At 31.5% G+C, this 72,089-nt stretch overlaps 2 protein-coding genes and 1 non-coding gene across 7 annotated transcripts in view; 2 read left to right on the top strand and 1 right to left on the bottom strand.

The window, feature by feature from the left end:
* Window positions 1–6,859, top strand: part of LOC145241423 (cell division control protein 6 homolog) — a 25,607-nt gene extending 18,748 nt beyond the window's left edge. For all 4 annotated transcript variants that reach the window (XM_080104367.1, XM_080104366.1, XM_080104368.1 and 1 more), the window contains 5 exons: window positions 341–480; window positions 629–794; window positions 2,008–2,222; window positions 3,602–3,742; window positions 5,932–6,859. In XM_080104367.1, coding sequence (XP_079960493.1) covers window positions 341–480; window positions 629–794; window positions 2,008–2,222; window positions 3,602–3,742; window positions 5,932–6,021 — 752 coding nt within the window. In that variant the 3' untranslated portion in view covers window positions 6,022–6,859. The remainder of the gene's footprint in view (window positions 1–340; window positions 481–628; window positions 795–2,007; window positions 2,223–3,601; window positions 3,743–5,931) is intronic.
* Window positions 101–254, top strand: LOC145241887 (small nucleolar RNA SNORA79). The gene has a single exon (XR_013862613.1). It is a non-coding gene; the product is annotated as a small nucleolar RNA SNORA79 (small nucleolar RNA).
* A 15,026-nt stretch (window positions 6,860–21,885) lies between the features above and the next one.
* LOC145241421 (uncharacterized) lies at window positions 21,886–71,675 on the bottom strand. 2 transcript variants are annotated; one of them, XM_080104364.1, is made up of 7 exons: window positions 71,546–71,675; window positions 43,338–43,523; window positions 40,497–40,565; window positions 38,870–39,021; window positions 35,171–35,231; window positions 25,041–25,330; window positions 21,886–23,404 (listed from the first exon to the last, which is right to left on the bottom strand). In XM_080104364.1, the coding sequence occupies exons 2-7, from the start codon at window positions 43,491–43,493 to the stop codon at window positions 22,597–22,599; spliced, it is 1,536 nt and encodes a 511-aa protein (XP_079960490.1). In that variant the 5' UTR covers window positions 43,494–43,523; window positions 71,546–71,675; the 3' UTR covers window positions 21,886–22,596. The 2 variants fall into 2 exon arrangements, with proteins under 2 accessions (XP_079960490.1, XP_079960491.1); XM_080104365.1 differs by having other exon boundaries at window positions 43,324–43,523; window positions 71,546–71,606.
* Between the last annotated feature and the right edge of the window lie 414 nt (window positions 71,676–72,089).

Here is a 72,089-nt window from a genome sequence, read left to right as displayed (position 1 = left end):
TATCTCGAAGTGGCGTACTTAGCAGAGTAGTAGCAAGCAGCAAATCCGGCTGGTTTTAAAATATTCTGAAAGAAATGAAATGTAAAATTGAATTATATATTGATGGCGTTCCCTGCACCTTTGAAGAATTAAAGGCTGCAGTTTTAGTCCATCATAAATAAAACTTGGACTTCTTCACCCTTGGACATTTTAACCCTGACCAATGGTGGTCGTTGGGTCTCTCGGTGTCAAAGGTTTTGCAAGTTCAAACATATCACAAGTCTGTTTCAGAATAAATACATTAAAAAAAACAACTTGGTCAATAATTTAAGCAAATCTTCAATAAATTTTTTCATTTCAGGTGTGGCAAATGCTCTGGATTTGACTGATCGAATTCTACCTCGTCTCCAAGCTCAACTCGAATTTAAACCCGCTTTACTTAATTTTGTGCCTTATACAAAAGATCAAATTGTTGAGATTATTGAAAACCGGCTTGAGCAGGTGAGGGTTTTTTTTTTTTTGTTTTTTTTTTTACATCTATAAATATTTACTTGATATATTAAAAAATTACTTTTATGATCAGATTTTCTATTTGTTTTTATGTTATTCTGTTATTAATTTACTTTATTTAAATTTATTTTTTTACAAGGTAAAAGAGAGCGGTTATTGTATGTTAGAACCAAGTGCCATTCAATTTTGTGCTCGTAAAGTTGCTGCTGTGGCTGGAGACATGAGAAGAGCTTTGGATATTTGTCGAAGGGCGATAGAAACTGTGGAAACTAGTATCAGGGTTAAAAATATCCTCAAACCAACAGGTAAAAATAAACTTCATATTTTTCCAATTCAATGTCCATATAGATATCTACATTTGTAGAGAAAGGCCATATAATAAATGAAAATGTTTCCTAATTAACTAGAAAGCTTACCATGTCTGGTAGCAGTTCCTTTTAACTTGAAAAGTTGGGCATAATTTCTTTTCTTATTTTCTCTAATTATGTGGGTTTTCTTTTCTTTTTTCTTTTTTTTTTTTTGTCCCCCCCCCCCCCCACTAGTTTCGGTTCCTCCTCCCAAGCATTACTGCCCTTTACAATGAGAGGGTTGGGTGGTTTCTTTCCTGGTTTTCTAAGATGCTCTTCACCATAAGAGGACTGGTGGGACTGAATATTTTTGTTTAGAATACTCCTTTTTGAGAGCTGGATATTTCTCCTCACATTAAACTCTGTAACTCTATTCTCATGATTAGGCAACTAAATATTTAAAAAAATTTTAATTATTTTTTTTTTTTTTTTTTTTTTTTTTTTTTTTTTTTCATTCAAATATTAAATATTATACTAGGGTTTGATTTACTATACACAAAGATATGAAAAAGTTGTCAAAGAACGAATATATAAATGTTATCAAAGGCAAGATAAGTTACTTTTCTACCTAACTGGATAAGTTTTTTTAGTGTTTTTATTTAATATAAAATGTTTATTCGGTTCGAAAAAGTGTTTATTCGGTATCTCAAAAAGACAAATGGCAGCGTGCTCACGGCTGAATATATTAAGTTTGAGAAAATGAGTTCAAACTAAAAAAATTATACAAAATACTGTAAGAAACATACTATGTTACCGTGACATAGGCCGACATATATTGAGTGGACTTCTAACAGTATTTTGTATAGTCTTTTAGTTTTAACTCATTTTCCCATTTGACATATACCGATAAACACTGCTTTGTTTTTTTTTTTCTTCAAACTGAATAAACATTTTACATTAAATAAAAACACTAAAAATTTATCCAGTTGAGTAGAAAAAACATCTTGCCTTTGATAACCTTTACTTCAAACATATTTGTTTGACAACTTTTTCGTATCTGTATAGTAAAGCAAACCCTTATATTTTATTATTTAAATATTTTTATTCCGTTTCTTTTTACATTATAAAATTTTCAACTCGTTGGCTACTGTAATTGTATCTGGTCATTACAAATTAATTTTCTTCTGTTATGACTTAATTTGAAAAAAAAAAAATTTGATCTGCATTCCAGAAAGCAACAGTCCTACAAAAAAGAGTGACATACCGTTGAAAAAGATTGGCATTCCTCACATTGCCCGTGTGATCAGTGAAGTGTACGGTTGTCGGGTCATCGCATCCACACAAGATTCGGAAAGCATTCCTCTCCAACAAAAGATTGCAGTTTGTACTTTGCTGCTTCTGCTGAAGAAAGGGAAAAAACCTGCAAAAGAAGTAACTCTTGGCAACGTAAGTTTGGCGTCTTCATTCCCTTTGTTTTCTCTCGCCAGAATTGTCTGAAATCTTTGGAGTCCTTAATTGATTCTTTCGAGATGGGTGTCTGTGTCTCCTCCTCACACTGACAGTCTTCTAGATTTCTCTGCTTTTTTAGACATGAATCGATTTTAATTCTCTACCTTTTTAACATGTTTGGATTATTGGCACAGGATTTTAAATGTTGACTTTAATCTGAGGATTTCAAATCGTGCAACTGGTAGAACGATCATCTTCCACAGTGATTCCCGGTCCTGGATATGACCTTAAACTATATCCGATGATGCCCCAGCTTGTGGGCTTTTGGGAGTGTGGAGCCACCCTTTAAGTGCCATTACTCTCGGGTCCACTCTGACGCAGAGTGATAGTATCTGTTAGGGTCCCAACTATAGGTTAAATAGAAACCGACTTTAGAAAAACAAAACAATTCTTCAAAATCACTGGATTTGGCATTAAATAATCTGAAACGGGTTGATATGCCGTAAAACAAAGACAACCAAACCAATCTAGTGATTTCCAGAAATATATTTATATATACACACACACACACACACACACACAAGAACCCAAGTTTGCCCAGCTGGGCAAATTGGAGTTCTTTTTGCATTTCCATACACCAGACATGGCTATAAATATCACTAAAACATCTGCTGGATCATAAGCTTCATTTCGGTACCTAACTTGCCTAGGTGGATTGCCTGTAGGCTGAGACAAACCGCGTCACATACAAACAGTACAAAAATTTATAATAGGATATTCCTGGAAGTTTTTTAACCTTTAAAATTATATTAAAAAAAAAAAAAAAATTGTTGAATTTTTGTTTTATCATTTGTTGGGAAACTATTTAGTCAGTAAGTCTGCAGTCACTGCATCAACTTGCTTTTGTGAATTCACGATAATCCTAATGTTATTTCTGGGATCATCAGTTGTCTAACATGAAACTTTTTTGGAATTTAAAAACAAAACCGTATATTTAATCATGACTCCCCAGCAGTGTTATACACACACAATATTATGAATAAATAAGCAGTAAACTAAAGTCTAATCATTTTAATAATTCAAACACTAACTTTAATTTGTGTACGATTGTTTCATCAGCTTAGAGGGGGGGGTGATTTTTAAATAAAAAGATCATAACCAATTGAGTTAAACATCGAATTTATTTTTAATTATTTTCATCACGTATAAAGCAATTCCGATTTAATCATTGTGGCCCTGATAATCATCTCAGCGGCCATGCTGTAATTAAAATAACAAAACCGTACCATACAACTTTTTATGTTTAGTTGTGATACTCACCAAGTTTTGAATTTAAAAATTTTTTTTTTTTTTTTTTTTTTTTTTTTTTTTTTTAGTTACATAATGTTTTCCAGAAAGTATGCAAACGTTATAATGTGGTCGCAGTGGATCAGTCGGATTTTATCAACATGTGTTCGCTATTGGACACGCGTGGAATTATTTGCAGCAAGAAGGCCAAAGAACCGCGATTAACTAAGGTTTGTTGTTTTTTGTTTGTCTCCCCCCCCCCTCACATTTGTTCGACTAAAACTCAAACTATCATAGATACCAATGACAAACTTTACATATGCTGAATTGGTGCAATATTAAGAAAGTTATAGCAACTTATTTATTTATTTTTTAATTATTTATTCATTTTGGGGTCCCCAGAAACCAAATTAGTTGGGAGGAAAAAGTTATTGTCATATTTTCTCATTAAAAAAAAAAAAACCTAATCTTCAATATCACATGTAGAACTTTCCTAATTTATTCATATAATGTACTACAAATGTTTCTCTGGTGTTTTTAGTGCAAACTATTTTTACCTGCTAATTTTAGTGTTCCAGTGTTGCTCTTTTGGGTGAGTTTTGAGGAGGAGAGGTGATAATATGGTCTAGATTCTTGTACATGTGACAACATTCACTGTAGGTGGACTAAGCTGACTCCAAGTGAATTTGCCACATCAAGGCCTGTTTGTTGTTGCTTCCTCTGCATACTTCAGTCATTCACTATTCCATCGTCGCACACCGAAGATTCTCTTAATGGATTGCTATGCCTGAAGTGTGGGAAATGAGCTCCCACTTACCTACAAAGTGGTACATAAATGCTGTATAACTCTATCACCTCTACCAGTCGTATTACCGACATGTATTACCGACGCAGTATTGATTCACTACTCCCCTCTCATTATAAATTTCCTTATTTATGAGTTGCTTTTCCTTATTGTTTAAACCATTAAGTCCCAGGGTATCTAGATTTTTTTTTTTTTTTTTTAACTATTGAGAAATGGGGTAACATATACAAATTGAAAGGGAAAAGTTTTATTTAAATTGTGAAATATTGACTCTCCTATAAATAAAACACTTGGTACATACATATTTTTAGAAATCAAGATTTTTGGCAAAAAGTTAGTGGGATTTTTTTTTTGTTTTTTGCAAGACTCGTTAAAGTTCATATATCATCATATAAATAACATTTCAAGAAATTTCACAAGAATGTTAAGGTTCCAACAACTCTCGGAGAGAAGTTAATAAATAAAGATGAATTTTATGGTTTCTTCAGAGTAATTATGCAATAAACAGTAATATAAAGCTACTTGTGTCTGAAAGTATCCTGTACCTATATAAGGCCACCATTCGCCCATGTATGGAGTACTGTTTTCATATTTGGGCTGGTGTATCTGCTACTTGTCTCACCCTGGACAGGATTCAAAAGAGAGTTGCTAACCTGATAGGTCCTGAACTGTCATCTAAGCTTCAGCCTCTGTCCCACCAATGAAATGTTGCATCTCTCTGCCTGTTCTACAAGTATTTTAATAGTGAATGCTTTAACAAACTACAAGCACTTGTACCCCCCCCCCTCGACGTGACTACCCCCGACAAGCAGCTGTCCCACCCCTTCACAATAGAGATCCCTGGGTGTAAGAAAGCCTTCTACTCCAATAGTTTCTTCCCCAGAACTGCTAGTCTTTGGAACTCCCTTCCGGGATTCTGCTTTCCCAACTGTACTGACATGTAGAAGTTCAAATGTAATGTGAACAAACATCTTGCTACTCATCTCCCTGCAACTTATGTCCCCAATAGTAGCCTCCTACTTCAAAGTGGCTGTGCCTTGTGTGGCGTGAAAATTGAATTTTTAAAAAAATAATAAAAATATTATGTATTATCTTATAGATTTTACAATTATTTTAAGCTTTAAAAAATCCCTTGAAAGGTATCGATTTTCTTGTGATTTTTTTTTTTTTTTTTTTTTCTCTCTCTCTAAAAAAAATTACATATTTATCAATAACACTTTTCCACTATTAAAAAGTATTGAACATGCAGTCAGTGGTTTTCACCATTTATAATTAGAAAATTTAAAATAAAAATAATTGAGATAAAAAATATATAATAAACGAGACGACAATAACAAAAATAAACTTTTTTGCTAAACTGAAAGCAAAACTTATTTCAAACAACAACAATTTTTATGATGGAATATTTGACAAAATTTGAAGGCCTTTTATAAATTTCAGACCGGGAGATTTTGTATAGTTGAATTTGACAGTTGCGATAACCGTTTTAGTTGCCAGTCTATTAGTGGGATTTTAACATTTTGTCTTTTGACTAAGTTTTTCTTTCATTGTAATATAACAACACTCAAAAATAAAACAAACTTGACTTATTGTTTCTCCTTTTTCGTTTTCTAGGTCAGCCTCCGTTTAAATGAAGCAGATTTGGAAGATGCATTGAAAGACAAGGTATTTGTAGCAGACATAATGGAAAAAGGATTGCCTTGAGAAAGAATTTTATATGAAATGTTTTGCCTTTTCAAGATTTTTAACTGTTCATTCAAACGTGTACATAGAAAAGGTGAAAACCTTCTTTTTGCCCTTGCAATTTGGCAGCAATTTTTCAGACAAACATGTAATCAAAACAAACAAATATGGTTTTATTGGGAGAACTTAAACTCTTCAAGATTATCTCCCTTTCCTTTTACTAAAATGCGATTTTTCAAAATGTCTCAAATTCCCATTAATGAATGAAACTTTTTTAATCCTTTTTAGTTTATGCTTTTACAATGAGTTTGACTTTTTAAAATCTAAATTATTTTTTTTACTTTTTAACAGTATAGGTTCGAGGGTATTTTTAAGCGTTTTGGTTTTGTGAGTTTATTTAATAAGTTAAGCTAAATTCTTCTGTGCAAACTTTTAAATTAAAGTATGAGTCTAATATCTAAACATAGTTTAACTACATCCACCGCCACACTTTTTTAATCTCCTTCCGAAAATGACTGATTCTAGCAAATCCAGAAATAATGTCTACTACGAAAGTATTTTGAAAAACTGAAATCACTAAAACCAGTTTGTTTTTATTTCATGTTAGTTTTTTTTTTTTTTTTTTTTTTTTTTTTTTTCCGGCACTTGTACAGTATGCAGCATATAAAACTCACATTCTAAATAAAAATTCTTTATATATCTATGTATTAGGAAAAAATAAGTATCTTTGCCAAAAACTATCAGGTTAGTTAAAGTTTAAATAAAAATCAGTTTTTGTATTTTGTTGATCCATCATTGATAAGAGCGAAAATAACCATAAAGCAGGGGAGATAAGTCAGTCTGTCATTTACCTAAATATTAGGTTGGTGCAAAAGTCAAAAAACATGATATTTACACCAACCTAATATAATGAAAGAAAAAAAAAATTTTTTTTTTTTGTGTGAGGATATTTATAAGAATTTTTAATGTGGATGCAATTTTCATATGTGCCCTATACTGTATAAGCAAGGTTTTAATTTATGTAAATTTTATTTTTATTAAAAAAAAAAAAAAAAAAAATCAAAACATTTTGTCTATAATGAAATTTAAAATATTGTACATGGTTTTTAATTTATTTGAACAATTTGTAAATGTTTTAACACAAACTTTTTAACTTGTTGAATATTTCTCTGATCAAAATGTTTCTTTAAAAAAAAAAAAAAAAAAAAAATGATGGCAAATGTAACTTGCAATTGCATTTTGAACAAAGAAATAAAATTTTAAAAACTTGTAAAAAAAAAAAATTGTTTATTTTTGGTTTTGTTATCCTCCTTCCCAAGTTGATCATCTGTTATATAACTGACTAATGTCATGACAATGGACGTGAAACAAGTAAATAGACGCAACTGAAGTAAATGCATGTAATTGTCTGTATTTGTTCTAGTGACATGGCCGAGTGGTCCTAGACGTTGTATCAAAGTTTACAGTTACCCAAAGCTGCTGAGTTCAATCCTGAACGAAGGCAATGAAAAGTAACATTCAAAACAGAATCAGCAACTATGTCCCAGAGCCTAGCTGGAGTCCGAACACAGTACCCCCGTAATAATAATAATAATAAAGGGTTGGGTTCGAGACTCCTAACAAACGGTTCCCCGGTTCGATACAAAACACCTGATGAAGGCCAGAGGGCAAAACGGCCGAAACGTTGTGACTATAACAACCACGATGAGGAAGTCAGTCCGACAATCTCAATGCATGCATGTGTTTCACCTGCTCCACTCCTCTGTTGTGTTGAAGGTATGTAAATTTTATAGGATTTGTTCAGTTAGGTTCAAAGTCAGAGGTAATCAAATTAAATTTCACTTTCCATGGACTAGTCGGTGAATTCTGCAGCTGAAGATTGTGATGACTATGGCTGTGACAACAGCATATTCTTTTCATTGTTTTGACTCTCAAGTATATATCCAGACACAGTAAATCAACCGAGAACAAACTCGCTATATAAAAGCATATAAGATATCAACTGATACATACTTGAGTCAAAACATTGAAAAGAATATGCTGTTGTCATAGCCCTAGTGATGACTTGATAACTTTTTTTTTTTTATGTATAAGTTTTCATTTGACAGCAGCTGCTTTGCTAATTATTTTGTGCGGAAGTGAAAAAAAAAAAACATTTTCACAGAAGAAAAGAATGAATTTGTCTATAAATAAAAAGGATTTATTCAATCTCAGGAAGAATGCAGTGTCTCTGTATCAATAAACAGGTCCTGCTCCTCCTCCTCCTCTGCATTCAACAAACAGATGTTAGCTTAATAGGCTGATATTTTAAAGCAAAGTAGATTCTCTTCAATCTTGGCCATAATAGAGGAAAAGAGGTGTCAATATCTCAGCTAACATATCTTTGTAATTTTGCTTTTTTATTTATTTATTTTTTTTTTTTAATCCTGTTTGGCCCAAGGCCACACGTGTTTACTTTGTACCACCAAACTATCCAAGAAGAAGAGTTTGCAACTCATGAGATTCACATCATTTGATGTGACACTACCTTCGGCATGTTTACTAAGAATAAATGCAGATAAGTGTCTGGTTTCTTCGAAAAAGTTTGTTACTGTTTCAGATGATGTTTTATAGGTTTAGTTGTGAATGCCAAACGTGAGAAGTGGAAGAAAGTGCTGTTTTCTGATGAGAAAAATTCAATCTAGACGGTCCTGACGGCTTCCAACAATATTGCTATAACAAAAGCATGACTCCTGAAATTTTCTACACTTGTCATAGTGGTGGAGCGTCCCCAATAGTATGGGGTGTCTTTTCTTACAGAGGGACGATGGAACTCCAGGTGGTGCATCAGACAGCTGCTGGTTATTCCAACAGGATAATGCTGCAATGCATGATGGACCTTGCGAGAAAATCGGGTCCATCTCTTGAGACATCCTGCATGCTTAACTGAAAATGTTATGGGATGTTTATCAAAATAGCAAACGATATTCAACAAAAAAATGAACTTCTGAAGCCATCTTCAGAAACTGGAGCAACATTCCCTGCACCTTAATGGAAATGCTTATTTCTAGCATGCCTAAAGAATTTCTGAAGTCATCAAAACAAGAACTCATCTCTATATAAATAAAATGAACTCATTTTTTCCCGTCTGATTTTGACATTAATAGGATTAAAAATCAAGATATTTCATGCAAATATAATATGCACAAACGGCAGAACAATATCTGAGGGGTGTTATAGGCTTATTATTTCTCAAATTCCTCGATAATCTTAGATTTCTATACTTTTCCGCTGAGAAGTCACGGCCAAAATCGGTTAAGATCAATGGAAGTGGTAAAATATTTTCTCTCTAATAAATTCCTCCTCCCCCTGCCACCACGTAACACCGTTTGGGGATCGTTCACAAGGAACAGTTGAGAAAAGAACACCGGTTTGGTTTCGTAGTTCTTTCATGTGAAGTTATTTAAAATCACTAAACTAAGCTGCAGTGCTCTGTGGCGTAGTGGTTAGCGTGCTGGACAATTCACATTATATTTTCACGTTCGCGCCGACCTACCGTAGTCGTTTTTTTTTTTTTTTCCTAAACAACTGGAATGGACTTTTCTTGGTGGCCGAACTGTTAACGTTGCAGATGTTTTTTTGTTTTTTTTCACACTTTATTTTCCTACTTTTACTCATGACTCCGGGTTTGATCCTTCCTACTTACCTACCATAACATTTTTTAAATCTCTCTCTCTCTCTCTCTCTCTCTCTCTCTCTCTCTCTCTCCCCCCCGTCCCGGAAACAAACACTCGGGCAACGCCGAGTACCCCCGCTAGTTATTAAATGTTTTTGTAGAATTTATACTCCTGGTCTTAAATTTTGATCATGTGTAAAATGCCTCATTTTATAAAAATGTAAATTTCTGAGTTAAATGTTTGAAATCTATCTACATAAATATGTAACCAGCAAATTTATATATAAGTAAAAAAAAAAAAAAAAAAAAAAAAAAAAAAAAAAATTTAAATCTTCAAAGAAGGAACGCACATAAGTTAATGAAGCCCAACGCACTCTCCCATGTTAAAAATTGTTTTCCAAATAGTAACATTATTATTATTTAGAAATTTGTTAACAATGAGGGAGGGGCGTTGTTAATATTTTGTTCTTACATCTTTTTCTCGTTTTATCTATCAATTGTTGACTATTTTCAACTGTTTATGAAAACTTTCAAGTAGCATGTAGTATACTAATGATAAACTGATACAACTTGGCTTTGTTCAAAATAAACCTTTTGTTGTCTTTCAATTTGCAGTACATTACAAGGAAAACGTTTAAGAAAAAATGTACCCGGGGATTTATGCAATAATTTGAAAATTTACAAAAAAAACGAGTCTAAAATTAAATATTTATAAATATTAAAAGTGGAATCAGGAAAAATTTTGGAATCGTCCCACCACTAAGATTTACCAGGAATTCAATGACCCATATCCATGACGGGTTACTTTCTTAGTTTCACACCGTCAATATCTGTAACAGTGAATAACTATAAGCTGACATATTCTACAATAGCATTGTGAGGGGTTGTACTTCAATCTTCATGGTTATCTAGACAGCATCTCCTGCTGTCGACTGCTTAAAACCCATTGATAGGTACAACAGCATTTCATTTAAAAAAAATCGGCCCAAATTCTGGGTTTGAACAATCTCTGGAATTTTATTTCAATTCTTTTTCTGAACTGCCCTCATCATACTAGTGACGTAACTGCCAGCGCATGTGGTTTTAACACTTTGGTGCTTTTGCTTAATTAGAAACATACAAACAAATCTTTATGAAATATGTACTCTTCAGATTCAAGAGGTCATATTGATTTATTTATTTTTTTTTTTTATTCATTCAATTTTAAGAATAAATTGTATTCAATACAAAGCTGATTTTGATAGGTTGAATTGGGTTGTCTCCCCCTTATTTATAAACAATGGCTGCCAAAAATTAATCACTAAAAATCGTAAAGTTTGTTACACAAGTATCAAAGCCATTAAAAAACGAAGATATTGAAAAAGAACCATTCTACGTAACCATTTTGTAATAAAGTTCTCATTAAAATAAAAATTACTTTGATCAAGTAGGTTTTTTATTTATATATATATATATATATATATATATATATATATACAAAGGAAAATAAAATTTTAATGAGACAGATCATGTCTCTGATGTGATGTTATATATATTTCAGCAGCAAGTCAGTTGGGTTTGTTATTCTTTTAGGTGGATGGACCCTTCGGACCTATACTGGGTAGTTCTAGAAGCTCCACCATCCCTTGCTTTAGGGAGGAATTAGTTTATTGATACCTGAGGATCCCCAACCAGGAAATGTAGACGGATCTTCTTTAGGGGCTGCTGGCTTGATTCTCCCTACTTTCCAGCCTTACATCTTCCAGTGATGGGGAGGCAATAAATACCCAGTTGGGTTTCTGTACTTCTGAGACAAATGTGTTCTAACCTAATGGATTGTTTCATAGGAAGACATGTTTATCTCGATTTGCAAACTTGTTGTTCAACAGAAGAAAACGAGTATCATAGTAATGTCTCAGAATAAAACACTGTTACTTGTTTTAAATTGGAGTTTATGGTTTTGTTTGGAAGGAGAATCCCTTTGTTACAAGTAACAATGTAAGCAGTGTTGGAACCGAGCACTAACCTCAGACGAAAACAAGTGAACCATCACAGCCTGTGCAGTGAACATACATAGTTTAACTGTAGACAAGATTTAAAAAAAAAAAAAAAAAAAAAATGAAATTAATTATATTTTGTATTGTCCTAATTTTAGAAAAAGTACTTACAAATTTTATTTTTTCTATACTAATAGGTTTTTTTTTTTTTTTTTTTTTTTTTAATGGAAAAAAAAAATGTTGAGACCTGAGGACAATATTAAGTAGTATTGTGGTATTGTAAATAGATCAAAAGGATGACACAGGACCCTCATCACTAGGGCTGTGACAACAGCATATTCTTTTCATTGTTTTGGCTCTTGAGTATATATCTGTTAATATCTTATGTTTTTATACAGACTGATGTGGTTCTCGGTTGATATATACTCGAGTCAAAAGGATGAAAAGAATATGCTGTTGTCACAGTCCTACTCCTCACACCCCACCCAAATTGGTCTTGTGACACATTCAATTGTGCAATTTTTTTCAGTGTTTTTTTTTGTGAAATTTATTGTCATTATTACACACGAATATAATCAAAACCCAGGATCCATTCAAGTATAAGGTTAAAAGGATTGTCAGACAATGATTGCCACTACAATAGGATTGGAAACAGTGGGTGGCATGAACAAAAGATGACTTGATTTTCTAAAAGGAAAATTCTTGTTATTACAAATAGAATAGAGAAAAAATTAAACTTTTTTCAGAAAAAGCCATTTTTAAGAAATCCTAAAATTATATTTTTTAGTCATCTTTTTTATTTATTTATTATACATTTTAAAGTTATAATCAACATTGAATTTTCCAAAGTTCAAAACCACCTTCGAAACCTAGTAGATGATGCCCTTTTCTCTTCCCTGCAACCTCTTTCCCACAGAAGAGACGTTGCAAACCTGTCTTTGCTCCATCACTATTTTCATACCAAGTGCTTGACACTTTCACAAAAAAAAAAAAAAAAAAAATACTCGACTAGCTACAACCACTATATATTTCCTCCACTCTATCTGCGCCTAAATCTAAACACAGATTCCATGAAAAAAAAAAAAAACTTCTTTTCTAGAACTGGCCACCTGTGAAACACTGTTCCACTGGCCTGCTTCCCAGTTCAATACAATATAGTAACCTTCAAATTAAACAAGTTCTTGTTAAGCCATCAAATTTTACCCAATTTACACTTAATGATTATTGCACTACCACCTTACATTCATTAACGCTTATCTAAGCCCGAAGGCCACTCGAGGATAAGTGGTGACTCCCAAGTATAAAAAATTTTTTAAAAACATTGTTTTTTATCAATGATAATTTTTTAGATAAAAAAAAAAAAAAAAAAAAAATCAGAATTTATATTTCAGTCTATTATTATTGCCGACCCAAATTTCCTTTTAGAGAAAGTTCAATTTCTTATCGTGATTTTTTTTTAAACTATTTTTCACTCCGTCAAGCAGAAACATTTGATAGGCTTTAAAAGTATGTTCTTGGATTATATTGCTTGTCACATTCTAGCAGATCAGAGAGATTGCAGTTAATTTCATTAGAAATCTGTTTCATATATGGACGTACCGACTTACATAGGTTCCCACAGAATAACTTTTTATCTTTAGTTCTTGAACAATGCCTTTATGAATCAGATTCTAAACTCTTTGATAATTGCCAGATGATCTAAGTGAGATTCGAAGTCACTTTCAGGCTTGAATGCCACATATTTAGTACGCTGCATATTTGTAACAGCACGCGTTGGAAAATATCAGCAGGAGCTATAGGATGGTTGGCTTGTCAAGATATTAGCAGCAAAGTGTATCCAGGTTTGCGTGACAAGAAAAAAGGGACAACACACAGTCGGAGAGAAGAAAGTGTGCATCAAAAAAAGATGGACGTCTAAAGTCGAAGATGAGAATTGGCTGGCTACAGTCAGCGTGTGTGATCGATCAGAGAAAGAAAAGCATGTGCTAGGTGAGATGGATATGTAGTCCCATAGTGGAGGGGGGGCAAGAGACTTTTAAGCTGGTGTCAAGATGGTGGGGTTTTGTTAATCTCACGGCAGACGAAATGAACAGTTAGAAAAGACAAGGAGTAGGCATTGTTTGGAAAGTAATAGTAATAAATGCCTTTTACTAAAACGGCAAAAAAAACAAAAAAGGGCGAGTCGAATATATTTATTTTTGTTCCTTTGCATAATTGCAATGCATGCAACGTGTGATGAGTGAGAAATACTTGACTAAAAGAGAAACCGGCCAAGAAATGAGAAGTGTTTTGTTTGAATTTGACCAGTAACAATTTGATTTCTCCCAGTCCCCACTTATTTAAACAGGAGTTGAGAGACGACACTCCTGAAAAAGTTGTTTTTACAAATACAAAGTTTCCTGCTGTGATTATGACCCACTTTAGTTTTTACAAAGATCTTAGTCAGCTACATATGGAACACCCTAGATTTTTATGTCCATAGATTAGCAGCAGATCAACCTTTTAAAATGGATATCTAGGGAGAAGACACAAGGTTTTTAACGAGAATAAAAGTCTGAAACATGCAAATTACACAATTGAAAGTGTGTATGGAAAATTCAAGATCCCTAGAAAAGGAAGGAAAAAAAGGAAGGTCCGATATAGAAGGATCCCTCCTTCACAGGAGGAGAACAAAAGACGGAGTAGCAGAACAGATACTATATTTTAAATTATTTGCTATAAAGTAAAATTATATTTTAACACTAGGCACAAGACCATGGAAAGTAAGGGTCAGTAGTCATCTTCTATCTAGCCTATTCTTAGCAAGAATCATTGCAGTGATATTTTCCTTTTTCCATGTGGAGAGGTACAAACGATGCACCACCTTAGCGAAAACTGCCGATTGGATCTTCATTGCTCAAATCAAGACCTTAAGGAGGCAAACAGCACCGACATACTGCGATGAGTTAATTTCTATTGCGATAAGATATGATGATGATTGCAGTGATCGCAATATCACATTTACTCTAGAGAACATCTTACTTAAATTATGTTCAATTTTTTAAAAATTAACTTTATAAATACACACACACACATTTTCATGGAAGTGGAACAACACTTTGATCAGAGCCAAGACCAAAGAAGTTGAAGAATTGATGCAAAGCGGCTATAGAATAAAACAGGTGAAGGTTACTTGGAAGAGGTTTCGAGTCTACATTTCCAAGACAATTTGCTAACAGCAACATGCATAATCAATGCATGGTTACATGACTCTTGCAGCTATAGATTTTGCTACCATCGTCTTATTTGGTTTAATATTTGTTTTACGTGTTAGACAAATGTACTAAATATGTAAATTCTATACAACCAAGATGTATGAGATGTTTCGTGCCCATTTTGATTTATATATACGAGCAGTTCAGCCCAGCTTTGCTTGGGCCCTATGTACTGTTCATAACTTTATGTGCATATATATATATATATATATATATATATATATTAAATACTTTGACTCATGTCCAAGTAACCTACATCTAAAATTTCAAGCGTTTAGACCCAAAATTTTGGTAGAGTCTGCAAAGGTCAACTCTTTCAACTGTGACCTCTTGGCAGCCAAATTTACAACCAAAAACTGATTAAAAAGCCTGCTGCATGTCTGAATACCCTTTATGTAAAATTTTAAATGTTTAGACCCAAAATTTGCTGATTAGTTTGCTAGAGACAAAAAAAAAAATAAGTATGAGGATCGAACCCGAACCCTTGAGGCAAAGTTGTAAATTAAAGTGTGAAAACAAAAAAAAAAAAAACGTGCAACGTTAACCATTGTCCCACCACGAGATGCTAACGGAAACACGTTGAAATTTATTTAATTACTTGGATTTGGCAGGTGCCCATTTTAATGAGTTAATGAGGTCAAGTTTGACTGCGGAATAGTATTTCATTTACTGCCGAACGCCCTCCCCACAAGATGTTATAGGAAAAAGACTAACCCACATGTGGCGAGCGACAAATGTTGAATATTTATCTTCCCGAAATCGAGCAAATTAAATAGACAGGCGAGCTTCGTTGTTAACTCTGAGATATTACGACTTATATGTGATATAAAAAGTTTTAAGAAGTTGTTAGGCGTCCGACCGCTTCGCTGAAAAAAGCCTTTCTTGGACATACACAAAAAGCGAACATATTCGCTTTTATATATTTAGATTGCATACAAGTCTGCATGTGTGAGTTGCCCGTGATTGTTCACGTGTCTTCTTTGTCCAAATTTGGCATTTGACCAATGTTGGTTACAGTGTCATATTGTCCTAGTCAATGCGGCAACAAAAGGTTCCCACTTGCAAATCAAATTACAACTTCAAGTTATAAAACAAGAATATTTTGAGACGTCATAATGGTAATTGTTTTCTTTTAACTGAACAAGAATTCTATAAATGAACATAAACATATCCGCAAACAAAACAGTTCACTAGCTTAAAGCCCAAAGGTCACTCTGTCTCACCCACAGAAACCAAACTGGTCTCTCCTTGCCCATTCTGCTGGAATATATATTAATACTGGGGTCATTTATAGCAGCCAATGCTTTCTAACTGACCCGGGATGATTGTAACTTTTAGAAAATCTCAAGGGAATCACAATCACAGCATAGAACTTTGCATCTAAGACATGATTTCAAAGAGCCAACCAATTTCTTGAGTGATCTTTCTTTAGCTAGATATTTTTTTTGCCATTTCAAGCCAACCATCTGCATGTATTGCACGTTTACAATATACATATATATACACATTTATGTCTAAATAAAACATGGGCAATTTTCTTAGTAATAAAGATCCACAAGGTGAAGATGCTACTTAACCATATTATCATTCAAAAAAAAAAAAAAAAAAACAATCAAAAAGAAATCTCCATAAGTTTATAAACGATAAAAATAAACAATAAAATTATCTAGCTAGTGTAATGGATAACGCGCCTAACTGATACATATGGTCTGGATTTCAATTCCTAGAGAGACAATCAAGCTATGCTGAGAGGAGGTAAGACCTCGAAACATGCATGTCCGTAGATTACTGTTTTTAAAAAATAAAAGTATTTGTTTACATCCAAATAAAATATGGGCGATTTTCTAAGTAAAAAAGATCTTCGGGGTGAAGACACTACTTAACCGTATTATTGTTTAAAAAAAAAAAAAAAAAAAAAAAAAAAAATCAACAAGAAATCTTTATATATTAGCGACCTGGCAAGGCCACAGGGGAGACAACCGAAGCAGCAAAACTAAAGCTAGCCTGCCGGACACTATATATACAAATGTAGGCAAATTCGGGCATATTTTATTGGTTTGAAAATATAGGTTCTTTTTTTTTTTACCAATTGTCATAAATTTTAATCATAATTATAATCTTCAAAAACCTGCAAATTTCCATGTAGTTTCATCGCATTGGACCAAAGATTTGAGCATTTCGATATTCAATTTGGCTATGAGTATGTAGATGTACTACCTTTTTTGGCAATTTTATAAGTTCTAAATTTCACCAACTATTGATCAAAATTTAACAAATGAAGGCTCGTTGAAAGGCTAATGACCTGAATTGTGTAGTGGGCTATGTGACATTTACCCTTAAGGTCACATATTAAGGGGATCATCTATGATCCAAAGCCTATTTTTGACATTTTTTTACAGCCATAAAATGTTTCAATCAGTCATTTGTTTTTTCCTAGTTTAGCATATAAATTACAAAATATCTGATTTTGATGGAGGGGAAACTATAACTTTCTGCTATGGTTTCAAATTATCTGAAATAACAGTAAAGGAAAACTTTATTTCGGATATTTCTTATGTCTTATACCCACCCCCTCTTTGGTTTTCATACATAAAGTAAATTTCACAATGTATAAGGATTATTTGATACTGGAGATTCATAATCGTATCCTATTTCCAAAAGACAGGAGATATAACATATGAGAAATATTTGGAATCAAGTCTCCCGCTGCTGTTATTTCAAAGCATTTGAAATCATAGCAGCAAGTTTTAGTCTCCCCTCCATCAAGGCCAGAGGTCTTGGGGGGAAATTATATATAAGAGAGAGAGAGGTTTGGTTTTTACTGTCAGAAGAAGAGTCTCAGAAAGCAAAGTATACCAAGCATTAAGGAAGAATTTCCTGGAAAAAAGATCTTGCAAAATAGGCCTCTAGAGCACTTGGATTGATCAGATCTGCAGCAATACAGAGCTGCCTTTGTAAACAGTGGAAATAGTAGCCAAACACAACACTGAAGATTGTGTATGCAAAAATCCTCTGAACATCATGCAAGAAAGTTTTGATTTAAGCTTATGTAGTCTTTCTTAGCGTTAACTTTTTCCTTTCCTTGTGGCCTAATGGATAAACGTTTTATTTTTTGTTTTACATGGGGGTCACCTCTTATCAAGGCCCAGGAGTCACTCGGGGATAAGGGTTATTGTGTGTACACTAATCAGTGGGATAGTATCGTAGTAATAGTTAGTATTGGGGATTTGATAAAGTGTCATTACTTAAGGGGGCGGTTCATCAGGAATTTGTTTGTCTTGGACTTGAAGACATCCAAGTTGAAGTCGGGGGGGGGGGGGAACAGGCAAGCGGCAGAGAGTTCCACAGCCGTGCAGTTCTAAGAAAGAAGTTTTGTTCATGGAATCTATGTTTTGATTTAGGCAGAGATTTAATAAAGAGTGGGGAAAATTACTGACAGTGGATTCAGCTAGACGGGTGTTTTTCGTGAAAGATTGGCGCGGATGGGGGGGGGGCAGAGAATGGAGCTAAGACAAGCACTTGCCATGGAAATAATGATAAAACAGAGACAGGTTCGCAACATCTCTTCTGTGAGAGAGAGGTTGCAGGGAAGAGAAAAATATAATTGGAATACCGTCAGGGCCAGTTGCTTTACTGGAATCAAGGTTCTGGATTAGCTTGGCGACCTCACGCACAGATATTTGTATGTTAGCTAGTGCGTTGTAGGAGGAAATACGGGGAGTTGATGGCCTTCATCGCATAGGGTAGAATTTGCTGCAAAGTTCTTGGAAAATAGTTTGGCCTTGTTGAATGCTGACGAGATGACCTCTGGACCATTGATAATGGTTGGGATAGAACACACACTTCTGTTCAGGATCCTATTTGCCAGAACTGGTGGGAACCAAGCCGCTGCTCAGCTACTTTGGATTTAACTGATTGAGCATATAGTTCTCTTGCATTTTTTATTACTCTTTTACAGTGGTTGCTGGCGGTCCTGAAAGCAGCTTTAGTCTCAGTGCATCTATTAGGTTGGTAGTTATGGAAAAAGTGATTTCTATGTGCGATGGCAGCAGCACATTCAGGGGAGAACCATGGCTGGTTGTTAGGTTTTTGTTGGAATTTTTTGGATGGTATGAATTGGTCTATGCCAACAAGTAACCATTCGGTCAGGTCTGATACTATAGAGGACACATTCTTTTTAAACATGGAATGCAGAGGTAGATCAGATATGAATGTACGGAAGCTATCCCAGTCAGCCATAGAGTATCGGTATACAGTACGGTGGAGAGGTACATCTGTAGACTTATATTTAATTTTTATCTTAACTGATACAACGGAGTGGTCAGAGGATCCCAGAGGAGATAGAACGGCACATGAGCATAGCTCCGGGGAAATGGAGAGAAAAAGGTCTACAAGGCTTGCGTATTGACCGGTAGTATCGGGCACACGGGTGGGCTCGCAAACAATCTGAGTGAAGTCATAGGCAATGGCAAAATCATGACAGAACCTCCCCTCATCGTCAGTCTTATTTGAGTGGGTCAGCCATTCAACATTGTGGACGTTGAAGTCACCGCAAATGTGAATGTTAGCCGCGGGATGAGCAGACAGGATGTGGTCAATTTTCTCCAATATACTCTTAAAGATAGTAACTCCGCTGTTGTGGGGGCGATAGAGGGCAAATATAAATGCGGTGGTGTAAGCTAGTGCAACCTGGAAGCACATATAAGGTAAGTTAGGGTCTCTCTGGATATATTCCTGCCACACGGGAAACCATCTTTAATGTAGGCACATATTCCATGCCCATAGCGATCTTGGGGGTCAGATTTAGATGTCAAGTTAGAGTATCCATTAACTAAGAACTCATCTAGGGAGGTGGTCGGTCCTATTCCAGTTTCGCTTAGAAAAAATATGTCTGGTTTTGTCTCCTGTAGTTGGGTTTCAACCTCTGGAAGGTTGGAACGTAGACCTCTGACATTGGAGAAGGAGACATGGTAGTAGGGGTCTACATTGGAGGATAGGGCTCTACGTTTATTTGTGTTATTTTTTGGAGATATTTCATGTTGAGGATTTTGGGATTTGTGGAATAGCTCAGCATACTTGGTTAGAGCAGTACAGAGAGGGAAAATAAGAGAAAAGACGGGAAGATTTTTTTTTTTTTGTAGCACATGATAAGGTAAAGCCGTTACAATTACCCACTAGTATGGCATCGAGAGGCCCCACCAGAGACTACTGCATGGTCCAGAATCCATTCACCAAATGCCAATACAGCAGCCCCAGTACTTTGCACCTGCTAATAGGACAGCCTCCTTAGTGGTTAATCCAAGGTTCGGGTCCCTGACTATCAGGCGGTTAACGTCAGCCCAGATGAAAATGTTTACCTCCAGCACCCTTACTAGTGACATGGCCACAAGGATAGACATAGAAACAGAAAATTTCCAGCATCTCAAATTACTGTTCAGGAAGTACTACCGACCTGGGAAGCAGCTTTTTCTTCACCCTTTGTCAGAAACATCACTCATTGGAAATGAGGACTGGGGGGGGACAAAAAAAAAGGAGAAACGAGAGTTACTGGAGCTGTCGATAACACATCCACTGTATTATCTACTCTCCATTAAAAAAAAAAAAAAAAAAGGTAAGAGGGACTTCTTAATATCTACTTAGTAGAAGTCCTTTTCCCCATTCCCAGTTTAGGATAGTACTTGAAGATAGTTTCCCCTCCAATATTAATCCGTGGAAGTTTTTTTTTTTTTTTTTTTTTGCTTTAGGATACCTCGAGGTAGAAACTTCTGGAATCACCTTATAATTAGGTTCCATTAATGGGAATTATGAAGTCGGCTTATGTTTTTTTAGATTGGAGAATCTTATTTAAGGACTGGTTTTGGGTAGTACCAAGCATAATTGACAAAAAAGATTTAAAAACAAGAAAATTAGCAGAACAGGATAACTAGAGTTGTTTCTAGTTTTAAGTCAAAAATTCAATAAGAAAAAATAAATTCAAATAAAATAAAATATAAAATAAAAATAAGCAAGCAAATTATATATATATATATAGTGCACAAGCGTAGGCATTATTAACAGTTATGGATAAGAATTGTTTAACTTAGCTCTGAAGATACCGACCCTGTTTTCTGAGGTCATCTCGAAAAGGAGGAAGCTAGCAGGTTTGTTGCTGGTACTTAAAGGGTAGGTGGGGGTGGCTATGGTGGCGAGTTAATGCTTTTTTTTTTTTTCTTTGCTTCAGATACTTAGAGGTAGAAACTTCTGGCATCACCTTATAATTAGGTTCCATTGTTGGTTAAAAAATATTCTAACGTGAATACTCCCTGTGAGTTCAATCACAAATGAAAAAAAAAAAAAATGAACTGATTTGACATATACAATAATGGAACATAAAAAAGGAGTTCAATTTAAAAGTTATAAAACATTGTGAATATGACAATCCTAGAATGAGAATAACAGTTTGAAGCCTGGAAATAAATAAGTAGTTGAGAGTATGCCATTGTCCTCGTTGGATTAAGAACACGTGTTGTATAAAGACAAATGGTATAAAAATGATCAAATTTGAAATGCGAGTCTTAAAAACAGGCTTATTTCTGATGAATAAGAATAAATAGGGAGATATGTGAACAGGAAACTTCAACGGTATGGCCACATTGAAAAAATGGATAAAATGGTTGGGATCAGTAGTTGTAGAAGAGAAAAAGATTCATTTTTTTTTCCATTTCTACTAAAGGGCTTACAAGGCCAAAAGCCATTCAAGGATAATGAGGTGGATTGTTAAGATAATTAAGGAGATGTGTGCAGAAGAGTAGACTTTGATGGCATGACCAAATTGAAAGAGTGGATGAGACATCTTGCATTAGTAAATGTCAAAGAGTTGATTAGCAAGTTCAGTTTAGAAAGTAAAGCTAAAGAAAACATCTTAAACTGTATCAGCTGCTTTTAGAACCAATTTTAAATTGGTTTTTAAAAAGATGGATGAATCTCTTGGCATGAATAAATGAAACAAGATAAGAGCATCTGTTAGTTAACAAGTTTTATTTAATTCCTGAAAGGAATAAAGATTTTCTCGATAGAGAAAAAGAAAAAAAAAAAAACCTTTTAAATGGGGATGCGGGGGAGAGGTTGTGATGTCAACAAGCTGTACAAAATGATGGATACATGAGATGTATGACTGGTTAGAGGCTAAAGATCGCTACTTTAAAATTAATTTTTTTTTTTTTAATTTAAAACTAAATCTTCAAATTAACCTTTCTTAGGAAAAAATAAAAAGAATAAGATCAAAATAATTTTTAATAAAAATAAATGTATCGCTAAAATATATGCCAAAATGAATTTGAACATTTAGAAAAATAAAAGTTAAATAGTAATACTACATCCATATAAAAAAAAAAAAAAATAGTTCATATACACCAAAATCTGATCTTTAACCTCATGACCCATATTGGCTAAATGAGAAATAAAATTAGGAACAGGGGGGGAAAAAAAAAAAAAAAAGGAAAAGGCCTATCACTTGCAAATAGTAAGTATTGGTTGTTCATATTTTACATGGTAAATAATAGCTTTGTGATTTTGCTTACCACATACAAAAAAAAAAAAAAAAAAAAAAAACACACACTAAAGAGATGAAATAAGTCTTTAGTTGGAGTCTTTATATGAAATAAATTCAATCAACAAATACTACATGCCATTCACCCACTCGATACAAAAAAAAAAAAAAAAAGCTTCATTTTCAATTGTGGTTGTCACCATTTTCTTTGCTTTTGTGCCGATCGTGCTTCTTCTTCTTGCTCTTTTTCTCACGACGCTCTCTACCCTGAGAATGGTCTTTCTTGTGATGTGATCGGCTCTTGTGACTCTTGCTAGCAACATAATCCCCACCACCAGATTTCTCCTCGACCGATCTTGACCGAGAGCGCTTCTTCGCTTTCGAAGAAGACACGCTCGGAGACTTTGAGCGCTTGTGCTCTTTGGAATGATTCTTCTTCTCATGAGATCTGGACCGGTTGGGCGAGCGACTACGGGACCGATATTTCTCCTTCACAGAGAAGGAAGACGACTTTTCTCCTCCTGCATCAGTCTCTTTATCTTTAGACTTGGAGCTAGAGTGGTGATGATGATGGTGTCGACGGCGGTGATGATGCTTGTGGTGGTGGTGATGATGGTCGTCCTTGGGCTTGCCATTGCAGTCACGTTCACGTTCCCGTCTTTGCCGTTCACGTTCTCTAGCCAATTCCACAGCAAAGTCATCCATGGAAGATTGATGAGTAGAGGACGAGTAATTGGAGGAATATTTGCTAGGAACAGAACTTGAGGGTGACAACTTTCTGTGTGATGAAGATGCTGATGATAATGAAGGATGATGTGAAGGAGGAGGTGAACGATGCCTTGGGGATTTCTTCCGTTGCGGGGATTTTCGATTATGGGGTGATCTCCGGTGAGGTGAATGGGAGCCTCTGTGCTTGTCTGGGGACTTCCTGCTTTGTGATGCTGATTTATCGCCAGATCTGTCATATCGTCTTCTTTCTGGCGATCTCGAACTGATTAAAAACAAAAAAAAAATTTTTTTAAATAAAAAGAAAATTTTGCATGATTTACTTCAAATCAAAATGAACAAAACTATAAAGTGATACTCAATAATTTAAAATCGATCTGATACAACTAAAACTTTGTAGATCTTTTTTTTGCTTGCAAACATACTGGATGATGTCATCAACTAAAACAGATAAAAGTCATAAAGAAATCTTTTATAGCATTCAAAATGATGACATCATCCACTGGAAGAAATCTTTTATGGCATTTTACAAATCTCTAAAACCCTAGGAATTTAGTGTGGATGCTCTTTATAGCAACTATTTGTGGAAATATCTTGAGCCTGCACTTGACCTGCCAAGCCAGCAAGACATAGTGAAACTTCCTAATATTTTTGCATATTGGTTGGTGAATAAATTTGCATGATTGTTAACAAAAAAACTAAAACTGGATTATGTTTATTTGTTTTGCTTACAACTTCATGATTATTATCAAGAAAGTGTGTGTGTGTGTGTAAGTAATTCTAAGTGAAATAATGCAAAAATTTTGTTTTAATTTCCACAACAGATGGACATGATAAAAACTAAGAAATCCTGAAATTTTAAGCATGTAACTCAAAGCGGTTGTTAAATAGAGCACTTTCCGTTCTGCATAAATTGCTTGAGCTGTTGCCCAGGTGACATTTTAATTACATTTTCTTGAATATTTTCAGTTTGAAACATGATGTGACCCTGAAAATTTATTCAAATAAGTTTTTTGTCTCGAGAAATCAAAAAATGGCATCAGACTTGATCATAAATGAAGCCTTCCATCAAATTTTATCAGATTTTGAAATTTTTCCCACGTGCACCAATATGGGGGGGGGGCAATGATGTAACTGATGGGACAATTTTTTTCTTTTGGACATGCATGCAGACATTATAATGTATCTCTGGAAAAAAAAAAAGAAAAAAAAAAAGGTAAAAAGTTATTTTCTTCAATCACAGTGTTTGTTTGAAGTCTTCTTTTCGAAGGTTCACATATGCCTATTGAGGGAAGCAACTAGTTTGAATCTGACCCTTACACACATGAAAAACAGACACTTCAATTAAACACAGAACAAGTTTCTGAATGTTTTTAGATGAGGATTGATTATTTATATTATTTGGATTCTTCGGACTACTGTGGCATAGTGGACAAAGTTCAGTTGTAAGTTTTCAGAGATTGAAGGTTTAATCTTTGGTGCGGGCGATACCTAAAAATACAACTGTGAATCACTTAGAACTTCTACCCAGTCATGGCTGACAAAACGCGAGCATGCTTCCACCATAGATTAAATAAAGGAACCCGTTTGAAATTCTGTACAAATTCCAGAGTTTGACAAGAAAGTCAGAGGTTACATCAACTGAAACTTTGTGAAAAAAACACTCAAGATAAAAACAATAGTCCGAAGAATTAAAATAATATGAACAAAAATTGTCTAACCTACCCCCACCTATCACCAGTGTGCCATGAAAAAAAAAATGTCACCTGTCTACACATGGAAGTCACAAATTCAAAGAAATAAAATGTCTGGGAACTCAACCACCTTTTGTTTATTTACGTGACCAAACAAAATGACAGATGAAGGTGACTGTAAAGACAGCAGAAATGGACACTTTTTACCTTTTACTGTTGACGTCTACAGAGGCAGGCGTCTGTTCCTCTTCATTCCATTCCTCAGTTTCTTCCATGATACCCTCATCTCCATTACAAATGTCAGGGAGCATATCTATCGGCTGGCCATCTTGAGCTTTGGACAGGGCCCGGGCTTTCAGCTTCTCACCAAGATCTTTCTGTGTAGGCACCGGAATACGAGGAAAGAGAGTACAATACCATTCCAGTTTTGTGAACCAATGCCGGATCATCTCACCAATTGTCATACTGTGTCCACCACCAGCTTTCACGTCGATTTCCTGAGAAGGCCAGAAAAAGAAAAGATGGAGAGGGGGGGGGGGGGAGAAAAGTAGAAAAAATAGAAAAGGAAAAAAAAAAAAAAAAAAAATTAAATTAATATTAATAAAAGGAATAATGAAAGAAAACTGAAAAAAAAAAAAAAAAAAAAAGGTCTTGCTCTACCCAAGTGTGCAGATGAAGGCAAATGGCCTCATGGATATTTGGTGCTAAAAGATTAATTACTGAGAAGACAAAACACCAAACAGGAAAAAAATTACACATCAAATATGTACATGCATCAAGAGCAGAAAAGAACCACTAAGGAAAATATGACAACTTAAAAAAAAAAATCAATAGTCTCATGAGAAAATAATTTTCAACAATATATTTATTCAGGAAGAAAATAACATTGCTTATTAAAGGAAAAAAAAAATCCTTAATATTTTTTAAATAATATTCTTTCCTAAAATAACATGAAATAGTTTAATTAAAATGTGATTTGAATGCCAGTCCTTAATTTCCGATGACAAAAACTCATCTCATATGAAAATATTATCCAATAAGTTTTAAGTAAAACTAAAAATGACTTCACACAATAAGGCAGAGTGTTATGTGTAACGATATTAAGTACAAATTATTAGTTATTATCGATAGATGACACTGAAATCAGCTGTTGTTCCATACAAGGGTTGATATTTAACACAGGGAAAGATTTGAAGTAAATTTCAGTGAAAGCATGTTAAATTCCCTGAAGAGAGTTCAGAAGCAACTCGGATTATAGAAAATGGATGACTAGTAGTATATGTTGAATAAAATACATTTTACTTGTTGTGATTGTCCTTCATGAAGACACCAGTTACCAAGAAAAATAAAAATTAAAAGAAAATCAAGAAAATAGTTTCAGATTTGGACCATGAGATAGACAATATCGGCTTAACAAATGAACAGCTTTGTTAGTTTTCAATAATTTTTTTATCTGGTTAATAAATATATTGGATCAACAATGGTTTCTCCTGGATTGATTTTTGCACACTGTAAACAAAACGATAATAAATTTGAGGTGTTTGGTTTTTCAATTTTTAATATAGGAAAAGATTTATTTTAAGAAAAAAATCAAACAATCATAGATATCATGTCTAAATAAAGGGAAAGATTTTTTTTTAGATAATCAAACAAAATATAGTGTTTGAAAAATCTTTCGAGACTGGGGCAATTTTTATTTTTGTCTCCGTCCAAAATACCTCCCTTGGTCAGGAACCAACCTTAGAAATTTATAAAATAATAATTTCATTTAAAAAAAAAAAAAAAAAAAAAAAAGAGGCTATAAACAAAAGAATTAGGTAATTTGCATATCAAACAGCTCAAATAGGGACACAAGGTTTAGTTTGTTTATGTTATATATATATATATATATATATATATATATATATATATACTAGCATTTCGGCTCGGCGTTGCTTGGGGATTTGGAGGTGTATGCTGAGAAAAAAAAAGGTCAATTCTTTTTAATTTGACCCCTATTATGACCCCTTAACATTTACTGCTTTGGGCTCAAATCAAGTTATTAAGTTAGATCCATGTCCAAGGAACCTATATCTAAAATTTCAAGTGTTTAGACCAAAAATTGTTGGAGGAGTTTGGTAGAGTTCTCAAAAGTCAAAGTGTTGAACTTTGACCCCTTAATCGCCAAATTTCTGGCCAAAATCTGGTCACATCGATTTTCCCAAATCTCAGTACCCTGTATATCAAATCAAAGGCAAAATGTGTGTGACCATTTCGTGAAGGTCTTCAAAAGGCTTTTCTCGCACACGCTCCCGGGGTTGTTACTATCGCTTAAAACTGTGTATATAGGTCCTATATAATAATATCTAGGAATTAGGAAAGCGCGTAGCGTATAGATTTATTTACGTCGATTTTTACAAAATCATTGCTATTTTGGCTTCTCGCGTGTTGATTGAGCTTTTTAGTATAAATAAAGTGAAACTAAACTCAAACGGACGTGTTCGCGGCATTGCGTCGGGAAAAACGTCCAGAAGCAATCAGCTTTGATCAATCTTGTATATCAGACAGTCAATTTCGATAAACAAACTCAAACGCTGCGTGACTTCTATTTGACCTTAATTAGGTCAAATGGAAGCAGCAAAGTTAACTTTTATTATGCACGCCTGTTTTTATAGTTACATAAATAAATTCAAACACGTCTACGCTGTATGTCGCGGTGGCCCAATGGTAACATCGCACGGTTTTTTTTTTCACACATTAATTTCCAACTCAAAGCTACGGGTTCGATTTTCATACTCACCTACCAAAACATCTTTTTATTATTATTTACCCCCACCCCCCCAGAGTTTTGATTTACCTCAAGACACCCGGGCATCGCCGGGTACCCCCCCGCTAGTCTTATAATAAATCTTCCTTTGTTTAAACAGTATATCTGCAAGTGTTTAGTTTTTTGTTTTTCTTAAAAGAAGTCTTTATATTAAAAACCAAAAATCCAAATAACTCATGAGGTTTATTATCTGTTTGTTTACAGTGTGCAAAAATCAATACGGAAAAAATGGTGTAGACCTAAATTTTTCTCTTTCATATTGAATTTTTTCTGGGGTCCAATATATGAAGTTTTAAATTCGAATATATATATATATATATACACACACTAGATTACCTGTGACCCGTTGGGTCAGTATGTTATATTATTAGCTATGGAATTAATGTATGAGCGTGACACTTATGACGTAAAGAAAATAGTTTTTTTTGTGACATAACAGAAACAATTCTATGAAAGTATATTAAAATAAAAAAGAATATAGATTTCTATGAGTTGTTCTGTATATAATTGTTTATTTTTGAAAAAAAAAAAAACTTACAACCATTGAATTATAAGTGGTATTTTGATATATCTTTTAAATTAAAAAAAAAAAAAAAAAAAAAAAAAAAAATTGGGACACTGAAAAACATACACAGTACTGTGTACGTTTTCAGCATCCCAATTTTTTTTTTCGCGTTTAAATTATCCAAATAAACAATTGTTAATATTTTCTGCTATTTTTTTTTTTTTTTTTACATCATTCATTTCTGTATTATGTTATGGGTTTATGTTTATGTACACATGCGCAACCAGAAACCGTAAACCGGGTGTTGGGTTACAACACCTGTTACAAGGTCATTTGAGGTTTATAATTATATATATATATATATATATATATATATTTAAGATAATTTTCCAATATACAAATATTTAATCTTTAAACTTTACTTTAGACAAATCAGCAAACAATGACATTTCAAGTAAAAATGTGATAGGAATTTTCACAAAGCAATTCAATATTTCAAACCCACTGCTGATAATTAAAATTTACTTGGTTCTCTATAAAGCTACAAGGTCTGTTTTTCATGTGAGGAAAATTCAACTCCTAAAAAGGGGCACTCTGAGTAGGGATGAAAATAAAAATTAACAATTTAGAAAGATCTCTCCCTAACTGACCAAAGACAGAAAAGATGACCTGTAAATATGAGAGCAGAATTTAATCCTAGCCAAAAGATCAAGGATGTTGTAGTGCCTATTGTTGGGAACTAGTTCAGACATCATTATTGGTAACAAGAAGCAACTATCACTTTTTTTTTTTTTTTTTTAATAAAGTTGAAAAAAAATATCTTTGATGATCAGCTTAAATTGATGGTTGTCATATTTTTAACGGCTACAGAACATGCACAAGTTCAGTGGCTATTCTCTGTGACTGATAAAAATACAAAAACTGTACACATCTGTAACATAAAAAAGAGGATATATGATAAGTAAATATCTAGAATCAAAGATCAAAGAAATATTTACAAAATTTAAAATGGCATTTGTTTAGCAGATTGGAAAATAAAGTGTAAAAAAATGTTGGAAAACAGATGAAGTGATTTAGTTTGGTTTTCACATGAAATATTAGAAAATAAAAGACAAAAATAGTTGACAAAATTCTCACACTTAATGGAAATTTTAGACCAACATAAAACATTTATGTTCATGTAATTGTTTTCTATGTTTGCAATTGAATTTAAAAAGTTGGAATAAATTGACTTGTATTTTTAACAATTTTTTTTTTACTTATAAATTGGTGTTAATCATAAAAATTGTTAAATGATTATATGAAATTATGAAGGCAAATATCAACAACAACTATTTATTAATATAGTTTTTAGACATCAATACAAAATCGGATGTTTTGCTTCAACTGAAAGCAAATTCTGTATAGGTTTTATTAATAAATGAATCAAATGTTATTTATTAACCAAATATTATCGGCTTAATCATTACCATATATATGTATATATATATATATATATATATATATATATATATATATATATCTTTAAGTAAGCATCCCTATCACTTGAAAATCTCATGAGCTTTAGTGTTATCTGTTATTACATACATATGTTGGGTATGCACACGTATAGATATGTGAATTCAAATCATCTACTAAATATCATCCTCGAGCGTTCTTGGTCACGATGTACAAGGGTTTGTTAGGACAACCTGACATGAGGAAAGTTCATAACATAGTATTCAAAGTTCAAATAAAATCCTTTTGGCATGACTATAAACTGGCTCATACAAGGAATGAGGCACCTTCTTCTAGTAATGTTACCGCAAATAACAGCACTTAGCTAGATACTCCATCAGTCTATAAATTCTTATCCTGGAATCTGGTAACACCAAGAACTTTAACGGAATATTTGAATGAATCTATGCATCTCATATAGAGATTAAGTGTTAGCTCCAGGAAGGAGCCGTTTGATTTCTGAGAACTTACACTGAAGTAAAATGTATAGGGTCAATCTGGATAGGAACAAAAATTAAAATTGCCTTAATCTAGAAGGATTTCTCCTCCACTGATCAAAGTCAGAAAGGGCGAAATGTAGCACCACAGATACTACACTTTGATCCTAGCCAAAAAAGACCAAGGAAACACCCAAATAGTTTATCTTACTTCAAGTATCATCACTTAGTTGGATACTCCACCAGACTAGATAAATTCTTATCCTGGAATTTAGTAAGAGTAAAAGACCAAAAAGGAAGATATGCTATAAAGTAGTTAAGTAGTCAATTTGGGAGAGGAAAATTTATTAACTCAACTTCTTTATTAACTCAACGTTTGAAAGATAAAAACTTTAACGGGACATTTAAATGAATCTATGCATCTCAATACAGAAATTAAGTGTTAGCTCCAGGAAGAAGCCGCTTGATTTATGAGAACTTACACTAAAGTATAAAAAAAAAAGAATTGTGTTTTCATATATTTGGATATATTTATTTATATATGCATGTATTAATAAACCTTCATATACATTTAAATGGTTAATAAATTATATAAATTTATAAATTGAATAAAAATCTTTTTTAGGAAAGAATGATTATTTAATACACTGACTTATCGGTGTGTGTGTGTGTGTGTGTGTGTGTATATTATATATATTTATTTATTTATTACCGTTTTATCTGCTTAGTTACACATGTTTCGATGTTTCGATTACTGAATTATATCAATGATTCGATAATTTCATCCTGTAAAGTCTGATGAAATTATCGGATCGTTGATACGATTCGGTAATCGAAATGTGTAACTAAGCAGATAAAACTGTAATAAAAATATTTCCTCTGCAATAGTATTGAGCACTCTCTTAAGGTTTTTAATAATTACCATTTTTGTTAATATATATATATATATATATATATATATATATATATATATATATATATATATATATGACGTTGGAATGCGTTGAAAATACAAATTATTTATTTAAAACATTTATACATTACAAATTATTTATTACATCTCAAACTAGTAATGTATACTTTTTAAATAAATAATTTGTGTGTGTATATATATATATATATTTACATACACACACATGACTTGATAAATGTCTTTGATGAGCAATAATATAAGCCAGGTAGCCATTTAAATTAAAATGCAAAGAGAAATAAGCAGATGAAGATATTTGCCCCCAAAATAATTTCATTACTAAAATGTATTCGATCTCAGAACATTTGCTTGTTTTCAAATAAATTTAAAAAAAAAAAATTTTTTCTGGAATGTTTTTATATGTGCAATTAAGAAACAAAAACAAAAATGAAAGAAATAAATATTCAAAAGAGAAACAGAAAAAAAAAAAAAAAAAAAAAATTACCAAAAATTGAAATGGTTTTCTTTTCTCAAAATCATTGTTATAGAAAATATTTTGACAATGAAATTACAGGTTTCAAAGTGGTGTGTATGTGTTTGTTTTTTTTTTAAATTAAACTGATCGTTTCTCTTGCATATTTTAATTTCTTTCTTTTTGTACAAACACTGTGTCTACTTATTGTATTCAATGTGTGTGTGTGCATATGTATATAAATTTAATTGATATTTTGAATGAGATGCGGTGATGTTGGTCAAAGTAGCCATGAAATAAGTAAAACAAGAAGCAGCAGCTGAGCCTGCTTTGGTCATAACCTCTAGAGTCTGAGGTGCAGCTTGCCTCTTCACTGCCACTGGCTGGGCCTAGAGCAACACCCTGAAGTTATACAAAACAGCAACTGTAGGCAATGGTTAGCAGCCAAAAACATAGCAAACAATCACACACATACACACATATAAAACAAATAAACAGCATCGGTTCAAAAACTTGTTAAAAGAATGAAAAATAAATTAATAAATATATAGTCCTTATTTACCAACTTTCATTATAGAAAGATTTTAAAAGAAAAAAGCTATTACATTTCAAATTATTAATTTCAAATAGAATGAAATTCTATTAGAAATAACTAAAGTCAGTGTCATTTCACAGTGAAAAGAAAACCTATAAAATAACATTAATATGTACATTGATAGCAACAAGGATAATCATGAGAAAACTAAGATTTTATAAGCATAAATTTTTGCTGTTGAATACAAACTAAATTTTGTCAATTTCAATTATGATTATGAAATAAATTAACATTGGCCTAGAATTTTTTTTGTTGTTGATTTAAGACAATTATAACATGCTATACTGAAAATTCATGTTGGTTTTGCTTAACTTCTTGAAATATGGTCAGTTTTTTTGTTTGCATTTAAATAGATTTTTGCTTAATATGTTGTAAAATTACTTTTTTCTTGAAATAAAGTGCAAAAAGTTTGTATATTGTGCCAATTCATAATTAATTGGTATTTATATTTTATAGGTGCTTGGACCAGAGAGTTTTGCATAAATAAACCCAATGTATTTGGCTACATTTGTGGTGAATGACCCATAGTTTAAGTTTCATAAAGCATGTTTGCCATATTTATTTATTTATTTATTAAACTAAGTAGCGACGATAAAACTTGGATGCCATACACAGGGTATGCATGAAGTATCTGCAATAACAAAAAAAAAAAAAAAAAAAAAAAAAAAAAAAAAAAAAGTTGTCTCTAATGTTTAAAATTACCATTGTTTTGGAGGAAGTTAACAACTTCAGGTTAGAATCAATGTATAGTATCTGTTCTACCCTAAATGGAGAACAAATCCTTCACAACTGGAACAATTAGAGTGCCTTATTTTGGGGGAGTTGTACATCTACCTTGCATCTACATTTTCCTTCATGATGAGGCAGGTAAATAGGGATAAACCAAGACACTGACTGCTAGTTCTACGTTATTGATGTAATTCAAAAAGAACCGGATCAACCCTAACCCGACTGTGATCAAAGTTCAGTATCTGTTTTCAGAGAACTTACTGATATCAATAACAAAGTTTCCTCCAATGTTCAAAAATGATGAAGATGTGACTGTTGGCAACAATGTTCCACACTTCTCAAAAGAGCTAAATGATGAAGTTTATAATCTCAGCTTGATAAAGTCCTTTCTAAACTATTGCCATCTCGATTGAAAGGAAAAAGAATGCCTCTTTAACAGTTTGCATAACTTTCTACTGCATCACGCATCAAGAACATCCATTTTTTTTTCTCTGAAGAACTTTTGCGTCCTATACAGTTGTTGTCCAACTTTTTCAGAAGTTGGACAAATTAAATGATTGGAGACTATTCGAGAAGGAGAAGCAAACACTGAAATGTGTTCTGTTGCACAAGAGCAATGTCTATTCAATTTACACTAATCAAAGTTTGTAACATCAAAAGTCAAAACTTTTTTCCTCTTAAAAATCTATTTTTGATGATAATTACAAATATAAATCAACTGATAATGTCTCTGAAATTGTGAAAAGATCAGATAAAATAATTAAAAAAATAGAAACTTAGCAGAGAAATGTAACTTGATCAATAGAAATGGATGTCATTTTCGGATCCAACAGTAAAAATGGATTCTAAATCTTAAAAAAAATCTTTTGTAACTCAATGTTATTCTCCAAAAGTATCTTCAGTAAACTTCTTAATTTTTCTAAGATAAATAATACTCGATTATAACATATCTTATTTTCAAATATATTTGATCATCAATTTTAGATGCTCATTAAAAGACTCATTTTTTAATAAAATTTTTAAAAAATTAAACTTTTATATATATATAAAAAAAAAAAAAATCAAAATTATTTCAAAATGATTTGGAATTACACAGAAAGCATCACAAACCACAGTAATTGTAACAAATGAATACATTAATTTACTAATAAAGCATTTTGAAAGTTAATAGAAAATTTAAATTTATTTTTTTTTATGTTACATTCAAAAGATTTATATGGAAAAGATTATTTTTTAGAAATTTACTAAAAATGGTCAAGAATTACTTCCATCTAACATTATAAACCATTCACACCACCAATCAAACAAAGAATAAAGAAAATAGTTGATTGTTTATACTCACCATAATTTAAATGGTACCAAGAAGAACACAAGAGTTGGAGGATTTTGTTATGCTTGTGTTTAATCATAGATGCAATAGAATACATTTTTCACAAAGAATTTTAAATGACTAAACATGTTTTAATTTACAATGTCAAAAATGTAATTTACTGTAAAATTTACTTAGCACCTTCAAGATCAATTATTACATTGCTTCTAAAAATAGACTTAACTATAAAAGTGTACCAGATAACCTCATCACTAATCGACTTAATAATATAAAGTTAAGAGGATGAGGGGGGGTTACAGCAAGGAATAATAACTTTTACTTTAAGAATATGTTATTTCCTTCGCTGACTTTTTTTTTTTTTAACAATTTCCATATATTAGAAAACTGACATATTGGATTAAGTATTTTTTTTACAACAAAAAACACAGTGAAATACATTAGTCTATTGTAATTAACATACAACAATAACAAATGAAAGTTGGCTAGTCAGAATCAAAGTTTAATTTGTTTGCTTAAATGTTATTGAAGTCAAACATTAAAAATCTGGCCAACATTATTTGATAAATATACAAACAAATGGCAACAACCAGTAATAGTTATTTATATCATTGGTTTACTAAAAACACATCTTTAGAACAAACTATACAATCTTATGATTTGTTTCTTGCGATTAGTTGCTAATTATATGATGTTATAAAATAATTTTAACGAAAACTATTACTGATGAAATTGCCACTTTTTAAATGTATTCTCTTCTCATGAAATTAACAGTTGTTTCTAAATATATTAGAACTATTTTCATAGTTGTCCTTGTGGTATTACGGTCATAGTAGCAAAACATGACCAAATTAAAAACTGGCTTCTTTTCAAAGGGAGATCTTCCCCTTCAAATGTGTGCAAAGAAAAGAATAGAAATATTTTTTTAACAAAGAAAAATTAAGGGGGGGGGGGTCTATGAAAAAAAATTCATGATTTAAGAATTACAAATGTTTAATGAATAAAAGAGGATATTAAGTTGTAGTGAGAAATGTGTTTATGGTGGATATGTTTACATACCTCTTCATCATCCAGATAACCTTCAAACCAATCCCACAAATCCTGAGGTGGTTGTGTAAATCTAAAAGGAAAAACAAATTCAACAATTAATAAACACAAAAAGAAGCAAAAAACCAAATAAATCCTTGGCTTAAGAAAGGTTGGGGTTTTTTAAATTACATAATAGGTGTGAACTAGGTTAGTAAAGTTAAATCATGTTAAACTTCCAAGTATAAACAAATTCTAATAACATCCTTAAAGCAACTCTAGAAATTGTAGAATTTAATATTTTAACATGACATGACATAAACATAATGTTAGGGAAGAATTGCATTACAAGATGAAATATATAAGAATTTAATCTAAAAATTAGTACCATCCAAATCTAGAAATTTGGAGAGGAGAAGGAAGGATGTGTGCAATATATCTTCATTTTTCTAAAATTATATATATATATATATATATATATATATAACATTTTGTTATGACGCAAGAATCTGAAGAGATTATTCGGATTTGTTTACAAAATTTACAATAGACAGAGACACAAAAAAAATTGTCAAAAAACAAAAAAATGTTACCAAAGGCAATATAAGTTACTCTTCTACCTAGTTGGATAAATTTTTAATGTTTTTACTGAATTTAAAACATTTAGTCTAAAAAACAAGTAGTGCCTAGCATTATGTGAAAATAAGAAAAAAAGGTTACGAATTGACTATTACATCTTTTAAATCTTGATAAAAACAAATATTAGTAGAAACCCACCCAATGCCACAGTGAACATTTATTGGGTTGGTTTTTAACAGTATTTTTTTTTAAGTCTTAAACATTTTGAAGTACATAAAAATGCTAAAAACTTATCTGGCTAGGTAGAAGAATAACTTATCTTGCATTTGATAACATTTATGTGTTATATATGTTTGTTTTTTTTTTTTACATTTTTTTTTTTGTATCTTTGTCTATTGTAAAATAAACCCGATTATCTTTTTATTTTATGCCGTCCATCTTTCTGTTTAATCATTATTACAATGATTAAACAGGAAGATAGATAAAATAAAAGTCTATGTTAGTAATGGTGTATGAATATAATTCTAACACCACATAAAAATGCGACTTGGAAAAGAAAAAGGTTGGAAAATAATTGTTCAGTATTGAAAATATTTTCATTGATTTTTAAAACTCCCTCTTTACTCATCAATTCTATCCAGTTACTTTTAATATTATGATGACTTGCAACATTGCTATATCCATGTTTTGCATTTTCCTTCTGCTTCTGAAATTAGTTTTGTTTAGCCTTTAGATCAAAAACCTGTATGACCTCATAAGGCTATCTTTCCAGGCATTACCTCCTCTTTTCAAAGAGGAGTAGGTTTATTATTGGTTGCTTGAAGCACCCTAATTTGTGAGGAAGTGTCAACAGAACTAGACAAGTTATTTTTTTTTTTTGTATGTAATGCCTTGTTCCCACATTTTGAAGGGGATTTTCTTCACATGAAAAACCTTGTAACATAACCTGATAGAGAAAAGAAGTAAAGACAAACTAATCTTTCATTCATTATATCATACGCTCATTTCACCTCTGTATATATTTTTGTGTTAACTCCCATGAAGACATAGCCTGTCACGTTAAAAATGATCGGAATATTGAAATTATATATAAAAACAAGACATTATTGATCTGTGCAAAAAAAAAAAACAAAAAAAAAACATTTTTTATCTGTTAAAAATGGACTTCTTGTAATTATTGGCTTAAACCATATCACAGATTCTGCATTTATCCTTTGTCTTGTATTATTTTATATACATAGAAAATATCAGGTTTAAAATGTAATTAATGTTTGACACGTGTATTTATATTATTTTATAGTCAAGAGTTGCATGACTAAAAAGTCTGTTTTGTTTCCCCTGGTTTCTAATGCTCAGTACTGCTGACTTATTGAAGGCATTATTCTAACTGTAATACATAAGAAAAACAAACAAAGAGAGAAGATCAGACAACCACATAAGACATACACCTTCCTTCTGAAGTACCAGCCAATTCAAGGGATTCTTCAATAGACAGTTGCACTGGTTGACATCTCCCTCACAGATATGTAAAAAACAGATCAGAGTAGCCAAATGCGTTTCTTTGCTCACTTCCACAGCATCACCTGAAGAAAACCAGAGATTTGCTGAACGAAATATTCAGAACTTAAAAAACTTTGGCAGTAGGACGAGTGTAAAGCTGAACAATTATCTTCCAAATGATCTAAGAGAAAAACTCAAAAGAAAATAAATTTTTATTAAAATTAAACTAATAAATAATAATTATTAAAATATAAAACAATGAACAAATGAAATTATTTCTCATAATAAATAATAATATTTTCTAAACAGAAGTAATCACATTATTGCCACAATATTTTGGAGGTTTTTTTTTTTTTATCTTTCTTGCTACCATATTTATCATGTTTCAAATGTTGGATTCAGTTTGAAATTTTGAGGGTACAGATCACAAGAAAAGGCACCGAATAAGGTTAGGGAACATAATGACAAGAACACAAAAATGGCAGCATTAATAGTCCCGATTTTGTTGCCTCTATTTTATAAATATCCTTAAACTTACAGCACAACTTTAATTTTAATTTTTCCATAAACCTTGAGATTTAAAAATAGAAAATTATATACAAAAAATATAAAACTTTACCTTTCAACCTAGATGTGCAAATCTTTTATATGTAATCACAATAATGGAAAGGAGTTAAACTTCTTATGCGAAATCATGTGCTCAGATAGAAAAGGAAATGTAATCACATTGCTTATATTGATTTATCGTGTAAAAAAATTATAGAAAATCATGTAGTTTGATTTGTTTTACAACATACCAAACCCTTTGCGGTGATTTAATACTGAAACACATTAACTTGTTAACAATTAATTGAACATAAGTGATTATTTTACTGATAACTGGAGGATGATGGCTTTCATGATTGTCCCTATTAATAGGCATTCATGGGATAAGGCATTTATCATTGTACCTATTAAACCAATCACCTTATGACAAAAGAAATGCTATTTGACCTTTGGAAATTATTTTTTAGAAAATTTCTTGTGTTTTCTAGCAATAAATCACCTCACTTTATGCATGAATTATGAAAATAAAATTAGAGCACATTTATATTTATACACAGACTCTGGACTTAGAATAAAAAATGGTCCTGAAGAGGCTACCCAGCAGAAACCCTGATATGATGTAAGCCAAACCATTACTTATATGCCTTCCCATTTTATAACTATCGATTATTATTTTTATTATTATACTAAAGCAGAGTTAGTAAATGTTTCCCTAAAGCTTTTTTTGCTTATATATATATGGAAAATTTTATTAGATTTCTACTTTTAGAAAGGATCAATAAAATATTAAAAAAAAAAAAAATGTTATCCAACAGAGGCGGGGAGTTTGAGCTATGTTCTTTTATAACCAACTGTCTCGTTAGCTATATTTCAGCAAACTCCTCATTTCTGAGGTAAGGAGCCAGAGTCAGCAACTGCAAGTCTAATTGTTAAAGAAACTCTGGACTCAAAATTTTTAAAACCAACTCCCTATGCCTAGGAGTTTGGAATCTGCTACCCCCCCCCCCATTCTGCTGACTCCCTACCTCTGAAAAAAAAACAAAAAACATACAAGATGAACAAATCATGTTTAAATGTACAAAGAAAAGAAAAAGATAAAATGCTGACCTGATGTACATGAAGCCAAGGGCTCTGATGTAAGGTGAATCTCGATGAGTTATCAGTCCAATTACTTGCTTTTTTGTTAATCTTAATGTAAATAGTTTATAAAGCAAGCAAAAGGCACTAGAAACAATGCCACCAGCACCTACACCTCGGACCTAGAAAGAAAAAGAATGAGTTTATTATAATTATTGAATTAAGAAACATCAGTGTTCGCAATAGAAAGAGTCACTTGTGAAAATGCTAGGAGTCTGACTTCTTTTAACAAAATATTTTTCTTTGATCAATGTATTAAAATATTTAAATAAAATTTAAAAAAATGATATGATTTATTTCCTAAATTTTCTTTGAACTTTCAATAAAATCAGTATACTTTTTTTATATTCACAAGAAATTACTTTTGATTTTTTGTGTCCATAACTAAATAACCAAATCATAAAAGCACTTCATTTTTTGTTTTACTAGATACTGGAACAAATATTTAGATGGTTTTATATTTTATTAAAAATGAAAATCATATTTAATGTCAAAATTACGGCGGATTCTAGTTTTACAGAACATTGGTAAGAAAGAATTTACTCAAATTGTGAAAGAGAAGCAAATAAATCTAAGATCATTTTATTTTATTATTTATTAAAATTGCTCCCATCATCATCGTCTATTCTCTTCCAATTTTTACATCAACAGTTGTCTATTCTCCCATGTCCAACTTAGCAATGTTTTAACTGGTTTGCTGTCTTAGAAAAATTAAAAACAAATTTGAAGAAAATATCATGTTGTCCAGATTTCATTTTTATTCTTTAAAATTACAAGAAATAAACTGTTTTATTTTAGATTGCATTTCCAAAAAAATGGTCCCTATTCATATATAGTCAGAAAAATTAAGATCAATTAAAATATATAATATTCAAGCAAGTATAGTTTAAACTTTTTGTGATAGGATATTTTTTTTTTTTACTTTTTAATAACCACCTGCAGAGTTGAGTGAGAATTAGAGATCATGGAGTTAAAACTTTCTTGCTTGGGAATGGTAATTTTTATTTGAAAATCAGTAGATATTTTAATCTTTAAAGTAATCAGTTTTTTAATGCTGCAAAAATACAAATTTACAAAAACTAACTTGCCTAGTATATTCCATTATTTAAAATGATTAGCCAAAGTGAGTAAGATAAAAATCCACTCAGGTTGAGATTAATTATGAAGAATCTCATAAAACGATTTAAAACATTTCTAATTCAAGCTGGTGGTTATAACTAGGGCTGTGAAAACAGCATATTCTTTTTATTGTTTTGATTCTTGAGTATATAACCGTTAATATATGTTTTTGTATAGACAGATGTGGTTCTCGGTTCATTAAGGGTGTCTAACTGTGTCGGATATATACCCACGAGTCAAAAGAATGAAAAGAATATTCTATTGTCACAGCCCTAGTCATATAACACAATGAGTCAGGAATGTAATTTTGTTAAAGAATTAGTTAAAACACAATTTTTATGATGTCGGCCAACAAACCACAAACAGAATATTTTATATGGATTTGATAAACAAATTCCAAAGTATATTGACACAAAAAACGTCCGAATTGCAGCCACAAAAATGAATAAATACAATTAACTAAAAGAAACATACTTACCCCTCCACACATTCCTGTCTGTCCCGCAGTCTTGCGACTACCTTTCTCCCATGGCTCCAAATGAGAAACCTAAAGGGGATATAAGAATCGAATTAAATGATAACTATAACAATACATCAAAGACAATGATAGAACTATTGAATATATTCATGTTATGTTCTATTAAAAATCTTATTAAGCTTGTTACAATGAAAATAAAAATCATTCAATAATCTCTAATATAAGAAAGAATTTATTTCCAACTGACCTGTGATTGAGTTTATAAACAAATACAGGGTTGAGCAATAACATTTTGCAATGTTTTCATGTATAAATAATTTCATTAAAAAATCAATTTTGAAGGACTACATTTGTTGCTTCTGAATATGTTAATGCTGGAATTTCGATTCAAATGTTTTATACCAAAGGCTATTTAATCTTAAATCTATGCTCATCTTTTCACAAAAATTATTAATCTTTTATTCGTTTCTGTTACAACTGAATAAACTCTGACAAATACTAAAAAGCCATTTTCTTTTTTCCCCTTGGACAAGCCAATCTTATTAAATCTGTATTCCTTTCATTAGCTTTGTTGGTAGACCAAAATAAAACAAATTGAAAAATAATTGTATATGTTTCTAAATGTTGAAACAAAAAAACCTGGAGGATTTTTAAGATGTAATATTGTTATGATTGTCAGATTTTGATAAGGGTATAAAAAGAAATGCATTTGGAGACTGGTGTAAAGTTATATTAATTTGATTTTTGATTACATTAGAACAATTTAAAAATCCAAAAGAATCTGATTTTAGGTTTCTCTTAGAAATGAACATTCAAAAATGTTGTAAACTGCAGTTTTGTTGTCAAAATGACATCCATAAAATATCACATGATGAAAATGCAAACTTTAAAGAAGTAAATCAGCATCCATATATTTTAGAAGACAACAAATTTATAATCCTTCCATGGAACATTATATATGACATGCCTTATATATCATAAAAATTGGTCAGTCATCTCATGAGATGTATAGTAATAACATATTGAATTTTCAAGAGTCTACAAAAATTTTAAACGGCTGCACAAAAAAGGTCTGTAAACTTTAATAAGTTTACAGACCTTTTTTGTGCAGCCATTTAAAATTTTTGTAGACTCTTGAAAATTCAATATGTTATTACTATACATCTCATGAGATGACTGATCAATTTTTATGATTTCAGGTTCAAATGAACAGTACAGCAAGAATTGGAATACACCCTACTAAAGCCTTATTGTCACCGCTGGTGAATTTCAAAAATTTCATCAGGGCGTGAGGACACCTTAGAAGAACGATATGCAATAAAATTGTTTTAAACTTGGAAAAAATGCCACAGAAACGCATGGAATGTTTCAGACTGCTTTTGAACTATCTTGCATGAATCAAGCATCAGTTTTTGAGTGACATAAGAGATTCAAAAAGGGCAGAGAGTTTGTGAGAGATGATAAGAGGTGTGAGAGGAGTAAGGAAGTCAGAACACGAGAGTTGATTGGCCAAATAAAGAATTTCATGGATAGTCATATCTATAGCAACAATAAATGCAGTGTGATGTCACTGTATATACAATTATTTGCAACGAACTGAAGATTTGCACAAAGTTTGTCCCAAGGATGCTCCGTCCTTGTCACAGACTATTTGACCAAGATAGGCATCAAGACAGTTCCTCGCCCTCCCTATAGTCCAGATCTTGCTCCATGTGACTTTTGGTTATTCCCTAAGATCAAGGAAAATCTTAGAGGCTGTCATTATGAGACGAGGAGATGAAAGAGGCTGTGACGAGGGTAACTGACATGTTCAAACAAGAGGACTTCCATGGAGACGTCCTAAAGTTGTTGGAACAATACAACAAGTGCATTGTAGCCAGAGGAGATTGCATTGAAGGGGACTAGAGTTTCGTGCACTTTCAATAAAAGTGTCCATACAAAAAGTCTGTAAACTTATTGAAGGCATCTCATATTTTCATATCATACACCATAAATGATTAATGGCTGACTGATAAAGTAACCTACAAGAATAAGCAATCTTAACAGAACAATTTATATAAAAAAATTTTAAGTACAAGATTTAGCGCACACAGCATCAACGAATCACAAACAATCCAATCTTATTTTTCTGAATTTTTTTTAGATGAGGATTAATAATTTCTATTTATTGAACTACTTTAGTGTTATTCTCATGTTTCGACAGATGTAACCCCCAATCTTTTTCGGGTATATCTCGTTGAACTTGTGAATCTATTAAACTCAGGAATCCTTATGGATTTTTAGCAGAATCTGATATTCATAATACTGCTTATGTAAGAGTTCTCATTAGTAGAGAGGCGAGTGGCAAATGGAAAAAGAAAGATAACGTAAGAGAACTAAACCCAAGCCAAATAGGGAAAGGCTAACCTTTTCTAATGGGAAAAAAAAAAAAAAAAAAAAAAAAAAAAAAGATGAAATTGCACTAAACGTTGAGAACTCCCATCCCTGCTATTGGTAAAAACAAAAAGTACTTCATTTCTATGGTTAAGAATTGAACATTGTATATTAACATATACATACCCTCAATATACTTTTCATTGTTTTAATATTTGTAGTGTACAAGGTCAGTTAGAGTAGCAGGATTTGGTTACTCTAAAATTTATAATTATAAATATCCAAGATGGAGAATTGGGCTTGGCAATTTTTGCAGCAGTAGGATACACCCACCAGTCAACTGCAGTTCTGATATATACTAAACAAACACTAAAAACAAAAATTAAAAACAAATACGTAAACCTTATTTTTCAGAATGAAGCAAAAGAAAGCAAGAAATACCAGATGAAAATACCTGGAGTCACGTACTTTGTAATAGATCTCATCTATCACTTCATGGTAAGTTTTCAATTCATATAAATTGACTTTGAAGTAGGGAGACGATTGGATATTGGTTAGAATTAAAGGATTCAGGTTCATAGTTTTTTCATTCCCCCAAATGGGAAGTGGATTATTAGGTGCCATTTTCTATCTCTTCACTCAACAAAGTTGGATCTGAAAAAAGAAAAAAAAAAAAAAAAAGGTATTTTTTTTTTTTTATTATCAGATTATAAACAAATACATTTGCATAATTATAAAAAAAAAATAAAAAAAACCTAATCAAAAATTAAACCTCAATATTCATAATTTTTTCCCCTAATTGTTAACAATTCAGTTTACATTTTTTCTTCAACTTATAATTATGAGCCATTCACAACAGAATTCAAGTTCCGAATTAGTGTTAGCATTTGTAATAAGAGATCTCTAATCAAATATTTGAACATTATCTACATAAATAAAATCTAGATTGGTTGGTTGTTTTATGGCATATCAACCCTTTTCAGGTCATTTAATGCCGAATAGTTATTTTGAAGAGAATATTTTTTTTTTTTTTTAAGTCGGTTTCTATTTAAACCATAGTTAGGACCCTAATAGGTACTACCACTCCGGGTCAGAGTGGATGTGGGAGCAATGGCAATTAAAGGGTGGCTCCACACTTCCCGGGCCTCACCATCAGATATAGTTTAAGGTCACATCCAGGACCAATAAAATCTAGAAGAATAACGTACATATTTAGACAACTTTTTAATTTTCTTTCTTAGATGAGACCCAATAGTTTTTTGTTTTTACAAAGTTGAAATTATTAAATTACTGCTGATTAACTTTAAACTATGTTTATCTAAAGAATTTTTTTAAAATTATTTTTACTTTCACATTGATCAAAAACTAAATACTGGTTTAATAACATTTTGAAAATAAGCTTTTATTAAAATATTTTACAATTCAAATAAAATATCTAATGTTAAAAAAGGTAATTACAAAAAAAAAAAAAAAAAAAATCAAAAACTATTCTAAAGGAGGAAAATTGTTTTACAAGAAAACTCAAATATAAAATTTTCTTTAAAAAATAAAATCTATATATTAATACGATAGCACGTGTTATTTTCTGTGTCACGCTCAGCCTTTGAGATTTGAAAAAAAAAAAATCACTCGACCGCCGGTCGAGTGTGAGGGAAAATTTACTCTCCCCAAAATATTTTTACTCGTCCGACTTTGTCTTTGTTTCAGTCAATAATAGTAAATAATTTTACAACAATTTAAGAAATTACCGTGTGTATAATCTAACAAGAAAATATTTGTTTAATTCTTGTAAATCAACTATTTTATTACTACAAACATTTCAGTAAATATTCAACAAAATGTTAAAATACAACACCAGTTTCTTTATATAGCATCATTCATATTATTGTTCCATTGAAATAAGAATCATTTCTTCGGATGCTGATACGTAGTATCAAAATGACAATTGAAATATAAATAATTCAAGACTGTGTTTATTGGTACCGTTAGAAAATGAATATATCTAACTTTATACACAAAGAAACCAATGTAAAATCACACCCTTGAAATAAATATATTTTAAAATGCAAAACAAATATTAGATTCAATTTTTTCATTAAAACATTTCAATATGAAGTCTCGAAAAATATTCTGAAACACAATCATCCCAGCACCTCAAAAAAATCAGAAATAGTTACTTACAATAATTACTGAACAAAACTCAGAGCGAGATCATAATAAAAATGGACATTTAGCATCATATAGCATTGAACATTTCAGCAAAATTTATATAGATTAACCTAGTAATTAAATAGCTTTGTTAATGAAACAATAAAGGTTTTTATACATTTATTCTATATTTTTATTTTTTACAAGGCAAGTCAAAATATTATATCATGTATAACATATTACTAATAATCAGCCGTTTTGATATTTTTATGTGTTTACATTTTTATAATTCATGTCCAGATTTGTTTATCGTCCCTGGAATAAATAATGTTTGTTTACAAAGAAACAAAACTGAAGCAAAAACTGATTACTTACTTGTTGCACAATTTAATTTTCGGTGCGTGCTTGACGGAACGATGCGTTTTTTTTTTCCTTTTTCAAATGTTCGTCTTTACTTTTGTAAGCATGAAGTATATGTAGTTGTAGCATCAAAGAATTTTTTTCCAAATGAATTTCAAAATCAGAGACCTAACTGAAGGCGACATTTTGACTACATGCCAAATGTGCAAATTTGACCTCTTGTTGACCTTTAGCGTGACCACTCTTTTTTCAATTCCACAGCTAGAGATGAAAGAATTCACAATTGATGAGACATAGGTCATTCTAAGTCACCTGCATATTTGAGGGTCATAAAAGAGTTTTTCCAGTTTCTTTATTTAAATCTGGCGGACGAGTGATTTACGACTCTTTTAGTTGCCACAAGAAATTTTCACTGAGTCTCTCAAAGGCTGGTCACGCTTCTTACATTTAATTATTATGTACTTCCACTTCTTATAAATAATTTTACCAAGAATTCTTCATAAGTTTTGGTTTCGGTTTCGATTATAGGTGATGGCACTCAAGCCATCTATTTTTTTTTTATAAATAATTTTACCAAGAATTCTTCATAAGTTTTGGTTTCCGTTATAGCTGAAACAACCTAATATACATATAGTTTTTTCATAAGTTTTAGCTTCGATTTCAATTCAACCTGATGCACCCAAAGTCACGTGGATATATATTTTTGAAATCACAACTAGACAAAATGTAAAAATTGATAGAAAATTGGCTCTATAATAATATATACAAAATCTGCATAAATTAAGATATCAGATTTAAGCGTATTTTACGACTGGGCTACGCTGGGCATCCTTGCTTGCTTAGTTAAATGATTTTGCAGTTTTAACAAAAAACTGCATGCTACACTTCAATTTCTTGTTCTCTGTCAGTGGAGGAAAAATCCTTCACGACTGAGACAATTTTTATTTTTGTTCCTTTTCTCCACATTAAAAAACAACCTTGGTGTCTAACTCTTCCTGTGGGGAGGCATTGTAAATAATATCAGGGCGTCTTTATGCTGAATATCTACAGAATGCCAACATCAATATATTACATAGGAAAGAGTTTGCTGTGGAATTTTCACAGGTCCCGCTAATATTATGTTCCAACCTTGTCAAACAAATATCATTTCAAATGATGTCATATAAAATGTTTTTAACCCGATATTATGCAGTGAAGTTGGTGGGTGTTGGGCCAAAGAACATGTTTGCATCACATGCTATTCTATATAAAGAACAACATTAAAGAAACTATATAGCAAACCGGATGTAATTAAGAGTAGGACCTACCCAGATCTAAATGCTTGCTCAACTAATTCTCCATTTTTATTTCCTTTTATTCATGCTCAATTTGACTTATTTTTCAAAGAACATTTACCTCCCCTGCCCTCAACATTATTAATAATGTTCCAAATTGTCAAGATAATCACAAGAATGAATCAATGATTTATGCATTTGCTTTTCCGAAAGCTAGATTTGAAAAATGAAGCATGCAATCAAAAAGGAAGAGTTTATTAAACCAATATAACATTAACAAAGTATTGATTTTTTAAAGCCACAGATGATTAACAATAATTGAATTAATTTCATCAACTTATAATTCATAGCATGTACCAACAAAGTAATTTAAATGTGTAAATAATACAAAATGCGTAGCAAGCTGATTGAACGTGAAAGCAGTCCATTTACATTTTTTTTTAAACTGACGGTTGTTAAACCAGAAAACTTTTCCTTTAAATTTTAAAAAACTTTATTCTGACTTAAAACATTTTTTTTTTTTTTACATCATTCATTGCACCACTCTCTTGTAATAAAGTTAAAACAAAGTCTATACTATTTTCTTGTGAAAAATAATTTTTTTTTTGTTTAAGTATAAAGACTTTTCTGATATTTAATTATCATAAAATGTTGTTGCAACAATATTCACCCTGATCGTGTTCTTTCCTGGTCTGCATTACATCGTGAACCATGGCAACGCAGAACAAGGTAACAAGAAATGAGTAACCAATTGCAATTTCACTATGGAAGGCCAACCACCTATGGATCTGAGAATCAGCTGTCTTATTTGATGGTGGTTGGTCAGGTCCTCAGCTGTCCACTAACACGCTTGCATCAGCCAGGGAAAGAGGATCACATCACAAATTAGCTCTCCCTCTGGATGACGAGTTGCATGCTTAAAACATTTAAGATGCTGCAAGTGGACAAATGGCAGAGATTTTACACTGAGGTTTTTGTAGAGACCAGCAGTTGAGATACAATCTTCCATAATGAAGCAGTCTTCAGATTAATCTTCTATAATATAAATCTTACCTGTCTGTTTAAATGTATGTATCTATGCATATATTTATGTTTATATATATGCCTAAAACTTTCGACAGAGGCAACGGATTTTCACGAGATCAGTATCATTTTGAAGCTTCACCCTTTAGACGACAAATATCGAAAAATGGGCTAAAAACATTAATTCCTTCATCCTCAACTGGGCACTTTTCTACAAGGAGGGGGTCGCTTTTTTCAGATATTTTCGAAAGTCACCCTCTTTTCAATTGACTAGCCTTAATTTAAACCTTCGCCACTTCTGATTTGACGATGGATGCAACAGCAAAATGTCACATTTATCCCCCCCCGCACGTTCTTTTCCTCCTTCGCAGTACGGGTTCGAGCCTGCCTGCCTACTATCACTTTTTTTTTTTTTTTTTACTCACCTTCAAACACCCGGGCAATCAGGCTAGTTTTACTATATACTACAACAATGTAATTTTTATCAATGATTGATATTCACATTTTAACAGAGAAAGGTTTTAATCATAAAAATGTTATTTAAGAAACTCTAAAAAAACACAGATTACAAAGAGAAATAGTTTATTATCTAATGTTTATTAACTATTCAACTTTCATAAATTTTTCAAATAAAAGAAATTATTCATTAAATATTATAGTAATAGTTCTGATATCTTTTACAATCTTTTATCACAGATACATTTTGAATATATGGTCTTTAAGGAATGTTTTAATTAGCTATGGTTTTATCACAGATATGGGGCAAAACATGCCATTTTTTGTCTCTTGAGCTCCTGGGGACGCAACAGGAATTTTCGTAATAAAGTTAAAACAAAGTCTATACTATTTTCTTGTGAAAAAAAATTATTTTTCACAAGAAAATAGTATAGACTTTGTTTTAACTTTATTACAAGAGAGTGATGCAATGAATGATGTAAAAAAAATAAATAAATTAAAAAAATGTTTTAAATCAGAATAAAATGTTTTTAAAAATTTAAAGGAAAAGTTTTCTGGTTTTACAACCATCAGTTTTTTTACTGTGCATATCTATTTAATGAAATACAATTTGTGGCAAAATTTCAGGAAAAAATAATGGATGGTTATCTGGCAATAGTCCGGACTAAAGGACACACGGACGCCACTGAAAACATAGGTCCCTCTCCGATAAATCGGGGAACTGAAGCTTTACAAAAAAAAGTCATATTTACAATAAGTTTTTTTTCATCAGCAATACAGTTATGAAAATCGTTTAGACAACGATGAATGATGTGAGCAATAAAAACATACTGTTTGCCTAAATATTTTACAGTTTACAATTGGAATACAAAGTGCATTATTACAAGAACAAAGGAACTTCAATTATTCTGATAAAAACAAATTAGAGGCATTCCTAGTTATTTTGAGGACTGGTCAAAAATGTTTATTGACCTTGTTTTTTTTTTTTGTTTTGTTTTGTTTTGTTTTTTTCCATTAAGTAAAGGGAGGGGGCATACAGATATTTTGTGGAAGTAAATATCTTTTATATACTTTTTTAGTCACTTTTTTATTTTTTGTATAACACCCTTTTTATGTTTAAATTTAGTTTATTATTCTTTTTTACATAAAATTATAAATGAATCAGCTTCAGAGACACTGGAAAGATTATATCATTTTAGAGAAAATAAATACAATGCCAAGGTCAGTAAATTTAAAATGTCAATAAATCCTGTTTGGGGCATTAAATTTTTTTTTTAAATGTGAAATTTTATTTCTAAATACATATAAAGTAAATAAATTTGTAATACAATATGCGAAAGAAAAGTTTGGATTCTCAAAGTTAAATTTAAATAGCTTTGTATATGAAAATCAATATTTGATTCTAACTAGCCAATCATTTATATAAATTTTCAGTCTGTGTTTTTTTTACATAAAAACGAAAATTCAATTAATTTCATCATTTACATATTTTGTCTGGCCTTATAATTCTTTCAGGCACATACAAAATACGTAATATTAAGCATTAATTTTATTGGAAAATCAAAATATAATTATCAAATGAAAATGCTGTATTTTTTTTACAAATGTAAAAATTCAAAATGCCATTCAGAATCGTTGGGTATGTAATTCTTCAGATCTCTTACTTTTAAGACTGTTTTCAGAATAAAATGTAAACATAAGATTATTTAGTTTCTGAATGTCATCGGTAGGCACACATAAATAGCTGTTAGCATAAACATTTTTTTTTGAACTCAGTTTCATATATGATTATTTCTTTTATGAATGAACTAGCGGGGGTACCCGGCGTTGTTGTAGTTGTCTGGGTGTTTAGAGGTGTGTGTGTGTTGGAGGGGAGGGAGGTCAAAACAAAAGAATAAGCGAAGTAATAACCCTGTTTAAATATTATTAAAAAAAACAGTAGACGAACGTGATGCAAACGAACGATGTTAAAATTTCTTAAAATCGGAAAAACACAAACTAAAAAAGAAAACATGAACGTGATGGAACCCCCTCCAAAAAAAAAACCAACGTGATGCAAAACGAACGATGTTAAACTTCTTAAAAAAATCTGAAAAATAAAAATAAAAAAAAAACCCAACCCTGTTTCAATATTAAAACTGTAGGTGTGCGTGTTGGGGGAAGGGGGGGGGGGTAGATGGAAACTAAAAGTAATAACATTGTTTAAATATTAAAAAATGAACAAAAACAAAAAAAATAAACAGCGAAAAAAGTTTTGGGAGGGAGATAGGCTCGAACCCGAAACCTTGAGGTTAATAGCCTGATGACATAAGCATGACACCAAAAAGCCAGGGACTTGGAAAGAGTCGAAAATAAACATTTAAAAACCCAGGTTGTTTTCTAGATCAAATATCACGCCATCGCAGCAGTAGTAGCAGAGAAAAACGAATTCACAGGGCGAATTTTATAAGATAAAAGTCACTAAAAAAAAAGGCTTTTACAACATTGTTTCGTAAGTGTTACATATTATGATCTTGATAGCATATAAAAAGTCGTAAGAAATAGTACCCCCCCCCCCGAGAATACCGGCGAAAAAAGCCTTTGACAGATATACAGAAACAATGCAAACACACACACACACATTTTCGCATGACATTATGATATTTTATTAAAACATTAGTTTCATTTCATTTTTTTTTTTTTTCTTTACTATCACATCAACATTTATCAATCATACTTCATTTTGCTTCCCTCTTCCACTGTGGAGGAAAGCAATCATGTTAAATTCATTTTTCATCCAGTTTTTCTAGTTTCCTATTCTTTTCAATTAAGTCCCCAAGACTATTTGTGTGTCTTTTTCATTTTGTTACTAAGATTAAATCTAGAAGTGATGACATCCAAAACATTCAAACTTTTTTTTTTCATATAGAAAATACAAACGCAAAAACATGTATTGCCGTATTGCTACATGTGCATGCACAGATTTTGTTAATACATTTCACACTTTTATATAATTCTTAATCTTTTACATTTACCTAGTTTCAATTTACCATTTCGATTCAATATTTATCTGATGATTATCTTTTATTTTTTCAATTATTTGTTAGAAACTTCTGGGCAATGCCAAGTAAATACAGTTGGTTGTGATGAAGTCTATAATTCAATTAATGCAATTTCAATAAAATTTAATTTAGAATCAAAGTATTAAATTATGAAGATCATATGAATAGTTACAATCCAGTAATATTCTACAAGGGTCGATTGCCATGTATACTGGCAAAAAATAGCCAAAGAGATAGAACAAGCATCATCTATATTCAAGTTCTCCTCACAAGACATCTTTGTTGGTTCAGTCACGCTCTTTAGCATCATCCAGATGATTTCATCCACAAAATCATCGCTCTAGTCCCTCCTCAAGGTTGGAAAAATGATGTGGAGACTAGCTGAAAACGTGGCCCAGGATATTGAAACAGGGTGAATGCAAAAAAGAATCCAGTAATATTGATTATAAATATATAAATACTATTCTTGTTACACTGTGTGTGAAAACTGCTGTTACACTTTAACCATGTTACTACATATCAAAACTCGGACATGCACGTTGTCCGAGACTGTCGCAAAATAACAAACAAAAAATAAATAAAAATCCGACTTGGCATCTTTTAAAGTGCAAATGAAATGCATTTATTCGTGGGTCTTCTAAAATAACGCCTTTCATTATCTTTCAAAAGTCTTTTCACGCACGTGTTTTACATACATATTGGTATGTAATGTGCTTTTTAAAAGTCTCTCACCCCGTTACCTTATGCCAGCCCTAGTCAGCACTTTCTCACCTTCATGTTCATATGTCCATCTTCCCTGGCACACACTTTGCTTCTCTTTTTGACCACATGGTATATTTTTCTCCTCTTTTCTTGTGACGCAAAATCGCATACACTTGCTAATTTGTATATCACTAAAATGTCAGATGCTGCTAATATTTTTGCTAGTTAGCTATCCTACGGCTGCTGCTAATTTTCTCACACACGCCATACACGTTATGTTATAAAACTATCATGGATATTGTATCAAGAAAAGATTAAAATTGTAATCCCAAGAATGTATATATGTGCGCTTATACACTATAGACACAGAAGTATAGTTTAAATGGTATATGAAAATATTTTCTTGTACTAAAAAACAAATAAAATAAACATTATCTGTATGATCAAGACCGATTCATAAACAAATATGTATTTAATTTTAGCATAAGCAAACCAAACATGCAACAGGTGGTGGAGAATTTTCGTATCATTATGGTAGAGGAACCATTTAACAACTAGACGTGAGGAGGAGGAGGAGAGTCATAAAAAGTCACATGAAAAAATAAAAAAACAAAAAACAAAAAAAAAACATTGCAATTGTAAAATAATTCATATTGTTCTTCATTAAATTACACATACCAGAAAACATTAACAAGCAACGTTTTTGTTTTCAGTTTTCTTTTAAAATTATTAATTTTTAATTGATTAAAAAAAAAAGTCATAATCATGAACAAGTTTCATGTATTCTAAATTATTAATAAGTAAAAAAAAAACATTAAAACTGAAATAACATTTTATAGTAAATCTAAGCCTAAAGCCACAACCACACTATGTTTGCTGATGGTACAGATAACAAAGTAGAATTAAAAGTGTGTAACATCTTTTTTAGAACTTTTCGAGCAACTCGATCAATATAATAAGAAAAAGAAAGCTAACCGACTGAATGACCTAATTTTAATAATGCAAACATGCACAATACTGCATGTTTTGTGAGGATGCATAGCTACAGTGCAAGAAAATGATGAGCCTGTGATGGGAAAAATATCTGGCTCAGTATTTGACCAATCAAATTTTGATTACTCACTTGGAAAAGTAATTGCATATTGCGAGTCACTTAAGATTTTACAAAAGTTGTGTTGATTCATTTTTTTTATGTCCTTAAATTAACAGCTGATAAATTCAGAGTAAATTTGCAGTGTCTTCCAACTAATATTTATATATTCTAGTTTCCAGGAAAATAGGAAGAGTGGGTACAGGGCTTTACAGACAAATTTACCTTGACCTTTGACAATTAAATATTTTTGTTTGCTAGCCAAACTCTTAATATTATTTTACTCTAATGTCATGAAAAAAAAAAAAAAAAAAAAAAAAAACAATCCCAAGTTTTCATCTTTTCTCTCCTTGGTTACTGAAAAAAATTCTTCTAGACTAAGCCAATTATTTTTCTTAAAACAAGATGATTTTATTACTAAATGCTAGTTACCGCCTTCAGATTTGAGGCACTTCAAACAAGCGCCCCCTACTTTTTTTTTTTTTTTCTTTTAGATTTTATTTTTAAAAAATTGTAGAAGTTGTAAATTCTTATAAAGGAAGTATTTAAGTAGTCATTGATTATTAATTTCTAACAATATTTTTGATTTATGAAGAATTTTAGGTTCTTATTTAGAATTACATTTATATTAAAAAAGAAAAATACAGACAAATCTTTATGATGTACGTACTTGTCACAGAATGAAGACTCCAAAAATCATATAACTTTATAAAATAGATTTTTTTTTTTTAAATGAAATCAAATTTTATGAGGAAGTGAGGAGAGGGCCACGATTGGCCATAGTATTTTAAAATATGTTAAAATTTAAAGGCTAACAACTTCATTCGTCTACAAAAATTTACCGACTGTGCTATTTTATTAATCGCTAAAAACCATAACATTTGATTTTCTTAATTTAAAAAAAAAAAAAATAGTTGATCAATTTACATGATTTTTGGTATCTATTATCTTCGTTCTGTGACAAGTAGGTACATCATAAAAAATTTTCTTCTTTTAAAAATTTTTTGACCTAAATGTTCCATTTACAACCAACATCTGAATTGGTCAACCCATCATAATTGGTCAACCCATCCCTAAATAAATTATACTTTTTAATCTTGCCATACAAAATGATGCTCTCCTCTGCAAGTGCCTATTTATAGCCAGACCACATATTCCTGACCGGATAAGAGTGATAGTTTTTCCTATTCAACAATTTAAGAAAAGTGCCTTTTAGCACACTTATATAAAATAAATATCTAGACACAATTTCATCATTTGCTTAGAATGCTAAAAAGAATCTGGAAAAATCAATCGATTATAATATATACATCTTTTTTTTTAATTATGTAGGTTACAAAAGTCGAATATTAATGACAAATATATAAACAAGAAAGGTAGATTTAAAACCAGGAAATGTCTACCAAAAACTGAATCAATTAGCAGAATTTGGAAGCAAACTAATAAAATTAATATATTTTAGAATTTAGAAACAAAAAAGAATGATAAACAACTTCCCAAAAATATTAATATGGGCAGATAAATCTAGAAAGAAAGTTGATATTAATACGTATAAACAAATTAATCAATAAGTTACAAAATTCTATAAAACAAACAATGAAATAACATCAGTCATAAATACGGAAGCAAATTTAATATCATCCAACCTAAAACTAAATAAAATAAAATATATAGCTATGTCAAAACTGTTTATTACACTAAAAGAACACAAAGAAAACTTTACAAACAAACCATCTTGAAGATTAAAACCTACAAAAACGAATTTAGGAAAAATAAGTAAACAACTTGAATCAATGTAAAAATATAAAAGATACAAAAAATATTTTTACAATTACAAAAAGAATTACACATACATTTTGACAAAGGATTTTTTCTTTTCCATCAAAGAATGTACACTAAATAACAGATTGGAATTTGCTAAACAATATGTAGACATTCTTGTTCATGGCATATAATAAAGCATTGCAGAAAATCCTTTCTGATAGAAATTACATCTGGATAAAAACAAAAAAAAACTGTAAACTTTGTCATCACAATGAGGGAAGCATGATAATGCTGAAGTAAGTTAACAATATTTATAACTAAAAGAGGTAATCTATTGAATTTAGGATAGATTGTTTGAATGTGGAAAAAGATGACCAGGAATAATCTAACCACTTGAAAAGGAGGTAATGTCTGGGGGATGGCCTCCTATAATCAAACCATTCTTAATTCAGACAAAAGGGGTCAAACTCTTAAAGAACCAGACCCTAGAATAAAAATGTACCAAAGATTTCTTGGCTGTTATGAAAAGTTAAAAAAAGAAAATTAAAAAACTTATTTATATGCTTCCAGGACCAAATTGAACAATATCTCATTGCAACAAAAGATCTAAGAAACAAGACATTCCCTACGTTATCAGACTGATGACAAGAATTCCTCCATTTGTATATAAAAAAAAGTGAATTTGTGAAACCAGTTAAAATAAAAAGAAGCCAAGCATGCAAGGTCCCCCTACACGAGTAAAAAATTTACTTTCACCGTGACTAATGTTTGTGCAAAGTTTGTAAAAAATACAAAGTGTGGTTATTGAGAAAAGTGTGAACAAATGAATGGATGAATAATATGGAGGCAATTTTACGCCTATAATGCCCCCTAGGGGGTCAACTAAAGTTCCTATTTAAAATGCCTCCCCACGGGACAGAGTTAGACACCAGGGTTGTTTTTTTAACGTGGAGAAAAGGAACAAAAATAAAAATTGTCTCAGTCGTGAAGGATTTCTCCTCCACTGAGAGAGAACAAGAAATTGAAGTGTAGTATCTGAAGAACAGATACTACACTTTGATCTTGGGAGTCAAGTAGAGTTATCCTGGAAAATATGTTCTGGCAAAAATTTACTTTCAGCATGACTAATGTTTGTCAAAATTTCTAAAAAATGGTTATTGAGAAAAGTGCAGTGAATTACTAGGTCCAATCCCTCCTTTGTCAAGGGACAAACAAAATTAAATCCAAAAATAGGGAAACAAAAATATCTATCTTTCTGTTCGTTACATCACTCTCTTTCTCTCTCTACCTGTAGATTAAGTAATATTAATAGTGTGATGGTATTACTATTGTTTATAATGGATTGTTTTAATCTTGTTTTATAGTTTGACTGTTAATAAACAGAGAGAGAGTGATAAAGCTTGGATAAAATAAGAGCAGGGGCAGCATACCATGAGAGAAGGTGAAAGTGATAGATACAAATTTCATAGAAGGGAATTACTTGATCAGTTTATTGCAAATGATGACTCAAAGAAATTAAAGACCTTTTTTGAAATATAACTCAATCTCAAAACTAAATATTTTAGCATATATTTTGTATGATTAAAATATATGGGAAAAAAGCATTAGGGAAACAAATGTTAACTCAACTTTAGTATGATAATAGATTAATCTATAATCAATACAATGTGGTGAAACACATAAATGTTTAGATAAAAAAAATACTGACATAATAAAAATGAATCTAAAAATTAAAAAAAAAAAAAAAAGGACAAAGAACCTCTTAATGAACACTACCACCCATCTAGTTTTCAAAGTTTTAATAAATCTGAGATATTTGAAGCAGTTAATCTAAACAAATTCCCGAGCAATGACGATTAGCTTGTTCTTTTACAATGTTCATCTTTGCCGAATTGAAAGGCAAACCACCTCAATTCATCAATTTCTGACTGGATGCCAGCACAGTTACCGCCTAAGATTGCTTTGCTGTTGGCACTTTTGACTACCTTGTTTATTATTTGTCGAGCCAGTTTTAAAGGATGGTAGCATATATTTTCACACTAATGTTGATTGGACTTATATGATAATTGTTGCAACATTGTTTATCAACCATCTTACATTGTTCTAATCCTGGAGGATGGATTCAGACTAGCATATGTGAATGGTAATTCGACAAAGGAAAGAAGCCAAAATATTGGGGGAGTGTTTGTTTAAAACATATTCTTTTGCAGCCTTGTTTTTGAAATTTTGCATAATTTACTTAATTTCATATATTGTTAGTGGGTTGATCATACATTCATATCCATCAGAAGGGTTGGGTGATGGCTGTTGAGAAGGGGTGCATGCTGATCGTGGATCAGCAGATCCAAGAAAAGATTGATCCATCATTATGTTTGAGATTAGGGATAATAATATAGTGTTGGTCAAATATGATTTTGCTAGTACTCCCTATCTCTGTGCTCAAATAGAGGAGTATATAAATTTTCCTTAACTTGCCAACAGTAGTCATTACTGTCCGCTCAAGCAAAGCAGGTATTCTCTCTAGATGAAGGTCATCAGAATGATTGCAGTGAATTTCTTTGTTAGTGAGGTCAGGTGATCTGCTTGATATTCAATTTTTTGAATGTCTTTTAGTTGACCCTATTGTTTTGTGTGCTGCTTCTTTGTTTTTAATATTTTCTGCTGAGGTGTCATTTGAACAGTTTGAGGTTGCTAAAGCAGTTGGACATAAGTAAGCAGAAGGAACTGTCAGTATTTTTGCATCTTAATTCACAGGAATATCTCGAAGACTGCATGGGTTTCTTACTTTTAAACTTGAAATAATATGATCCGACCCATTTTCATTATCAGTTTTGCCACAGCGGTTAAGTAGAGGTCCAGCAGAACTGAATGAGAATATGCTCAATTTGGTTTGCAGTAAAGCTGTTGTAAGAATACCAGATATCAGGAAGGTGCGTTGGGCATGAAAAACATATTTGAAGCTTTGTTGCATCTCCATTTCCTGAAGCCACCAAGAAATACTGTGAGGGAATTCTATCAAGTAAACTTTGAAGGCTTTCATGGAAGTCATTCTTAGCAACATCTTTGGAGTTAAGAACGAGTACATAGAGCATGATAGTGCATACACTGAAGAGAGCACTCTTTTCTGTGCAAATGAGATGAAATTCGCAATGTTGTTAAATATCACTCATTCTTTATTATTTACTTGCAGCAGCTATATCACACTGGTCAGATTGAACCAGCTTTCTTTTGAGCAAGTTCATCTCTGATCATTGCAGCCCAGTTCTGAAGTAGGTCACACAATATAGTTGAAAGCCAGCTACTTGTAGGTCTGACAGTGCTGCTAAGTCACCTCTGATTTTCCCAACTCAAGTCTTCAGTACTAAGCAGGTAGAGAGAAAAAGGACTAAGTTGCATGTTCAAACCACTGTAGGTAGAGTTAAAAAGACTCACGACTTTGAAATAATAGGATTCTTTAATTAGTTTATGATTGTTAATTATATCATACCTCTTACAATAATTTTATAAATGAGAACTGCATCCATCTAATAACATTTTTCACAAGCCCAAAAGAAACTAAGTTTCCATTTGCATGTGTTGTAGCTAACAAAGAATGGGAAACATTATTTGCATACGGAGGCAAACAAATGTATACTTAATAAATAATAAAGAAAATTATTTTTTTTTAATTTGTGTCACCCAAATGAAAATCAAAGCAGTAAGATTATTTAGCCATTAATTATCTAGACAAACGGCAACACATTTAATAGGGATTTAGATAATATTAAGTGATTTTGGTAATATTTATTTCAGGAACACCTTTCGAATAGGTTATTTGATTGATTAGCAAAGTTATCAAAGAACATGGATAAGAAAATAGAAGAGTGTAAAATCATTCTCTCCAACTTTACACATTCTCAATGTTAGCTTTTAAATTTATACTTGGTTCAGCTATCACCATGGATTGGTTAAGCCAGCTCCACACGTTAAGTTGACCGCATCTAGAATTGACGCTGACCACACTCGACGATTCAATGCTGCTGTAGCCATGAGTGGTTCCAACTTAATAGATCATAGAGGTGAGGGGTCAGAATGAGCTTGGCATTTTGTTTCACAATCTTGATCCAGATCTTTAGAAACAGTTGAAGATCTGGATCAAGATGGTGAAACAAGATACTGAGCTGATTTAGCTTTTAAACACACCTCAACCTCCAACTGCTTCTTCTTATATAACTTCCTAAAAAATATAAAATCACTAGTTTTTATAGCATCGTTTATACTTTTAATAGTTATACCTTTTGTAAATCATTCTAAAATGAGGGAGAAAGTCAGCTAAGTTTTTACTGTTTTTTTTATATATGGATAAACAACAAAAAAAAAATTAGAAAAATGTCTGATACTTGTGAAAACCATCTTAACAATATCTCAGTTTTAATCAAATATTTTCTATGTGCTAAACTTGTACAAAGTGTCAATTATGAATCAGAAATGACACAATACACTAACAAACCTTACATTATCAGCCTCAACCTGGTTCTGCCAAAAGAAATGTTTTTTTTTTTTACTGATAATGATTAAGAAAACACAGAAATTAAGTCAAACAGTAATGAGATTTTTTTTCTATTATGTTGAACCAGTTGCAAACTTCCCATTTCTCTTCAATGGAACTTTCAGGTTCTCAAGGAGCACTTTCTCACATAAGATACAAATCAGTGAAATAAATCAATGAAACAATTGTTCCTGGAGTTATCTTTGGTCCATGTTTTCATACTAGCAAAATATAAAACATACTGGCAACCATAATCATAAAAACGTCTTGCAATGGCTTAGCTTTGGAAAGAAACAATATGTTACAATACAATTGTACCCTACACATCTTATAGCGCAGTTTTAGGAGTTTAAGTTAAAAACAGTAAATATACAGGTTGACATCGGATTGTTATAGCAGCCTCACCTCAGTTGACGATATTTATGGTTTGTTGAAATAATTTGAAAACGCAATTCATAAAAAAGAAAAATAAACATACTTATATATAGTTTATAAGGCAGTAACACTAGTGTTGGGACGATTCCGATACCAAGTAAGATTCTGATTCCGGTAGAATTGTTGTCTTGAAATATACCATTATATAATCGAAAGTTTTTGTGTAGTGAAAAAATTTAGTACAGAGAAAAAAATCGAAATACACAATTAAGGGAATTTTGAAAATGATTTGATTTTTTTCATAAAATTTCTTTCATCTATAAATATAAAAGCGAAAATGTATGTATGTGTGTTCGTTTTTTCTGTGTCTACAAAAGGCTTCTTTCAGAGAAGCGGTCGCTCGCTTAACAACTTTTTAAAACTTTATATATCACATACAAATCGTAATATCTCACACTTAACAACGAAGCTCGCCTGTCTATTTAATTTGCTCGATTTCGGGAAGATAAATATTCAATATTTGTCGCTCGCTGCATGTGGGTTAGTCTTTTTCCTATAACATCCTGGGGGCGAGGAAAAAAGCGTTCAGCAGTAAATGAAATCCCACAGTCAAACTGACCTCATTAACTCATTAAAACGAGCACCTGCTAAATCCAACTAATTAAATAAATTCAAACGCGTTTCCGTTAGTATGTTGCGGTAGGGCAATGGTTAACATCGCACTTTTTTTTTCACAACTTTGCCTCAACGGTTCGGGTTCGATCCTCATACTTACTTTTTTTTTTAACCCCCCCCCCAAAAAAAAAAACACCCGGGCAATGCCGGGTACCCCTCGCTAGTTGAAGATAAAAGTAAAAACAAATATTATAACCATGAATTAAACATGCACCATGAAATTAATAACAACCAATTTCAGGAGTTATTTTATATATTAAAAAATATAAAGAAAAAGTAAGCCATGATTAATTCAACAAAAATACAATAACATCAAATTTCAAGGGGAATAACATGTTTTGTTTATCTTTTGATATTCATTTTTTGTTTTTAATTTTCTTTAACTCTTTAAAATTTAACTTTTTTTTTTCAGCTTCAATCGCTAACTGATTTTTATTCCACTTCCTAGAATATTCTTACTTCTAAATGAAATTTAAAAATAACTAAATTTTTGATTAAATTTTTAGCCTTTTATATTCAATAGTCTCAAATTATTCCTATTTATTTGACCTTTTTAAAAAATATATTTTTAACAATAATGATGTTATTTTTTAAATCTAAATAATCTAGATTCCAGTAAAGCAACTGGCCCTGATGGCATCCCAATTATAGTGTTAAAAAAGCTTTAACCAGAACTTGCTCCCATACTTACGAAACTATTTAAGCGTTGCCTTAAGGAGAAGTGCTTTCCGACTCCCTGGAAGACCTCATCAGTTTGCCCTGTATTTAAGAATTCAGGTGATAAGTCATCTCCCTCTCAGTACAGACCAATAAGTCTCTTGTGTGTTATGACTAAGTTGCTGGAATCCATATTAAATAGAGAAATAGTCAACCACCTCAGCAGGAACAACCTTCTTAGTGACACACAATATGGTTTCCGCTCTGCAAGATCTACCGCAGATGTGCTGACGGTTATATCCCACAGGATTAGTGAATCTCTTGACAAAGGCTTCCTTTCTAGGGCAATTGCTCTTGACATATCAAAGGCCTTCGACAAGGTATGGCATAACGGTCTACTTCACAAGATTTCCAGCTACGGTATAACTGGAAATGTTTTCTCAATCATTAAATCATTTCTCTCCGATAGGCTCATAAGAGTAGTGGTAGATGGACAAAAATCGGAGGCCTGCAATATAAATGCTGGAGTCCCTCAGGGGTCAATCCTGGGCCCAACTCTCTTCCTGATCTACATCAATGACCTCCCTAAACACATACTTAAATCATTCGTTGACATCTATGCTGATGACACGACCATCTACGGCAACACATCAAAGGCTGTAAATGACAAAGTTCTCTCTGATTCTCTCTCCTCTGATCTCGAGCGCGTGGTTCAGTGGGGGAAGACGTGGCTGGTTACCTTTAATGCATCCAAAACCAAACTCCTATCCTTACATCATCAATGCTCTGATCCCCATCTGGCATCAATTGTGATGGATGGCTCTCGTCTGAGAGAGGCCCTGTTTTGACAAGCTTCTGGGTTTGACCTTTACTCCTAATCTGAAATGGAACACGTACATCAAGTCTGTTGCCAAGATCGCTGGAAAGATGGTGGGATACTTCTACCGCTCCAGAAGATATCTCACTACTGATGCAATTCTCTATCTATATAAAAGCCAAGTATGTCCAAGGATGGAATACTGTTGCCATATCTGGGCAGGAGCTGCTAAAAACAGCCTATCCTGCCTTGACAGAGTACAAAATAGACTTCGTGGCTTAGTGGGGGATGCCCTTTTCTCTACCCTGCAACCTCTCTCCCACAGAAGAGACGTTGCGAGCCCATCCTTGTTTTATCATTATTTCCATGACAGGTGCTCGTCTGAACTCCAATCTCTGGTCCCCCCTCGCCAATCTTTCACGAAAAACACACGTCTAGCTGAATCCACTGTGAAAAATTTCCCCCACTCTATATCTGTGCCTAAATCAAAACGTGGATTCCATGAACAAAGCTTCTTTCTTAGAACTGCACGCCTGTGGAACTCTGTTCCATCTGCCTGCTTCCCACCAGACTACAACTTGGATGTCTTCAAGTCCAACATTAACAAATTCCTAATGAACCGCCCCCTTAAGTAAACACTTCATCAAATCTCCACACTAATGTAATGTACTTTCAATAACCCTTATCCCTGAGTGGCTTCCAAGCCTTGATAAGTCGTGATCACTGTGTAAAAAATATATATATATATATATATATATATATATATATATATATATATATATATATATACTTATCGTTCTTTAATGTTTATTTTTATTTAAATGTCTTAATTTACCTCTTTATTTCTATATGAAAAAGTAAATTTTTGGTAATTGTTTATTTCTATTGTTAAATAAGTCATTTATTGAACTTTCGAAATCGCTTCCACCTTAATGCTGTTTGTGACAACCTTTTTATTTTTTGTTAGGGGTTGGGAAACATTTACCTGTGATACCCAGGCATCAGTGAATGTCGACCAAGCCCCTACAGTCCTTTAGTTGAACAGCTCTGAGTGACTAGTTAGTTTGCAAAGTTAGGGTTCAAAGGATTAAAAAAAAAAAAAAAAAAAGTTAAACTTTTTTCCTTTTTTAATAAATTTTTCACATTTTTTTTTTGTTTTTGTTGTGCAAAGAAGTTCCAAAAGAAATGTTTAATTGCTTCATTCGCAGAATATTTCAATGAAATGTAAATTTATAAAAGAAAAAAAAATTAAATTCACTTAACGCATTCATTTAACAGATAGCAAAATGATTGTTTTCTTTTGTAGTTTTCAAAAGACCTTAAGTGGAATCGTCAGTCAGCATATGTAGTTCCGGTGTTTTTGTTTTTAGATACTTCAAAAAAAAAATAAATAAATAAAAAAAAAAAATTAAAAAAAAAACAACCGACTGTCAAAATTTTGTGAACTGATACCACGTGATCAGTTTCACGTTAGTTTTAGAAATATTTCCTGAAACAGCCTTGGTTCAGAAAATAAAAAGTACATATATTGTCTATTAAACGTTTTATTGTTTAAATAATTTGATTTTGCTTGTTTTATCTTTTAAAAAAATAAATGTTGACAAGACATTTTTCATTTACTAACGAGATTTTTCATTTAATTACTAATGGAAGAATATCGGTAAAAAAAAAAAAAACTTGCCAAAAGATACCCCCCCCCATTTTTTTTTTTTTAGTCACCAGTTGGAAAAACCACTGATTTTTAACACTATTTACTCGCAATGAAAGCACTGTAAAATCTTTTTCTCTAAGGGTTAAGTATTCATTAACTTTTACATGCCCTCGACGTAATTAGGCTGTTTTATACATAAATAAACTTCGCTCACAAATGAAAACAATATTACCTCGCAGCCCCTAAAGTTTCGCAACAGTGCAAACATAACTGATCATGGGCCTCAAAGTTTTGAAACATACAAACAGCGCCTATGTATGTGACGGAATAAGAAAACTCATTAAGATAAATAAAGATCTTGTATATCATATTAAATAATGTTATGTAAAGTTCTATGACGTTTTTATCATAAATTTTTGACAGCATTCAAACAGTTCAACTTAAAAATATGAAAGAATCGTAAATTTAAGGTATTTTTTAATGATGCAATTCCGATCCCCCCCCCCAAATACACGATTCTTATGATTAACGATTCCGATTAATCGTCTCACCACTAAGTAAAACCAAACATTTGAGATGGGACATACGAGACAAGACATATGCATTTGGAAAGAGAAAAGAGAAACTCGTTTGCAGTCACATTTGGACCATCTTTTTTATAACACACACACACATAAAAGAGGATAGCAAACAATGATTCATCTGATAAGGAAGGCCACATCAAAGTTTATATCGTTCAAATGTTATCACATTCATTTCAACAAAAAGAATGAGTCAGTAAGAAAGGTTAATTCTTATTTAAGTCACTAAACTTATTCCCAACTTTTGATGCTTCTAAAAAATTTGAATCAAATCACTAAACCTAAAACTTGGAGTTAAAAAAAAAACAAAAAAACAAAAAAAAACACTCGGTTCAAATTCTGTAGATGTACTTCATTTTTGTAGACTAAAAACAATTAAAAAACATCAAGTTATTAAGTTTCATTGTACATGCAAAACATCAATATGAAAACTAGGTAGAAAATATATAGTCTCTAACTTTATAAACCAGCCAGAAGACGCTAATTCAAGTTTATAATTTTCTAATTGAAGATAGGGAACAATTTTCTTTAAGGGTGAAAACAAAAACCTCGTACTAATTTTTAGGTTAAAAATGTTTTCAACAAAAACAATGAATTTTTTTTCTTTAAACTAAAAAATTATGAACTTGAATTATCTTTCCTTGTTCTCAACTTGTTTATACCTCTTTTTTTTTTTTTTTTTTTTTTTTTTTTCAATTTTCTTAAACTTTTTCTTCTAGGGGATGGGACATCCAACCAGATGTCTGACATTTACCCCTATTTTAGTGAGTCCAACTAAGAGATCTTTTCAGGATTCTAGCCGTCCCTTTCAGTGCAATCGTTTGAAATTACTTGTACTTGATCAAGTCATGCGCCTTTTCAAATACCACATTTTTGTTTCTGCATTTTTTTCTTTTTATTTAAATATATGTAATTCTTAATAAGCACCAAAGTGATAAATTTTAATTGCCGAAAAGTGATAGGTCTTATTGAAAGCCGGTTTATCATAATTATTTTGCAGGTTTCTGATTACTTTTTGCTTGTATTCGGAAAATTAATGCTTAAATTTCCAAAAGGAAAAAAATATTTTTACATGCGAAAAAAAAAAAAAAAAAAAATGTTTTCACAGCGACATTCGGAAACTGATAAATTCGGCTAAATTTTGAAGTTAAATAAATTCATTGTCAAAATCCCTTGAAAGGTAAATTTCTGGGGCTATTTCAAAGATAATTAGTAAAGTCCTAAGATATTGAATTAAATAAAAAGAACTTATTTGGACAAAAAATAGCATAATTGGCTCCAAAAGAGAGAAATTCTGTATTTGTACAATGAAAACAAACAAAAATGTTATCATGCATGCATTCTATGGAAGCCCAAAAAGTCAAAAGGCTGTCTGAAAAATGATGTCGGGTTATTGAAGGGAGCCACTGGTTTTCTTTTTTTCTGCATCCATACATTCCTAATTTTAACCATTTTTTAATTTAATTATTTTTGTGTGTTCCCGCTTTTAAACTAAAAAAAAAAAAAAAAAATTTTTTATCAAGATTATATAAACATTTTGTTACGTTGAAGATCACATTTATTCATGCAAGGAAAATATTAGATATAAAAATTCACTAAAAAATTATTTAAAAAGAAAAATTTTTTTGCAATTATAATTTTTTTTATATGAAGATATAAAATAAACGATGCTTAATTCAATGATAATATTTATAGTTTGAGAAATTAATTTTTTTTTAGTTATATCATTTTCATTAAAATACGGACTTTAGAGGCTTTTTTGGTGCTTATCCACTTTTGTTATTGTGCTATTTTTTAAAAATAGTATTTTAAAGTAAAATTCAAGTTTTACAATATCTTTTATATTAAATTGTTAAATGAAAGTAGAGAATAGTTAGAAAACACTTCCTTCCCCATGTTAAGAATGGCTTTCTAAATAACATTTAAAAGTGCATAAGTACCACTTTTTTCGTAATAATATTATAAACATTTGCATATTAAATAGGAAATACGGTTTTACTGAATGTTCATTTAGTTACCTACGGGGTTCCATATTTTGTTTTTTTTTTTGTGGGGGGGGGGGGCCTACAAAATGCGTAATATTTGTGCAATAATATTTTCAAATTGGTTTTAATCTGGCGATAAAATAGCTGACAAGAGTCATCATGCTTATATTAAAACTTAATATTAAAAAAAATTTAAACAATTAAAAATCTATGTTGTAACGGAACATTTTGAAATAATGGAATTTTAATCGTTTTAATCTTTTAAAAATTAATTAATGTTTACGAAGTTTTTTTCTTTGCAATTCAACTGATTATAGTACATATTAATTCGAAAAAACGCTATTTAAAAAAAGACATAATATTAAGTTTATATCAATTTTTAATTGCAACTTCAAGGTAAATTTTTGTTCAATATGTGTATTTAAATATTTTTTACTTATTTGAAGTTTTATGCTTCATAATAGAAATTTCGATAGATTTAAATATATTTTGTTCGAATTTCGAAAAAAATAAATATGGGGGTGGGGACACTCACTAAAAAAATATTTCCCCTCATATATTTAACGAAAACTGCATTTTATATGTAATTTCATTCTAAAATGGATAAGTATCGAAAATTTCACGAAAATCTGACCATTAGTTGATTTTTGCTCGATTTATTAAATACGGGTATGTTTTCACGTTCGGAATGTCTGCTACATGAGAACGTTATTTTAAAGCGCCAATTATGTAAACACGATTTTCGTCTCGCAATTTCATTATTTTCGTTCGATGTAAAAAAATTTTAAAAAATTATTACTCGTTTATTTTGCCCTTCTTTTAAATGGTACAAAAGTTATACTGATAATATTAATTTATAATAAAGTTACATCGTGTTATATATAGGGTGGGCTAATTCTGTGGTGAATTCTGGCAGTCCCTAAAGTACAGAATAGGTACAAAACACCCTCCCCTCATTAAGAATGGCTTTTTAAATAATAACGTTATTATTTCAGCATGAGTACCGATTACTGTTTTTTAAAATAAAATAAAAAAATTTTTTTAAACAATTTTATTATAATTTGAAAGTCAAAGGTTTCTGAAAATTAACTTTGTCTGAAAAACTTTGTCTTAGAAAAATATTTTGCTGTTATGTTTGGGATTTTAAAATAAAAGAAACGATTAAACATGTGATTTATTAAAAAAAACTTGTTTTTTTTTTACGACCCGCCCCAGCGCCCCACCCCAGCGTAGTATAAAGACCCCCAACCAACCAACCACACCATGTTAAGAACGGCTTTCGGAATAAACACCCCCCAACCTCCCTATGTTAAGAACGGCTTTCGAGGTCTGGTTGGGGATGTTTATTCTGAAAACCGTTCTGGGTGTGTTTTACTGTACACAGATTCGAAAAAGTTGTCACAAAACAAATATAGAACAAGTAAAGGTACTGGTCGCGGTAAGAGTTCCCTGCCGAACACCCTCCAAAAACAACGATGTCTCCCGTTTCTCGCGCAGCCGCAAAGGACATGTTTTAGTTGCCATAGTAACAACACTTTTTATCGACATTGTTTTACTACTACACATTTATTAATAATATCTCACTTTTAATCACTTTTATCGACTTTTTAAAACTTTTTTTGGTAAATATCCAGATACGCTACTACAGAACACCGACCACTCTAATTTGTTTTTTTATAGGTAATTGAGGTCGCTGACAACGAATCTGATAGTCAAACTTGGGGCAAATTTACCGTTTGCATGGTATTAACCCCAGAACCCACGAATAACTTTCCACCATTTGCAGCTTCCGTTTATGCTACGCGCGTGCGCTGCAGCATGAACGATGGCTTGCTTCATCTAGCAAACTGCCTTCTCACATGGCGTACCAATCAAAAAATTACGGACTGACATTTTTTTAATGACTTACAGTTAAAGAAAAGTACAAAAAATTGGGACTTTTTTTTTGTTTTTTGTCTCACGTAGTTTTTAATGTGGTTTACAAAAACATAAGCACCAAACATCTTTGTTTTTCATTCTTTTTTTGCGGGAGGGGGATTCAATTATAGAACTTGTGGCTTAATAGGTGCTTTTGCAGTTTAGTTAAACGTTTTTCCGTCAGTAACGCACCGACATTTACCAAATAGAACACCATTTAACATTTTCCGAAGATTTTACTGTGTACATTGGGGGCGCGAGCGGGGGGGCGGGGCGGATGTGATGTTGGGGCGCGCGCGCCCCAACATCACATCCGCCCCCCCCCCCCCCGCTCGCGCCCCCAATGTACACAGTAAAATCTTCGGAAAATGTTAAATGGTGTTCTATTTGGTAAATGTCGGTGCGTTACTTTTTGAAAATTTGAAAATTCTATGTTCCAGGTAAAAAAAAAAAAAAAAAACACAAATAAATTACCCCCCCCCTACTCCAACTTGGAGTGCTTTCCTTTTCTTGTTTTATTTCTTTTTCAGCTAATTTTAAATTTTCCACCCAAAAAGTGCTATAATGTATTTTTGAAAATTAGAAAATTCTATATCCTGGAAAAAAAAAAAAAAATCCCCTCCTCCCAACGTAGTTTGCTTGGTGAAGCCGTTTATGCTACAGCGTGCATGCGCGTAGCATTGCATAAACGGAAGCTGCAAAATGGTGGAAAGTAGTTCGTGGGTTCAGGGGTAAATACCATGCAAACGGTAAATTTGCCCCAAGTTTGACTATCAGATTCGTTGTCAGCGACCTCAATTACCTATAAAAAAACAAATTAGAGTGGTCGGTGTTCTGTAGTAGCGTATCTGGATATTTACCCTTTTTTTTTTACTCTTTTTAAATGACAACGTTAATGTTTATGAATATTGAAATAAAACATTATGTTTATGAATATTGAAATAAAACATTACTACACATTTATTAATAATATCTTTTTTTTTTTTTTTTTACTGTTTTACTGTTTGTGTCACTTTTATCGACTTTTTCTTTTATGAAACTTATCGGCGGTTCTTGAAATTTACTTACCACAAAACTTGTCGGCGGTTCTTGAAATTTACTTACCACAAAATGATGATAGAATAATAAATTTACTTACGTTTAATCAATGTTATTTTCTTTTTTAAATAGCATTTTCTTTTTAAATGACGACGTTTTTACTGTTTATGAATATTAAAAGAAAAATAATTACTAAACATTTATTAATAAGAAAATTAATAAGAAAATATAGCGCGGATCATAAGTGCACTAGTAGTAGTGCAGTCCGCGCTATATTTTAAATCGTATTTCTAAGCTTAAAGTTTAATGTTTTTTTATTCAATTGTAAGGTTAAAGTAGAGAATAGGTACAAAACACCCTCCCCGTGTTAAGAATGGCTTTTTAAATAACGTTATTTCAGCACGGATCAATTTCAAGAACCGCCGACAAGTTTTGTGGTAAGTAAATTTCAAGAACCGCCGATAAGTTTCATAAAAGAAAAAGTCGATAAAAGTGACACAAACAGTAAAACAGTAAAAAAAAAAAAAAAGATATTATTAATAAATGTGTAGTAATGTTTTATTTCAATATTCATAAACATTAACGTTGTCATTTAAAAAGAGTAAAAAAAAAAGTTTTAAAAAGTCGATAAAAGTGATTAAAAGTGAGATATTATTAATAAATGTGTAGTAGTAAAACAATGTCGATAAAAAGTGTTGTTACTATGGCAACTAAAACATGTCCTTTGCGGCTGCGCGAGAAACGGGAGACATCGTTGTTTTTGGAGGGTGTTCGGCAGGGAACTCTTACCGCGACCAGTACCCAAGTAAATCTTATCAAAGGCAAGATAAGTTATTTTTCTAACTAACTGGATATGTTTTTAGTGTTTATATTTAATGTAACATGTATATTCAGCTCGAAAAACATACAGTGTTTACCGATGTATTGGAAAATTTAAAATGGCGGCCGACTCTATCTCTCGGAGACGGTAAGTTTGGGAAAAGGAGTTATAAATAAAAAAACAGTCAAAATACTGTTAAAAACCCGCCGAATATATGTCAGCCTATGTTACGGTAACATATATTGAGCGAGTTTCGAGCTGAATATACATGTTACATTAAATATAAACACTAAAACCATATCCAGTTAGTTAGAAAAGTAACTTATCTTGCCTTCGATAACATTTATTTGTTATATATTTGTTTTGTGACAACTTTTTCGAATCTATGTGTACAGTAAAACAAACCCGCCGTTCTTAACATGGCGAGGTTGGATGCTTGCTGGGGCACGTCGTAAAAATTGACCAAAAATAATCTTGAATAACAGTTAACGAATGTTTGTTTAAATTACAAAGTGTACATTCATTATGTAAACAAAATTTTAACAAATAAAATTGAAAAAATTGGCAATTTCTTTCCAATAATAAAAACAATTTTCACTTTTAAGAAAAAGAAATAAAGGTGCTAATGCAAATGCAGAGAGTGATCACTGATCCGCGTTATTTTTTTTTTTTAATCGTATTTCCACGTTTAATTAAAATTTTATTTTTTTATTCAATTGTAAGGTTAAAGTACAGAATAGGTACAAAACATCGTCTCCATGTTAAGAATGGCTTTTTAAATAATGTTATTTCAGCACGGATCAATAAGTGCATAGTACCTTTTTTTTTGTATATTGGCGTTTGACAAAATATATTTGCAAATTTATATATTTTAAAAACATCGTTCAGTTTTTGTAATTTCAATTTAAAAAAAAAAAAGTACTAAAACCTTGCTGAAATAACATTGTTTTGAAAGCCATTCTTAACATGGGGAGAGGGGTGTTTTGTAACTATTCTGTACTTTCACCTAACAATTTAATTTTAAAAAAGACATCTTGAAACTTGGAAATACTATTTAATAAATAACACGGTAACATAAGTGCATAAAACCACCAAAATAATTTTTGGAACACGACTTAAATTATAAACTTGTTCAATCGGGTATTTATTTATTTTATTTTATTTTTACTATATTTTTTTTTTCATACATTTAGAAATTTAAAAAAAATTTTTTTTTTTAAACCCCTAAATTTCACCATCTTTATAAAAGAAAAATAGACTGATTAAAAATAAAGATTCCAGAAATTTTAAATAATTTTTCTTTTTCTAATTTAATGAATTTTGAGTTAATTAGCCAAAAATATTTTTTAACAATATCCAGATTTTAGACAAATCCGCCTTCTTGCCAAACAATGTGGACTGATATTTTTTTTTTTTTTATTATATAAAATATAACTAAATTCTGTCGTCAAGACAAAAGAGATAGAAATGAACCGGGTGAATAAATCTAATAAGATACTTCTTGATAATAATAAAATATACTTTGATAAAGCCAAAGAAATCTTTCATATTCTTTCTTTCTTTTCCACTGAAGAAAGTGGAAAAAAAAAAATTACTTAAGGACAGGAAAGAGAATAAGAAAATTTAGGAAGGATGTATTTCTACCGAAAAAAAATGTCATCAGATAATGAGATGACATAAATTGATTTCCGCCTAAGGAAACAATGGTTTAAAAGAAGAAGAATTTTTTACATGTTTCGAGTTAAGATAAATAAAATCAATGGAAAATTCTCACCTGAGAAAGTATAGACACTGGGAAAAACGACTTTTTACAAAATGGCGTCCCAATTGCTTGTATTCAAAATTTGTTTTCTCGACTTCCGGTTGAACAGATTACAAAACGAACAAAAAAACCACTATTCCGCTATACTTGCATTCCTAAAAATGATAATGACTTAAAATTCGTTTATTTTAGAAAATAAAGTAAGTTAAAATAATCTTATATTTATCTTTTCTATATACATATATTATAAAAATATTTTAAGCCAAAAATTAATAGCCGTAGAAGTTTGAAAGTGTGAAAATTTTACTCGGAGTGAATTTAATGCATGTATTCCATCATTCTGAGAAACCAATGCTCACTGATTTCTCCAGAGTTATCTCTCTTGTTTTTCACTTAAATAATATTAAATGTTTTTGCCTACAATACCTTTTTTAAAATATATTTTTATAAGCTTCTTATGAATTTATTTAATTGATCGTCACCAGAAAAGAATGCGTCTAACAAGTAATTAAATGCGAGATACTTCTACATAATAACTGTTTTTGTTTTTTTTAAA

This window comes from Euprymna scolopes, chromosome 20 (assembly GCF_053919585.1).
Source record: "Euprymna scolopes isolate OS-2025 chromosome 20, ASM5391958v1, whole genome shotgun sequence".
Classification (NCBI taxonomy): domain Eukaryota; kingdom Metazoa; phylum Mollusca; class Cephalopoda; order Sepiida; family Sepiolidae; genus Euprymna; species Euprymna scolopes.
The sequence above is the reverse complement of the archived record's forward strand: the minus strand, read 5'-3'. Positions and strand labels throughout refer to the sequence as shown.

Coding starts and splice junctions, on each gene's coding strand:
- LOC145241421 (XM_080104364.1), bottom strand. CDS start 43,493: ATGGCACCTAATAATCCACTTCCCATTTGGGGGAATGAAAAAACTATG. Junction 39,022..40,496: donor AGACAGGAATGTGTGGAGGG/GTAAGTATGTTT, acceptor TTTTCTTTCTAG/GTCCGAGGTGTAGGTGCTGG. Junction 25,331..35,170: donor GTTATCTGGATGATGAAGAG/GTATGTAAACAT, acceptor TGGCCTTCTCAG/GAAATCGACGTGAAAGCTGG.